Source organism: Trematomus bernacchii, unplaced genomic scaffold (assembly GCF_902827165.1).
Source record: "Trematomus bernacchii unplaced genomic scaffold, fTreBer1.1, whole genome shotgun sequence".
Classification (NCBI taxonomy): domain Eukaryota; kingdom Metazoa; phylum Chordata; class Actinopteri; order Perciformes; family Nototheniidae; genus Trematomus; species Trematomus bernacchii.
Genome location: NW_022987641.1, coordinates 8523028 through 8586976, shown reverse-complemented (window position 1 = coordinate 8586976; position 63949 = coordinate 8523028). Strand labels below are relative to the sequence as shown.

Genomic DNA, 63949 nt, shown 5'->3' with positions numbered 1-63949 from the left:
TTTGTATTCAAATCTGTTTCAGTACGTGCTCCTTGAGTGAGTTGCAGTATCTTCATGACACAGCATACAGGGAGGGATTGGCCAGTTTTGTTGGGATTTTTGCACATTATATCTGAGTTAATTATAGAAACAAGACAGAGTGGACAATAAGGAATAGAGGACACATCATACAGATCCTACATCATACAGTTAACTATAGTTAACTACTATACAGACAGACACCAAGTCTATCTTTCGGAACATCATGGTGGCCCTGAAGGTTTTACTCGACTGCCTCACAATGCTTTAAGTTTTTTAAGATTTTGTGTAAAGCCGTGAAGCGAAACAAGAATGTGGATCCAACCAGGATGAGGCTGCCCTAAAGTGAAATCAGTGTGTGTGTAAAACGCATTGGTGCAGAGATTTGGCAGTGGTTGGACTTCAAGATTCCCATGAGATACACAATGGCGTGGTACTGAGTGTGTGTGAAGCAACAGGCTTCAATAACACACAGTTTGAGAGAGTGAGACAGGCTTCAGTCACACAATAACATGCTGCTCTCATTACTCTGTGTGCATTAATTATCATAAATTAAGAGAGATAATCCTCTTTTATTCAGGCGGGGAGCCTTGTCTCACTTGTTGGACCAACATTTTTTCGGATGCTTGTTACAATATCCCCCCTGCCACCATGCTTCCGGGATATAAGCCTTTGTGTGTGTGTGTGTGTGTGGGGGGGGGGGGGTTGGGGGGGTTATGGGGTTAGTAACAACATGACAGAAAAAAGAAGGCAAACTAAAGTAACATCATCTCAACAAAACACACATTCACACACGTGGAAACTGTGCGGTGAATGATCACAGCGTGCTGTCGCCTCCTGATAAATATCCTGAGCTTTTCCCATCCTGCTGCTGCGGAAAGATGATTGGGTTTTCACAGCACACAGGCAGCTATGGATTATGTGTTTGCGCTCTCTTGCTGTGCTTATAGCGAGGTCAACCACTCATCTGGAGTTCATGTAGGTCATCCACCATTAAGTATTTTGACCCTACATCCTAGCTTTAAGTCCATCAGATTTGACGTGATACGGGTTGCTCTAAAGGTGGCATGGCAACTATAGGCACTGTTTGCTAGACCTGTTTCTGATTTGAGTTGGACAAAGCAAGTGTCACGCTGAGTACAACATTACGGTGGTTTGCTTGAAGCTGGTGCTCGAGCAGTAATAGTACCAGTCCTGCTGTATGTCAGGTCTCCTTGAACTGTGTATTCCCCGGGGCATGCCTTATGCCCTGCATCACACAATCTTGTTAGCCGGATTGTATTGAGTTGTCTCATCGCTTTTTGGACAAGCTGGCGACCTAAAATGTGTTTTTTTATGATCCTTTTCTTTGCCTTATCCCCAAGATTACATTTACAGGAGACTTCAAGCTAGTCTAACTTTTAACAAACAACGTTTTTTCATTTTTCAAGACTTTGACCTGACTGTTGATACATTTTTTAAGTTCACTGTTATGACAACATACTGGAACATATGTACAACTAAATAGTGCTAAAATATATTGACGTCAAGATAAACCTAATGATGTCCAACAAAAGAAGAACCAGATAAGGTAGTCTGAATTCAGTGTAGTGTCTGTATTGTTTTATATTCTTTCTGCTTTTATACTTGACACTGGCCAAATACATTGATCTTATATTGTGTTCACTTATTCTCCAGCTAGTATGCGTTATATTGCCAGCTTAAGCAAAAAAAGAAAATTGAAAAACCCAGACTATATAGTAGGCCACTCACTCCAACTCCAAGGTAATTCAGCTCATACGGGTGAAATAGCAAGTTTTCATGTAGTCTGGATGTAGGTCAGGTTAATCCTCTGGGGACCATGAACAATTACCTGTTTTAAGTATGTAGATGAGGTTTGTTGGATCCTCCCGTATACTTAACGTCACGTTCCAACGCGTGGTTTGTTTGTCTGCACGAGTGGCGAGTGTGTGCCTTGCCCCTTGTTGCCATGACAGTGGATACCGTTTCCAAGTTGACAGTGATATTGACTTCCATCGGAGGCAACTGGAGGTCAGTATCGTGTGTGTGTGTGTGTGTGTGTGTGTGTGTGTGTGTGTGTGTGTGTGTGTGTGTGTGTGTGTGTGTGTGTGTGTGTGTGTGTGTGTGTGTGTGTGAGTGAGAGAGAAAGTGTTGCCAACGCAGGTATCGACCCGCATTGGCAACTCTTTCTCACACACACACCTCCTAAGAGAGTAACATAGCTAATTATCATTTTGTATCATTATAATCATACTGGTTTTGGCCTTTTTTTGTATTTTTGTATTCATTTTGTTATTCCTACATTGTGTCGCTGTACTGCTTTACATACCTCTGGAAATTGCCCCCCGGGGACAAATATGTAAGGGGTAATATATCCTGCTAATTACACGGCTACTTACTAACAAATAAGTCAATAATTTAACAAAACAAATTGATTTAAACATAGTTTTATTGATTGAAATATGACTGTATTGTTCTACTGCAAGGCAACAGCTGAATTGCAGCGTGCATGTGATTGTGAGTGTGGAACTGAAAGAGAGTAGGAGTGTTGGTCTCTAAGTGTGTGTTTTAAAGATGTATGCATATGCGTGTGTGTGTGTGTGTGTGTGTGTGTGTGTGTGTGTGTGTGTGTGTGTGTGTGTGTGTGTGTGTGTGTGTGTGTGTGTGTGTGTGTGTGTGTTTTATGAGTCATTGGAAAAAAAGGTTAAACATAAGTTGATCAAAAGTTGTATTATTATAACCAGTTCTAGTATTATGGTGTACTGCAGTTTGTCCAAATGGTGTTTCCATACTGCAGCAGTAGCTGTTGCTCTGCTGCTGTGAGCAGGAAATCAATGTCAAACACTGTACTGCCTGTCTATTTAATTACTTATTAACTAATAAAAGGAAAACTACTTTACTGTAATAGTGTAAAACTATAGATGATATGTTTAACCTCCCACACTAATACCTCTAAAGACCATGCCCAAGAGAGATGGGATGCACCTCAGCCAAAGAACTGCCATTTCAGGCTCAAAGGTCACTGTGAATTATTTATTCAATTATTAACATGACATATTGAGCATGATATCCTGACTCAGGAGAACTTTAGTGTGCACCCATCCATACACAAGTGGAGAGAAGTGCCTTTAAATGTAAGATTTAAAACGCGCAAATCAAGATTGTCGGTGTGTTAAATTGGCGTGTGTATTTGCAATAACAGTTCTATTAGGATGAATGTGTTCATTTCAACTAGAATATGGCAGACTTGGTGTACAAACAATGGTTGCAATTCCTGTTGAAGCTACAGTGGGTTACGCAGTATTTACATATTTCTCTACCTATTTTTCTATAAAGTGAAGATTTGTTTACCTACTTTTGATACATGCTCTGATAGAATAACTGTATGCTGTTGAAAAAACCCAATAAACAAAGTAAAAAAAAAAAAAAAGGCTACAGTGGGTAATTAAAGAAATGTACCAGAAGGTGTTTCATCCACTAACTAACAACTAGGCTTATATTTGTGGATACTATCATTGTCTAAAACTGGTATAATGTGCATTATGGTAGATAAAAGTACAACATCATCGGGCCTTGGGTATTCCTTTGGGGACTATTTTCCATCTTAAAACATCTGCCTTACTGTATATGCCCATCAACAGAAAATATGGTGCACTTGCTCTTGCAATCCAACCAATTACTGTCACTTCAAAACCCCTTTATAGAAAACAATTGTTTTCATTCCCAAGAGCAGTTACAGAACATTTCATGACATATTATTAGAAAGAGCTGTTGTGCTTTTGCTGCTTAACATCTCATGTCTACCGTTCGTGCATGTATTGTTTTTGTTTATACTCTTTGGCATACGGATACATTTGAAAAACTTGTTCTTGTACATGAACTTTGGACTCAAATCTCCCTACTGAAGCAGATGAAAACAAAAGCACTCATTGACAGTGGAGGACACAAACTTCAGGTCAGTCAATGGTGTGTGTGATATGAATAGTGAATGAAGTTCTGTCTCTGAAGCAGCGAGAGGGAGACACACACACACACAAACACACACACACACACAGGCTGAAAAACACTTACTTTCCCAAGAAGAGGGCGAGCTCCTCACCCTACTTGTTTCTTTATTCCTCTCAGTCTGCACAAGCACACAGACTGAGATGGATTGCTGCTGGGAGCCATGGCAACCAGTGGGGCTATTCACCGTCACTGTGGCTGAGGGACGGAGAAGAAGAGAGAGGGAGTTAATCAACAACACACACTTTCATTACTTATACACATACATACACACACACAAAAGTTACACACACACAAACGTTATCGTACGTCCTTGAATCTCAGTGCCAAACTCCTAAAATGAGGTTATATCCTTACTTTCTTTAGAGGCCATAAACGAAGTATTGAATACAAATTGTTTCTGTAATAATGCATCCTCATTCAATGGAATCAATTCTGAAGAAATCATATCTATATATGGTGATTTACAATTATTTTGTCTGAATTCAAAAATAAATGTGAAATTGAAAATTTGGTGTGTAATATTTTTAGGGAATAGGTTTTTTGTTTTGTTTGGAAATCACACTTTTACCTGAAAACTCGTTTTGTTTTACTGAAGTTTTAAATTAAATAAGAAAATACCAATTTAATATTTGGCCCAGCCTAAATTCGAACCTATTTGTTTCACATGTGTGGTTCCCCTCTATAATTATGGCATAACAATCAGCATATTTGTGTTATGAAGGTTAGTCATTCATAAAAACAGCCACTATCTCAGATCTAAGGACAGGGATCTACTTTTTCAAATACTGCCCAATGACAGCAAGAGTAAACCCATCCTCTTTCTAATCACTTTAAATTTGTCAGGACTTTAGTCAGTGGACTGTTTCCACTTCAAGCTGTGCAACTTAATTAAAAAAGCCTAATCTTTATTTAGGATTTGATGGTTTTCTGTTGATAGTTTCATCAAAGTGCGACCATTTATCGAGCACTTTTGTACAATTAGTTTACATTAGATTACAATTCTTAAATACAGATACATTTCAACGACTAAAATATGTCGGGAAGGCAGAGATGTTAAGTAACTAAGTATATGTACTCAAGTACTGTACTTAAGTACAATTTTAAGGTACTTGTACTTTACTTGAGTATTTCCATGTTATGCTAATTTGTACTTCTATTCTAATTTCTACTACAATTCAGAGGTAAATATTGGAATTTTACTCCACTTCATTGATGTAATACACACATAAATGTATCAAGAATTATACCCAAAACATATAATACATATGATTCTGAAATGCACAAATCTGCATAATGAATACTTTTACTTTTGGTACTTTAAGTATATTTTGATGCTAAGGCTTTTGCACTTTTACTTGAGTAACATTTTGAATGGAGGACTTTTACTTGTAACTGAGTATTCCTACACTCTGGCAATTCTACGTTTACTTAGTTAAAAGAGTACTTCTTCCACCTCTTAAACTTACAGTAAGATACATTTTAAAGACTTAAATATGCAGAACAGAGGAACAATGCTTTGCTTTACGCTGACAGTGTTGTGATGTTGACATGTTAAAACCATAGACTGTATATATAAAGGGTTAAAACACAGAGAAAGCTAAACAGAGATGCTACATTAGCTAATAAATCACTCTTACCAGTCGGCAACCTGAAGGAAACACGTTGTTTGTTTCAGACGTTTAATATTCACTGAAAAACGATAAAAACGTTCAGACATGTCACTAAAGTTTGTATTTCTGAACAAACTGCGCCATCACCTGGTGCGTGTTGTCAAGCACGCCTAGACGTCATCACAACGCGACAAGGAAGTGTAGTCGCTCGTGTCCTTCAGTGATAAACGTTACAAAAGTCTCTGCTTTAGGGACAGTTTTACTCTGTTTATTCGGCTTTAATGGAGAGACAGGAGCGGTGAATAGTGATAGTTTGAATCAAAATATGTGTTATTTGTAGTTATTATCAAAGCGACGATAGTGGCTCTACTGAGGCTGAACATTACAACATAAACACACAGTAAGTAAGTAACGATAGTTTGTGTAAACATGAAGGATATGGGGTTAGACTGTAAAAACGTGTGATCAAGTAGTAGTGGTATTACAGTAAGGTACTATAGTGAGACATTTTAAATCATAGTTGGATTTTTTTTTCACACAGTTGGAGCTACATCCATTTCTGTTGCCTAGCCTTTCGTTTTTTACATCTCTCCCAGGATCAAGCTGCGATGAGTGCTCCTAACTCTTCAGAGAGGAAGGCCTGCTGGGACTCCAGGGACCTGCTGTGGAAGTGTCTGGATGACAATGGGGACAAAGCTGAATCCTGCCTGAAGTTCCAGGGCGAGTTCGAGTCCAACTGTCCTGCTCAATGGGTAAAATATCCCCTCTTTATCCGTGTGATTACTGAGATCTCTGGTGTCAGAAAGGATGAACCGTGGCAGTGTTTAAACAATCTCAATATCAGTAATCTATAAAAAAATAAGAATATGCCTCATCCCTCCCCAATCAGGTGAAAGCTACAGCTTCAGTTAAAATGGGGTCATTACTCATCTTTTTATATTTTCCCTGACAGGTGAAATATTTCAGCAAGAGGAGAGAATATCTGAAATACAAAGCGAAGATGGAGACTGAAGGATTCAAGCCGGCTGAAGGCCCTAAGCAACCTTCCTAACCAAAACCTGCAGTCTGACTGGCTTTCAGATCAGAGCCAGAGGTGCACACTGGGAGAGGAGTTTTCTAACTTTATTATGGACTTCACCACTGTGATTATTTATTTGTACAGAGATGAAAGCTGCATCCAGGAACATGCATTTCACCAGCTGTTTCAAAATTATTTGAGCTTCTCTTCACCTGATCAGCTGCTCTGAGATGTTTTAAAGGAAACGACGAGAGAGGAAAGATGGTGAATCCACCTGGAAATTACATGTAATGTCACTGTGGTAAAACTTTACTATTGCTGTTTGAAATTTTGAAAAATTGCCTTTGATCAATAAATGCTGATCTTTACTGATGCTTTCCTTTTAATCCTGATTTATCAACATCTTTAAGTGTGACTGACTAGGGCTGTTGGATGTAAATAAATAAAATGAATTCAATGCCTTCAGTAGTTTTATTGTTGTATCATCTTAACTCTAGTTTTTTTCTTGAGACATGAGACAATTAAGAATAGTACAGCTCATTTGGAAACAGGCACATACATTTTATATTACAAATCTGTATTTATTTACAAAGGAGTGTTGCTCTTACACCATAAAGTTGTATGAAACCTTCAGTAGGGCAGGACAAATTACAAAAGCATCTATGGCTTTTCACTACCCACACTGACCTAAACTTATAATGCAGTGATATAAAAAGTCAAAAATTGCATTAAAATGTGTGTAAAAAATATAGAGGCTATTTTTGCACAGTTCATTGCATCTATGTCTTTGTGCAAGCCTTTTCCCCTCCAGATGACAGAATTGTGATTTGAAATTGAATTGAACATTTGTTCAATCCCACCCTGTGCTACCTCTCTCCTCAAAGGCTTTGGGTGCTGCATTCAGACACAATAAGTAACTTGGCTACCTCCCAACTCTGAATTTCTTTTAGCTTCACATGCCAGGAGAAAAATCACACCTCCAGGGTAACCAAAAACAAAAACCAAACATGATCATCCTGTAGCTTAACATGCTAATATCACACATTTTAAAATATATGTTTCTGTGTTAACTCCAGTAGCTTTTGATTATTGATCGTATATTTCATACATCATACATCATATTTGCATAGCTAGTAGATTTTTCTAAGATTTTATGAATGTTATGATTTCAGATGTATTCAATATGACAAAAAAAACGCATCTGACCAACAAGCAAAAGTCAACAAAAAGTAATTAAGCAAGACAAAGTTAATTCAGGATCAAAGGCACACGGGTCAAGAAACAAAAAATAATGCCAGGAGTGTGTAAAACCACTTAAATGGCAAGATAAGGAAAGGCTACAATGAAAAGTAACTTGATAATAAAATCTGCATAAAATAAACTCTTGTAGGTTCATTCAGCTATCTATACCTTAAATACAGCTTACATTCTTAATATATTAATGTTATCTAATAAAATCGTATGTCTGAGAAATAGCACGGTAAAAAGCAATTACACTTCTGTGTTCCATGATTTAAGGAGGAAGGCGTTGGTATGACAGGCAGTAATACGGAAGGTCGCTATGGTGTGTTCACAGTATGATCAGCTTCAGTAACTTTGGACAAGACATCAGCTCCCAATTTGTTGCCAAAAGAACAAAAACACCTTTACAAATAAGATACTAGGCACATCTGAAAGGCTGGACCAGCATGCATGTATACAGTACATTATCAGCCTTAGTAGAAGCCTCTTCTCATGCATTTATCTGGCTTCACATCGGACAGTAAAGACAACTGGATATATCAGAATAATACTTCAAATTCTCTCAGGAATCTTTCCATGGTTAAAGAATCATACATAAAGTACAGCAGGAAGCATGCAGTAAAAAGAGGCTTACTTAGTATGGCCATATAGCTTATTTATATCTAAACATCAACTAATAAGGCATGATGTGGCCCTGAAAACAGTTTATACATCGCTATTTTGAATCAAAACAACTTAATGATCACCATAAATACTGTATGTTTGTATTTCTGAGTAATATTTTCAGTGATTTTGTGGAAAACAGAATCTCCATCAAACTTGGTTGACAATGGTAAAAAAAATCCTGTGACTGGAAGTCAGAGCACAGAGGCCACTGTGACAAAGGCATTCTGTCCTTGTTATTACAATATAAAACGTATTATTGCATCAACAGGTATTGTTTTTGCTCTCTCTTCTTCATCATCTTCTTCTTCTTTCTTCTTCTTCAGGTACAGTTATCCGTCTAATAAAGGGCTAAACTCTGAGCAAGACGGTCCTTTTTTTTTCAGAAACACTGCCCCATCTCTTTCTCTCTCTGTCTCTCAGTTATTCAGTGGTGGTTATAAGCCCCCAGTGACGTTCCTGGCAATTGCCCAGTCTGGAAACTCATTCAGGTTGAACAGGGGAACCCCCCACGTGCTGATGGCCAACATCACCACCACCACGCCAATCAGATTCACCCCAAAGCCTGCTTTCACCTGGAGGACACAAAGAGGAAAATACAAGTTAGGTTAGGTCCACTGTAAGCCTTTGTCTTCCTGAAAACCAGCAAGAGTTAGGACATCTCATCCTCATGATTAAATTAAAGAACTTTGACACATTGTACTCTTAGCCTTTTGATGATACAGGTGCAGAAAGAGCATGTGACTGAGTGTGTGTGTTTATCTATGTGTGTGTGTGTGTGTGTGTGCGTACGTGCGTGCGTGCGTGCGTGCGTGCGTGCGTGCGTGCGTGCGTGCGTGCGTGCGTGCGTGTGTGTGCGTGCTTACCATGTCGCTGATCTTCACGTGGCCGTAACTAAAGACGATGGCGTTGGGGGGGTTCCCGACTGGAAGCATGACCCCGAATGACACGCACATGGTGGAGGGGATCAGAGTGTGCAGGGGGTTGATGCGCAGAGTCTCTGACTGCAGGGAGGGAGGAGAGAGGGAGGGAGAAAGGGAGGATAGGCTTAGATACATCGTACAGACAAGATGCAGAGTGTGGGTTTATAAAGCTTCCTGCTACCACATGCACACGACATTAGCTTTACCTCTGAGCAATATGGGGGGGGTCATTCATAAGTAGGAAGCAAATGTCTAATTAGTTGCTTATGAGGATATGTGTGATGAAAGAATAATTTCTCCAACACAGCAAAAAAAAACCTATAGAGATCATTTGTGGCTTTTAAAGCTAGAGTGGACATTTTTTGAATTACTATCATGCTTTCAAATATCTGTCTCTTCAATAAGATGCAGCAGCCGGTTATCTAAGCTTAGAATGAAGTCTGGAAACACGGGCAAACTCCTGGCTCTGTCTGAAGGTAAGAAAATCCACCTTCCAGCACCTCTTAAACCCACTCATTAAAAGACACCCAGTGAGCATGTTTCCTTAAAAGGTTCAATTGTGTCAGAAAGCTGTATTATTGTTTTTCTCCAGTGTGCTTAATCTTCATTGTATAAGTTAATCAAAAAGAGTGGTATTGAAGCAGAAATTAGCACCATGTTGCACGGTTTAAAATAAATGTTCTTCAAAAAATGAGCCAAAGGAGCAAAGCCTGCATGCTCCTTGGCAATAAAGTACTTGCCAAGTTTAGATTTTTTGAATTTCTGTCAATACTTCTGTTCCTCTCTGGTGTCTCTAAACATCACGTTTACAGGCCCCTGTAGAGCCACCCAAACCCAGGTATTGGGACCAAGTATTGAGAATAGTTGTGTGAAAAGGAGTTTCATACCAGCGCTGACAGGATGGGCAGGAAGACGGTAAGAGTCGCAGGGTTGGAGGCAAACTCTGTGACCGCTGACACCAGCAGGCAGGCCAGCAGGGTGACGGCCCACGGAGGAAGACCACTCATGGGCTCCAGCTGTCTGCCGATCCACACTGACAGGCCTGACACCTGCACACACACAGACAGATCAAATCAGATCAAGACTTCTCACCTAGAAGCTTCCTAACCCTCATGAGAGAACTTGCAGTACACCAACACATGTATAGTTACCTTACAACCAGCAGCCAGCGCATAGCCGCCTCCCACCAGGATCACGATCTCCCACGGCATCAGTTTCTGGAAGTCCTTCCAGGTGATCATGGGAGCCATTGGGTCGGACTCTGCATCTTTTTAAATCAGAGAAAATGTCAATTTATCTCTGTATATATCTGTGTTTATAATGGTTTATGCTGACTTAATGAACATATTTTTGACAAAAGCAAAGCTATTCCAAAGTTCTGACCTGTGTTCCTACAACTGGAGGAAGAGCAGGAGGAGGAGAAAGGTCGCCTGGCAGGGATGAGGAAGAGCAGGAAGCCCAGAAGTACAGAGACTGTGGCGTCTGTCCTGTAGCCTTTCCTGAGAGGGAGAACACCACAGATATAAAAGATGCAAAAGAAGAGAGACGAAAATGTGCATGTCTGTCTGTGTGAGAGTGTAAGTTTAATGTGTGTGTGGTGTTACGCACTCACTTCTCAAATAGGGATGTCCAGCCGGGCACAAAACCTGGCTCTCTGGTGAACCACAGCAGGGTCATCAGGATGAAGAAAACACCGGTCACCACCTCTGGGTAGCTACGACACACATATAAACCACGACAGCATATGAGCAACAATGACATGAGTGATTGCAGAGTAATGTCTCGGTATGGCTCATAGAATAATCCGTAACGTCTTTGAATGTTAAAAAAATGTCCAATTGGCTCAAATAAATGCATGATTTTCAAACTAATTAGGTTGTAACAAGTTGTTCCTGTACGGAGTTGGTTAGTTTCAACTGAAAATCACCTAAAAGTGGCACATTTCCTCGGTTAAATAACAAAAAAATCCCCACAATAATCAACTAAATTCCCTTAAATACAACATACCAATCTCAGGGACATCCAGTTAAGTCGGTAAAGCTCCAACAAATAAACCAGACACACATATAAACACATGCACACACCTGATGGGTCCCAGTTTGGCGTACTCCTCATGGATCCTTTTCTCTGACAGCATCTCTCTCCTGGTTTTGCGTTTCTTACTCCATGAGCACGTTTCCCTGAAGCTGAACACACAAAAAACAACATCAGGCACATTCAGTGCGTGTGTTAAACATGCAACCACAGTGTAACACAAACCTCAACAGGATTATCACGGGAGTCTGTAATGATGAGATGCATTAGTATGTATGTTCACACAGTACACATCTTTAAAAATACACACTCCCACACACTCACTTGCAGCCCAGGAAGAGGAAGTGCAGCCACAGCCAGGTGAGGACCAGCATGATGATGGCGATGGGGAAGCTGAAGATAAACCATGTGCCGAAATTGATCACCTTAGCATCTGGATACCGACTGAAGAGACAAAGAGAGAAGCAGAGTTACATCGACTTCAATGGAACGGAAATATTGGGGAGGAGAATTTTCTAATTGTTCACACCGCTTGGATGGATTGCTGTATCACTTTAGGATTACATTTACAATTGCACACACAGGCAGAACCAAAACCTGACCTTTGTCCAACAAGCTGAGACATGAAGGAGGCCATTCTGCTGGGCTTATTGCTGCGGCTGGAGAAAATCGCTCATTATAGAGGCTAAGCAGTGGGAGCCCTCCAGACACTGAGTTAACAGGGACTGTCTCAGTCTGACCAGCACAGACGCCAAGAAATCAATCAAGCCGTAATCATGTTTCAAAGTGTGGATGGTGTCTACTGGAGCTAATACCATACCAAAACAACTGTGTGATACCAGCACCCAACCCATGCTAAACCTGCTTTAAATTAATCTTGCGGTCAGAGGAAGGTGGATTGACGAGGTGTGCACGTACATGTACTTACGTTTACTTACATGTACTCTGTCATCTTATGTGTACCTACGTGTATCTATGTGTATGCACGTACCTGTGTGCACCTACAGTACATTTACCTAAATGTACCTATGTTGACCTACATGTACCTTTGTGTATCTATGAATACCTACTTTTTGGGTTTCCGTGTAGCTACGTGTTTTTACAGGTACCTTTGTGTATCTACATGTATCTATGTATACCTATGTGTACCTTCGTGTACCCGCATGTGTCTACGTGTATCTACGGTTACATTCATGTTTCTACATGTACCTACCGACGTGTATGTCCTTCTACCCACGTCCACATACATGAACCTACGTGTAACAACGTGTACCTACGCATACAGACGCATATCTACATAAACCTACTTGTTGAACTGCTCAGCAAAGATGAGGTTGGTGGAGGTGCCAGTGATGGTGATGAGCCCGCCGATGGTGGCAGCGTAGGTGATGCTGAGCGACAGGCATTTGCAGATCATGTGATCCTTCTTGGTGGGATACTGGGAGTCTCTCCTGGCTTCGATGCGCTTCACATTTGGGAACTCAATCGCAACCTGAGAGAGAGGGAGGAGTATATCGTAAATTAAGTGTGTGTGTGTGTGTGTGTGTGTGTGTGTGGTGTGTGTGTGTGTGTGTGTGTGTGTGTGTGTGTGTGTGTGTGTGTGTGTGTGTGTGTGTGTGTGTGTGTGTGTGTGTGTGTCTGTGTGTGTGTCTGTGTGTGTGTCTGTGTGTGTGTGTGTGTGTGTTGTGTGTGTGTGTGTGTGTGTGTGTTCCCAACCTGAGGCAGGAGTCCGTTGGTGTGCCTGATGTACGTCGGGTTAGAGGTTGCCTCCAGACCCACACCATTCCCCTCACAACACTGCACCTGAGAACAAGATAAGAAGACTCAGAGAGAAATCCTTCACTTGCATTATATGACTGCTGGTTATTTGTTGAGCGTCTGCTTGGTGGAAAAGCCTCTGTTGGTCTCACCTCACTGAGTGTTGTTAGCTCCTGTTTAGAGCAGACACTGCTGCAGAGAGAAGAGGAGAGAAAATGAACAATAACAAAATAACTCAGCTAACATTTTGGTTTCCATTGGATGAGTATTTCCGAATCTTGTTTAATGTTAAATACACACATGCACGTACCTGTTGTTGTGGTAAAGAAGCTCTAGCTGGTTTTTGTCCAGGTTGTCCTCCTCTTTTTCTGAAGCAGCTGCACAAACGATGATCAACATTAGCGTGTAACAAAATAATTGTTGGTGGAACTTGTTACATTTCTCTATTAACTACAAATATTGTTGTGCTACAGTTGGATACACCATCATCACATGGTTCTTATTTTGCTTCACTTCACCCAGATCATCCATCTACAGTCCTGTGTGGGTGTTGGTAGAAGCGTTGCTATCAACATCTGTTTAAGGTCAACATTGAAGCCTTCACTGTTCCCCCCCCCCCCCCCCCCCCCCCCTGTGGTGACTGAGCCAGACGTACCGCTGTCGTCCTCGGGCGCCTCTACGGTTTCTGAGTCGGCGTGTCCGTCGGCCAGGCCGGTGCAGATCAGCTGCTGCAGGACGGCCTCGGCTATGGGCATCACCATGGCTGTGGTGGACGTGTTGCTGAGCCACATGGACAGGAACACGGTGCAGCACATGAAGCCCAGCACCAACCTGCAGGAGAGACAGGGAGCTGAATTAGTTAATATGACAGGAACTGCTGGGGTTCGTCCCCTCTGTCTTTTCAAATCTGACTTTAAAAAAAAAAAAAAAAAGGCACTGTTGGACCATAAATGATCTTTAAAATGTTGTATTGTTTGTGTATGTGTGCGTGTGCGTGCGCGTGTGCGTGTGCGTGTGCGTGTGCTGCTTACATGCCAGGCTTGGCCCCTGCGATCATCACCATGCGCAGAGCGATGCGTTTGTGCAGGTTCCACTTCTCTATGGAGGCTGCGAGGCAGATGACTCCCATCAGCAGCAGGGTGGTGTCTTTACAGTATTCTGCTGCAACCTAAACAAACACACACAGGCTTTGTTTTATTCCAGTTAAAACAAATATTTGAAAACTTTTACAAATTGATTGAAGGCACAAGATGAAATGTAGGAATGTCATGAGATCTGAGGAGACAAGAAGCAGCGATGGGGCCTTTTGTCCAACCTTTTCTTCCTTGGTTTGGATCAACACTAACAGTTTGCCGTTTGTTCTTTTTAATCTGCTCTACTTCCCACCCGCAGGGTTCACGGCCTCAAAGTGTTGTGTAAGCCCACGTCTCCTAACCTCTCACCTAAAACCGTTTCACTTCCTCCTGCTGCTGCGCATTTTTCACAACACTCCACCTTTCTCTGTCATTTAAAGTAGTAAACAGCAAAGCAACTACACAGGGTGTAGGGCTTTAAACTCTCTGCTTCTACTCTAAAACTGGATATTTCAAAACGTCCTTCATGGAATTGAGGTCCGATGGAGAAATGACAAGAATAACATTACGGAATACAACTGATACAGATAATGTTGTCCCACCAAAGCTCTGCCTTTGTTCAGGAAGATAGTCTTTATACTACTAAACTGGGTAAAATAAATGAGTTCACTGATGACCAATGGCGGAATAAATATTTAGATAATTAATTTAGGTAAAAGTGCAAATATGAGGAGAATGTACTTTAAATTTTAAAAGAATAATTACACAATGCAGAAAAATCATTACATTTTAGAAGCTGGGAATATACTGTTTTTACATGTAGAGTTACAGAAACAATAAACATATTCCTAATATATTAATGGGCTTAATTTTCCAGCTGTACATGAAAGCCTAAATATTCTTGTGCATTTTTTTGTGTGCAAAATGTAAATGTGTTAATTATCTAGGAACTGAACCTGTAAAATAAATGGACAGAAGTAAAAAGTAGAACATTTCCCCTTGACATGTGGTACAGCAGACGTAGAAATGTGCATGAAAAGAAAAAAACCCGGTAGTACAAATACCTCACAACCGTGATTAAGTTCTTGAGTAAATGTCATTTGTTAATTTGCACCTCTGCTGATGAATAATGTAATCTGCCCTACTTTAATTTACATGGTTAATCCCTTCTACTGTAAAAACAACACGTCATTTACAATAAATGTTGACATGTCTTGGGTCTTAAAAGTGACTTAGGAGACTTGAATTTTTTTAACCTTTTCAATGACAGAACCACATGGTGTGGTTCAGATGATGTGCCCCAATAGTGAGACGCAGCAGACTACTGTAGGAGACAATTCCTACATTTTGTTGCCAGCTTTAAAGCAGCTGATGGAAAAAAGAGCCAGTGCTCACCTCCTTGGTAAAGTGGCGCCGTGAGGACGATAATAGTGAACATGTTGCATAATCCTCTGAGCTGGCACATTCACACAACCCCATCACAAGAGGCTTACAGCAGCTTTCTCACTGTTTGTCAATGCGATTTGGTCATATGAGGCGTACAGCCCCCTTTTCATGTAATGCTCATAAGAAAGGGTTATTTTAGACATATTTATTGATGGAAAATGAACTGTAATTACATAATGATAATAATTTACCAGTTTATTGTTTGCACACAATATATAACATATTTATATAATATATATTAATATATACTATATTAAGAATTTCATTATTAAGTCAATAGTTTACATTTTAATCAATCCTATGTAAAATGTCAAAATTATGGAGCAGATATTTCTAACACTTTATTAATTGGTAATATTTTTTTTCTTTGGTTATTATTATCTAAAAAAATGTATGGTTATTATTAAGTTGCAAATGATTATGATGTACAGCTGCAGATAAATGTAAGAGACCACTGAAATAATCAGTTTATCTAGTTTTAATCAAATTAACATTATGTTTTATTCTGCTACTGACACGAAATCTAACAATTTTCTAACAAAAATAATGTCATTGAGAGAATTTAATTCCAGAAAATAAACCTGGTATGACAGAAGTTTATAATCATTTTTAACCAACAAAATACCAACGTTGAATTTAGGAAGAGTTTAGAATATCAATATTTGGTAGAATGCCCCTGATTTCCAATCACAGCGTTCATGTGTGTTCACTGATGGCTGACTTTATGCCACTTCTGGAGGTTTATGACCATCCATCTTTATTTGCATGATCTGCAAGGTTTTCAATGCGGTGTCACACATAAATGAGTCCTTTAAATAAACTTTGTTCATAGCACAGAAGGGCCTTTCATTCTCACGCTGTCACATCCGATTAGCCGATGACCTGCCGTGCTGTTAGGCCCTACATGGTTTAGACCAGGGCTATTCAATTGGCGGTCCGAGGGCCAAATCCGGCCCCGGGGTGATATTTACTGGCCCTTTGAGTATAATGTTAAAAAGTTAAAAAAATTATTTAAGATATATATTTTTTGTAAATTTTTGGGCCAGAGTGCCTTTATTCCAGAGAGGGTGTTACATTGAGAGATAGAGGGGAAGACATTGCCTGAAAACTTCGGCGGGCTCGGGTTTCGAACCCACCTACTAGCTACTGTTGTGACAACTCCTGTCATTTATTGCATCTCTGCGTGAATGATTAGATCATTTCACCTAAATGAAATCAAATTAAATTATGTTGATGGTTAAATCAGCTTCACATGTAGGCCTACTGAGTTCTGAACTTGCCATTTAGATCTATAAAGGCCTTGGGGCTATGTTGTTTGATTTAATTAAACACAATATATGCACTCCACTATGCTGTTGTAGTATTTACTGTATCTGAAGCTCTTAATATGATTGCTCATATTTCAAGCCATCTTTTTCCCGGCCCCTTGCTTTGGATGATTTTCATCAACCGGCCCCCATTCCAAACTAATTGAATAGCCCTGGTTTAGACCTAATAAGTGCTTATCTCGAACTGTAACGAAGCCTGCATACATTAATTATTCTGAAAACCACGCATGTAGCTTTTACATGCAAGTCTCACATTGACTGTGACTGTATTTTAGAGGATGTGTACCATTCTTTATCAAGCAAACTGTGCTCTGCAACATGTACACAGACTTAACTACACTAAGGTCAATAGGTCAATAGAGCTCATTACTGAGCTCAATCATGTTATCAGCACCAACCTTGTCTTAAAAGGGGGGGGGGGGGCAGAGAGTGCACTGAAATGTTAATCTGGTAGTCAAAGGTTGATGGAAAAAACCTCTTTAATCTCTTTAACCTTTCTGTTTACAGAAGCAGCAGCCATTTCTTGAGCAAAAAAACTCTGATAACTAAGCTAAGGCCTACATTAGGCTAGGTAGTTAGCATTGAGGCTAACGTGAGCAGAGAGGTCAAACACATACTAGATGTTGAAATAGTAATAACATATAAATGTTATATGTCTTAATTTGAATCACCCTGCTACTGTTGTGCAATTGCACTGGATACGCAGAGTATTTAAGCCTGGGAGAAATGTTTGACAGACAAGACAGCTTATAGAAACTCACCTCGCTGGACTTGAGCACCCCAAAGAGTGGATAGAGGAAAGCGGGTACCAGAGCAGCAGCACCCAGAGGAACAGCCTCAGACACCCAGTAGACTGCGGTCACCATCAGCACGTACGCACAGCATGCCTCCTGCAGGTAGAAACAAGAATCATTGATGAGACAACACACAAATGTATGTGTTTATGTTCTTCTGTTGTGCCATCCAAAAGCACAACGATTCAATATTTGAGGAAACTTTGGGAATCCTGAAGCTAGTAGCAGTTAGCTTAGTTTAGCATAACTGCTAACCATATTCTGTACAGCTCATTCATTAGAATTTGTATCTAATTTGTTCATTTTTTTTTATGTAGTCGTATTCAAAGTAGTATGTCGTATTTGTTGTGCTCTAACTCGGCTGCAAACACAAACAAACATACACACGGATGTTGCATTAGGTTATATAATGACAACATACCAGCCTTTCATACTGCTATGTGGAAAGAGTAGCAGGCTTAGCGGCAGGCTCCCCAACCTTAAAAACTTAAGAGGAATCTCGTGACATTTGTTAAGACCTTAAGAAGATACTTCCAATTACTTTTGACAACACTTGGACAATTTTAAACCCAAAAATCTATCTAAAATATTGTCAGGTCACATACGTAATACTAGGAAAGGGGAGAAAATACAGTGCTAACGTAAGCATGCTAACATATAACAGCATGTTTGAACTGTACCAGATTCACAATAATGTAATATTCTGAATAATAGTGGAAAGTTAATGTGCATGCAAATGTAGTCAAGATTGGGTAGAGGACAAATAAGTGACATTAGGTAACGAAGGATAAATGTACAGATAAGAAAAGACGAACATGGCTAAATAAATAAAGTCAGAAGGCCTTTTCAGCAGAACCTGATTATTGCTTATTCCTGTTATCAGAAGATAGCTGCAGAACAGTCAGATGTTCAAACATAGTTTTGCAAGTAAAAGGCAAAAGCTGGGTCAGCAGAGGCATGATGGGGGCTGATATAGCCTCTATGATAACAAGACTTCCTACTGACACTGTCAATGAGCTGAAGTCATGCTGGAAGGAGGCCTGCTTTAAGGTCTGACCTAAAGTTGTTTAACTTGGAAAAAAATGTAAGCTTTCAGCACGTTATTTTAATACATTGTACCTGATTTCAAGAAAAAACAAGTGAAACCTAAAAACCCTACCAATAGATTTATTTTTGAAATAGGATGACAGTGGGGCAACATCTATTCATGAACATTCAAGGTTTTTATTTTATAAAGAGAAAATGTGTGTATGTTTCAGTAGGTTACACATATCTCTGGCCTAAAAACTCTAATCAGATGACAAGGACGGTTCCCTCCCACAGTTTAACAGCTGACAGGCCAAAACATGTAACCCATTGATTAGTTTCTAATCAACACCATTAGGAAATGGAGATGATTGGTATTTAGAAAGAAAACAAAGTACTCCTTTTATAGGTAGATCAGATCACAGCTGAAACCTATATCCATTGAAGCAATCTGATTGAAGCAATCAGTGGATATAGAGTTCCAATGTTGTGTGGCCATCAATAATAACAGGGGGGTCAACAACCTGATGATATGTCAAAGGTTAATTAATCACCAAAAACATTACAATCTATCCTGATAGGACAAGGAATGTAGCAAGTTAAGAGACAATCAATCCAGTAGTTGTGAAACAAATATCAACCTCATGGGCTCCAGACCACAAGGCTCTTCTCATACATGTTTGTTGCACCACTTTAGTCGGTATAATTTAACCAAAAACACAATATTTTCTTTCACTAAACCAAGCCTGTGAAGGTGGAAGTTTATTTTGAAAAGACTACATGAAAGCAGTGGATATTTATAAAAGGTCAGCCAAAAAAAAGACTGACCGCAATTGCCAAATCGTGAGCCACATTAAAGGGATAGCAACCTAGGCAAAATGTGTTTGCATCCATTTATAGGTTCTGCCGGACTGACTTACGTTTTAAAAGCTTGACTTCTCCACAACTTTAACTTTATATTGGGATGTAAAATGGCACAAGCATTATGCAAATCTGCTACTGGCTTTAGATTTCTTTCTTTCTGTCTCTCTCTGACCTGGCCCAACCGCATCCAACATGTTGTTCTGCTGCAGCTGGACACAGTGCTAGTCCAACACACACACACACACACACACACACACACACACACACACACACACACACACACACACACACACACACACACACACACACACACACACACGCACACAATGTCTGTCACATTCTTGACTCAGTGTGGGTTCTCTGGAGTCGTAGGGAAGCAACGTGGGGTTGAAATCCAGCGTGGTGGTAGGTGATTATATAACTTAATTGCTTGGATTGTTTCTTTCTTTTTCTTTGTAGTGAAGGATTGTTCGTGGCCTCATGTTGTGAGAGTTACTCGTGCCAAACATCGACAAGTCCTGACATAACAGCAAGGCTCCTGGGCGACAGAGCTGACGGACAAACTGGCCAGCACATAACAGTTCTTTTGAATATTTAAGATGTTATGAATAACACAAATACATGTGTCGCAGAAGAGCTCATTGGTAACATAGACACACAGCTGTCACCACTTTTGTATTGTTTTAAAGTTGTGAGCATAAGTGATAAAATAATATTTAAACCTTTCTCAAATTACATCTGTATTTTCCAATCCAAGAAGATGGAAATACACATACTTGCTTCCTGTTTTGGTAAAAAAAGGAAAATTCCCTTGCTCATCACGTGCTATTTTGTGTAAGTAACATATAACATATACCAATATAACTGGTATTTAAATTCTGTATTTATTATACAGTATATATATTATTTAATTTTGCAGATGGCATTTCCTGCTTCTACCTTTGTATGAATTATAAAAAAAAGAGGCTCAACTTGATAAACAGTTTTAAAAAATTGAGCAACAGACAACATTTTCTTTTCGACAAGATAAATAGTGTGTTTTCTTTGGAAAGATTAGAGTTCAAATGAAGCGTTAATACACTAAATACAACTGGGGCCAATGTTGACCACATTGTGAAAGAGCATTTTGAAGCTGGAATCTGGGTTCACTGCTTCACACAATCTTTGTGTGTTACTTAACACAGAAAATCTATTCCAAGTCAAGCTTCTCAGGCATTTTTTAACCACCACCTCACTAAACATCAGCCTGTCTAATTGGAAAATCCTCACCTAATCTGAAAGTTTGACACAACAGACAAACAAAATTCTGCAAGACATTTAATCAGAAGTTGTATGATACCAGTGTAGTTAAGAAGCAAAATGCAACAAGAAGAAGTCCGATAATATAAACACAACTTAGCAAGGAAACATTAGGAACCCATTAAACTAAATAGGGAATGATTGTACTATTGGATTTGTGCAGATTAAGATAATCCTTTTGTTTCAAATGCAATTTAATTTGTCTTTCCTAGACAAACATGAGCCTCTTCAGCGGCAGTCACAGAAAGCAGTTGAACTGAGTATCAGTTCTCTGCCACTCTGCTTTAAGCAGCACACTGATCTACATCTCATCAACATGTCGCGACATCTCCCATTCACACACACTGCTCAGCTGATGATCAAGCATCCATCAAAACAGTGTGCCTTTTGATTGTTTGATTGGCCCATACACACCCTCCACACACTGAAATCCCATCAGCACAGTGAAGCCGTTAGCAGGAGGGACATCAACAGATTCAGTGGATGTTTTCTTTACCTCTCTATCGGATGTTTTAGGTATTTATGAGGTTTTTTGACATATTTAATAATGACTAATTAATTAACTTTTTTGTTAATGTTATTTTAGTTTTAATAAATAATAATAGTAATACATACATTAATCACATATAATAATCTTTTTAAGACTTTTGAGTACCACTAACCAATGTTGGCATTTGTATCTCCTAGCAGATGTTTCCTTATGTATCCATGCAACTCATCATAGGTGGATTAAAAAGAAAAGGCATTTTACTGATATACTTTTTTGAGGTACTTGTACATGAGTGGATCAATGTTATGCAACTTCTTATTTCTACTCCACTACATTTCATAGGAAAATAGTGAACCATTTTCTCCTCTAGATTTTTTTAAAACGTTCAGGTACTACTTACTTTTTATATGTAAAAAAAACATACCATAATACTTAAATACAGATCTAACAATAGCAGTAAACTAGTAATTAAAAAAGGCGAAATCAACATTAAAATGATCACATGTATTAGTGATAAACTTTGATTAGTATTTGAAAGTAGCCATTCTACAAAAAAAATAAAACGTTGATACTTTTTGATACTTTGTGTAGCCTACATTTAGCTGATAATACTTTTTATTTTTACTTATGTATGAATTGGTATTTCTACTTGTACTTAAGTAAAGGATACGAGTACTTTTTACATCTCTGATACTCATTTAGGTCAATATTACTGAATGTGCATCAGTTATGTTGCGTTTTTAATGTTCAGCCATTGCTTCACATTCCCCTACCAAAGTGACCAGTAGTTTAATTAGTTAAACACGTCGTAGTTTATCAGTAATCTCCCCCTTAATTGTAGTGTGCTCTTTTGAAACATTTTCTGGTTGTAATAATTTTTACATTGAATTTGACTTGTACTCACGCTGGTGGGGTGGATGAGCGGTAGTGGCAGCAGGGACAACGGGATGAACACAACGACGATCAGCTTCCTCGCTGCCCACAGCTTCCTGAACACATCCATCCTGGCTGCGGCCTCCAGCCTCATGGAGGACCAGGGACTCTCTGGGTCGGACCGGCCAGCACTCAGCACCACCGGGTGTGAAAGTCACTAATCTGCTTACGGGAAAGCAGCATCGACCGTGGGGAGCCGGAGGGGGAAGCACTCTTTGGGGCGCGTAAAGTTGTCTTTTGGCTGTGCGCCTTTACGCACAGACCATGGACGGTGCCCGGATCTGAGTGTTGCTGTGGGGGTGAGTGGACCCAAATCTCCACCGTGTCTGACAGGCCCCTCTCCTCCTCCTCCGTGTGCTTGATGAGTGCAAGGCGTCAGGTGAGGCTGCCGGCTCGTTTAAGGGACTGCATAGGTATGCTAATTAATCAGCTTTGGCCCACCCTCTCTGTATGAGTATATCAACCAATCAGTTGCGAGAAAAGTTTGCACAATGGTGCGTGCGTGTGTGTGTATTCTTAAGTTTTTACAGAAAAACGGGGAAACTGTGAATTGGAACATATAGAATATTCTTAGTAGTATACTAGAGCTACATATAACAAATGCAGGATTTATTATGAGATATACATTATTACAAAGAGGCACAAGAAAGCACAGCAGATGATTTCGATCACACGTGCTACAAAGTGTTTCATTGTGACTGTGTGACCAATCATATCAATCCTTTTTGGTTAAATGAATACATAGATAATTTTAAATCACATAATCCTATCCCAATGAAACAAACAGAGCAGAACAGTCACACAGTGCCCTCTGCAGGATTCACTCGGTGGTGCATGAGTATGGAGGAGAGCTTCTCATAATATCATTGTAACCTTCATTTCATAGTTGAATTCATACTGTTCATATAGCTGTTTTAAGAGAACAGCAGCTTGATTACATTTATTCACTGTAAATACATTTTCTCTATGTAGTCAACACCAGCACATTCAGAGCAAGAAGCAGCAATGAGACACAACTTCCTTTAGAGGAAGAAGTTACTAAATACATTGAGCATGGTGTGCTACATTATCAAAACCATGCACTACTGTAGGTGTCACATGACAAAATGCTGTGTGCAACATTTAAACTTACCAAAAGCTTTGCCTCCATTGTGTAATGAGGATTAATTGTTAACTTCCCGCCAGCAAACATAGAAAACCTTTGCTGCCTGGTGAAAGAAACAGGGACATTTTCATGGATTAACCACTAAATCCACTGTAATGTGTCAAAATAAGAGATTTATTACAATTATCATGACAACTTAAGGGAGAAACGCACACAAATCATTTGAGCACATTTAACTGGATATAACTTAGTGTGTGTGTGTTAGTGGGTGTGTGTGCACAGTATGTGTGTCCTCTTTATTGGACCTTTGAATTTATATAACTCAATCACTTTTAGCTAATGCTCACTAAACCTCTTTTAGTCTTTAACAAATAAACTGTATACAACTTTGTTGTGGCTCCACATTTCACACAGTGTTCCCAGTGTGTGTGAGTGTGTTATAGCCAGTCTATGGTTATAGCCTTAGTTTTTAAGCTTTCATTGATTTTGTAACTTTATCCCATGCACATGTTTACCTTTATTTTTACATTTGACCATGTCATGTAACTTTTGTAATGTAAGGGTCTTGCAACATTGTATTTATTGGTTGTGTTAAGCACTTTAATCTGCATGCTTGTATCAGAACTAGTTTTAAACGTATTATAAAGTGTGTGTGTGTGGACTGGTTTACATGACATTGTGAGGTCCTAGCATATGGCTGCTCACTAAATTCTCGTAAGCTTACGTCTTTGGGGCTTTTTAATACTTCTCAGCCTACACACGGCGGCGTGCGTTGCCGCTTGGCGGTGGGCGTGTCTTGAGCTTGGAGAGTTTACGCGAGCAACGCGACCAACAACCAATCACATGAATCTCCCGTGTCTCTCCCCAAGGGCTGGACATTTGAAGAAGTGACCAGAAAGTCGGGTTTGTCAGCTGGAAAAAGCGATGTCTATTATTTTAGGTACTAAACGAACGGGGGCTTGCAAAAACTTTTAGCTGCTGCAGGACACAAGAGTTTGCGGAAACAAGACAGGAGTTGATAATTGGAAGGGGGGTCTGTGTAAAGTTTGTGATGGGAAGGGGGGGGTTTCTGTTTGCAGCGGGGTAAAAAGGCTTTAAAAAGGCTCCCGTGTATGAATCTCACCATAGACATTAATGTCTAAAAAGCGATTTTTAATTCATGTCTATGGTGCTATTTTATGCAATATTGCATGGTGGCTAAATATACTGTCTATGCCTGCTGTCCATTCAAACGAAGTACACTGGATATAAACTCCCCAAACAGGCGAAAACCTACCAGTTTCACCCACTGTCTCTGCCACCTCCCTCCATGCCTGACTCCTCCGGTTTGTATCCCGGTAGGTGAACAGGGGCTGCGTTTCACTTCTCTTATTTTTCATTTCCTCGCTCCTCGGTCTCGGTCTCACCGGAAGTTGATTTGTCTGCGCCATCTTGAGTAGCGTCCCAATGGCCTTATTTTTGCCGGAGGAGCGAGGAGCGAGGAGCGAGGAGCGAGGAGCGAGGAGCGAGGAGCGATAATGGAGGAGCTATAATCGAGGAACCACCAGACCATCCTTCGATGAAATCCTCAGACACTCGCCCCGCCCCCTTACTGTGTATCGCTCACTGATTGGACGATGCAGCGCATGCACTGATCTGATGCTTGAGAGCAGAGTTTCCCAGCGGAGTGAAGAAAACACATGAAACTCACGGGACTCACTCCTCAGTTCATACTGTGTTTTGTTTCAATTCATGCATCATTCAGTTACAAATATGTGATATATCTGAACAACAAAGTGGTCAAAAATAATTTTATTCATTTATTGGAAACATTTTCATGATCGCTTTTTCCGTTTTACATGTTCATTTATTGTCATTTCCATTCAGTCAGTCATTAAGTGCTATTTAACATGTTAATTTGCTACATATCCAGACAAACAGACAAAGTGTGCAATCCAATGAATGTTAATCTAACTGGGTTTTGATAGATAACATATCTCTTTTTCTTCTCTCAATTATTTTATTTCTATTGTGCACTCTAATCAATATTAATCCAACTATTGTTCGTTTATACATTTTAAGAATGGCGTTTATCTTTTTTGAGAATGAGTTCTTATTTGATTTGATTTATTTGGGTCTACAACAGATGATACAAATGTTTGTGTCAGTAAATGTGTACTAACAGAGGCGGGGGTGTTTGTGAAAATAACGGGGACAGAGCTGGCTGCTGTCAGACGATCAGCTGTGCAGCGTCATCACAAACGGACGTCGCTTCATGTGACGCTCCGGAGGAAAGGACGTCCCATTGCTCTTAAAACTCATTTCCCTGCTTCTCGTGGTTTCCTTGCGTCTCTCCATGCTTCCCTGGTGGGAGGGACTAAACGCAGGGAAACGACGCAAGTGAGGGACGCAAGGATTCCATTTAATCGACCTGAGAAGGACCCAGGGACTGAAAGCACCGGGTGATTCCCTACCGCTACGATTATTTTCTCCTCCATTTTTTGACATATGAGGAAATGAACTGCGGTCTGGCTCTCCCAGCATACACGCGGTTTGATTGGCTAGCGCTTGTACTGGCAGATTTGCATACGCGGGATTTGATTGGCTGACGCCTCTGCCTCAGCTTCAAAAGTGAGTAGTATAGAGTGGCGAAGTCACGCCCACTTACTTCCGGGTAATGGGACCTTATTTCGGAAAAATTATGCATTGAAGTCAATGGGGAGAGAAAACGTATCTTTCGATCCCGTTTGAATTGTGCCATGAATTACACATATGATGTTTGTCAATCTTAAAAAAATCATTTCCATGTCAAAAAAGTCACAGTTTGTCGTAAAACTGTTGAAATATAAGACTATGAAAAATACGTAACTAGAAAGACTACAAATCCCAGAGTCGCGTAAGTGATGTCACAATTGTTTTCCTCCACTAAGATCTAAGATCAGCGCCATATAGATATAATCTATCTATATGGCCCTGGCTAAGATAAGATAACTTTAACAATATGCCTGTGTGCTTAGTACCAGGTTGTTATTATACCAGCAATGGGTCTTGCTCGTTCTTTCGCTTCCCGTCTGATGAAAGGACCAGGAGTACTCTGGATCAAGCTAGCTAGTAGCTAGCACGTTAGTTAGCATTACAGCCTTGTCATTTTTATTAGCCTTAACATGAAGTAACATTAAGTAACCCACAATGTTAAACAGTAAGAGTAGTAGTCATATTTCGTGAACCCTTTGAAGAGTACTGTCACCGGTGTGATCATTCTATAATACACAATTTAAGCCCGGGGGAGAAATGCTAACGCTAACACTAGCGATCTTCTCTACTTCATGCTATCTGCACAAATGGTTGACATTAAACATTAAAACGACCAGGCAGTTCAGAGAGAATCAAAGGAAGGCAGGCAGGCAGCTTTGCATGACATTCTTCAGGACGTGTTTCATTGTGGTGATAGTGAGGATAGTCAATCGTTTTGTTGACAAGACAGTAGTGACGGCCATCTTGGTGACGTGTGTGGTTGACCAGAGATGTAGTTCATTGAGCGTTTCACACAAACAAATGTGTTACTTCACAATTTTACGACACTTTTTTTTTTTTTGACTTGCAAAATTATCTTTTAAATTGACAAACATCATATGTGTAATTCGTGGCACAATTCAAACGGGATCGAAAGATAATCTTTCTCTCTCCATTGACTTCAATACATAATTTTTCCGAAATAAGGTCCCATGGAGGTCCACCGGAAGGGGAGGGACTTCGAAGCAAAATAACGAGCAAGACCCATTGCTGGTATAATAACAACCTGGTACTAAGCACACAGGCATCTTGTTAAAGTTATCTTATCTTAGCCAGCGCCATATAGATAGATTATATCTATATGGCGCTGATCAAAACAATTGTGACATCACTTACGCGACTCTGGGATTTGTAGTCTTTCTAGTTACGTATTTTTCATAGTCTTATATTTCAACAGTTTTACGACAAACTGTGACTTTTTTGACATGGAAATGATTTTTTAAGATTGACAAACATCATATGTGTAATTCATGGCACAATTCAAACGGGATCGAAAGATAAGTTTTCTCTCTCCATTGACTTCAATACATTATTTTTCCGAAATAAGGTCCCATGGACCGGAAGTAGATGGGCGTGACTTCGCCACTCTATAGAGTGGCGAAGTCCCTCCCCTTCCGGTGGACCTCCATGGGACCTTATTTCGGAAAAATTATGTATTGAAGTCAATGGAGAGAGAAAGATTATCTTTCGATCCCGTTTGAATTGTGCCACGAATTACACATATGATGTTTGTCAATTTAAAAGATAATTTTGCAAGTCAAAAAAAAAAAAAAGTGTCGTAAAACTGTGAAGTAACACATTTGTTTGTGTGAAACGCTCAATGAACTACATCTCTGGTCAACAACACACGTCACCAAGATGGCCGTCACTACTGTCTTGTCAACAAAACGATTGACTATCCTCACTATCACCACAATGAAACACGTCCTGAAGAATGTCATGCAAAGCTGCCTGCCTGCCTTCCTTTGATTCTCTCTGAACTGCCTGGTCGTTTTAATGTTTAATGTCAACCATTTGTGCAGATAGCATGAAGTAGAGAAGATCGCCGATGCTAACGTTAGCGTTAGCATTTCTCCCCCGGGCTTAAATGGTGTATTATAGAATGATCACACCGTGACAGTACTATTCAAAGGGTTCACGAAATATGACTACTACTCTTACTGTTTAACATTTTGGGTTACTTAATGTTACTTCATGTTAAGGCTAATAAAAATGACAAGGCTGTAATGCTAACTAACGTGCTAGCTACTAGCTAGGTAGCTAACTTGATCAAGCCACTCCTGGTCCTTTCATCAGACGGGAAGCGAAAGAACGAGCAAGACCCATTGCTGGTATAATAACAACCTGGTACTAAGCACACAGGCATCTTGTTAAAGTTATCTTATCTTAGCCAGCGCCATATAGATAGATTATATCTATATTGCGCTGATCTTAGGTATCTGAATGGTGGAGGAAAACAATTGTGACATCACTTACGCGACTCTGGGATTTGTAGTCTTTCTAGTTACGTATTTTTCATAGTCTTATATTTCAACAGTTTTACGACAAACTGTGACTTTTTTGACATGGAAATTATTTTTTAAGATTGACAAACATCATATGTGTAATTCATGGCACAATTCAAACGGGATCGAAAGATAAGTTTTCTCTCCCCATTGACTTCAATGCATAATTTTTCCGAAATAAGGTCCCATTACCCGGAAGTAAGTGGGCGTGACTTCGCCACTCTATGAAGCTGCAGCGTCGGAGGCTGCAGTCTCAGGACCACACTCATGGGACCGCACTCTCAGGACCCTAGTTGTTTTGCAACATCGCCACCTAGTGAGCAGGAGACATGAATATGAACGACAACGCAGAGAGTGTGAGTAGTGTGAAGTGCTTTTAAAGTTTTATTTGTTTAACATTAATAACAATTCCGGTGTCTTGAAATGAAGTATGATTAGCTAACATTAACTATGATAGTCTTAAGGCAATACAAACAAACATCTGTTAGCTTATGATAGCTTCTAACAGTATTAAAGGCACTAAAAACAATTATTTGTTAGCTATAGCTTTCGGCAAAAGCATTGTTAGCAAAAGCATTAGCTTCGTTAGCATATTTGATTATTTGTTTAATGAAACTGTAGCGTGATTTTGGCAAGCCCAACTAGGTGTCCTACATTAATTGTTGATTTAATCACTAATTACAGTAAGAGTGTGAGTAATGTGAATCATGTTGTTTGTTTAAAGTTAACAACTATTCTGGTGTATTCAATTGGACAGCAATACAAGCAACACGTGCTAAATGTCAATGAAACCGTATGTTATGGTTATGTTATTTAGCAGAGGCTTTTATCCAAAGTGACTCACAAAAAACATAAAAGAACCATAATTAACATTAGATTATCAATACAAATAGTTACATAGTCAGTTACATTACGTATTACATTTTTAACAGGGTAATTAGTCATCTGTAACCTACTACATTTAAAAAAAGTAAACTTCCCAACCCTGATCATTAATTATAGTCAGCTAATTAATTAAACTTCAAAGGATGACAAAAGCATGTCAATATGATCTGTCTGTCCGCTACATTAAATCAGCAGTAGCCTAATATAAGTTCTGTCTTCAGTGTAAATGCTTCTTTAATAGTCATTGTATTACTATTTGAATTCATTGTAAATAATCGTAACTGTGCTGACTGCCTGTTTACTGTTTATCAGACAGTCTCATCATTTTGACATGTTTTGTAATATTGCATGAGGTGTTTTAGTCAGTTATTATGTCGGCCTATTCTGTAGGTTAGAATCTGTCGTGTCAGAATCTAACAATTAGGCCTAATTTATGTCTGTCTGTGAAAGTATTTCAAAATGTTCAGTTCGACCAATTAGGCTCTCTCTTTTTCAAGATGCATATTTCAATCCAAGAGGGGAGATCCTTGCCCGACTTACAACGATGCACTACATGTTGCGAAGTCTTTCACTGCCCGTTCTGTGCCTCAAATGTGTTCCACCCAGCCAAACTGAGCAAGGTCCAAACCCATTTAGAGAGCCACTTCAACCGTGCAGTTCTCCATGAAGGTAAAGTTTGCAAACATTCTCTTGTGAAATGCAAATGAAGTTGCAATGTGTCTGCATTAAAAGCAGCCTGAATGTTATGATCAGTTCCATTTGAGCAATAAATCAAAACAAGTCCTTCTATGATTTGTTTGTGGTGACCAGTTACTTGATTCAGATGTTTGGTATTCATAATTTACACTTTAAAATAATATGATCACAAAATAATAATATAATAATACTACAATTCTATGTTCTTATGTTTAAGGGTATACCATTCACAGATGTGCATTAAATTGCAGACCAGGATTTCATTTCCACTGCTTCTACTGCCAATCAATGCTGACGCTTCCCGGGGTACTGCAGCTGGAGCTGTTTTCTGGTGGTTGAGGGAACAGCAGACCCCGCCTCACCCCAGTGAAGAATCCACAGTGTGGAAATTGTGCCCAATAAATACAAATGTATTCTGCACTGAAATGCCTCTCGTCAAATTGCATGTTTATCTTTTGCAGCCTGGTGCATAAACACACTAACAGTTGTTTTTGAGTAATCTAGCACCTCTTCAAAGACACATTTGATTTGATTTATTTCGAACGTGTAATACAATAAAAAATATATATATAATAATAATAAAATGAAACAAGAGAATTATGATACTGTAGAAACATAAGCAGTATCAAATTGATTCAAAGGAGTTTACACTTATTTAACCCCACCCCTTCTCCCAAAAACTAAATTAACAGTTTTGTTTTGTTTTAACAAAATATACATCTAAATGTATGTCTACATACAATATACATTTACAATTATAAATAGATTATATCATTATTACTACAATATATATATATATATATATTTATGTTGTATGTCAAATTTGATAAGACAAATATAAAAGACTATCTTTTTACATCTGACATACAAAATACATTTGTTATTAAAAAACAAAAACATATTAACAACAACTTGTTGTTAATAATAATAATTTAATTTCAGTAAGAAAAACATATTTTCATGCATTTTTAGATGGTTAATAACAAGCATTACAATGTCTAAAGAGACTCGCAGTGTATGAGACTCAATACTCGCTGGTTGTACTTTTGCGGTCATCCAATCCGCTAGGTGGCGATGTTGCAAAACAACTAGGGTCCTGTGAGTGCGGTCCTGAGAGTGCGGTCCTGCGAGTGCAGCCTCCGACGCTGCAGCTTCATACTATTGTCAAAAGTAGAACATTGCTCTACTTTTGCAGCGAGCACCGCGAGAAAAGCTACGCTTTGCTCCCAGAATGCAGTTCGGCGAATCGTGACGTCACCCCATTCAAAGTGAATGGGCAGAAGCGTTGAAGCGTCAACGCACGCCGCCGTGTGTAGGGGCCGTCACGTGTTGCATGCTAACCGACTAGCCCCAGCCCGCCCTGTAATACCTCTTTCTCCTCTGGAGGCGATAGGAGCTGTATTCTTTTCTAAACCACACAATGTTATTTACTCAACAATAAGACACAATTATCCTTGTGTTTATTTATTTGTTTGATTGTATAATGTCGGACTTTTGGAGTCCGTCAGGACCTTTATATATACAGTCTATGGTCAGGACCGACAGTTGGAGCAGCTCATTCGAACACAGGAAGCTGTATTTTCAAAATAAGAGTTCATTTTAATATTATGTTTGATAATATATTTGTTATCAACTAGACCACTGGGCAGTGGCGGCCGGCCCATAGGGGCGCTAGGGGCGCCGCCCCCCCTCTTCCCACATTAAAAAAAATATATATATATATATATATATATTTAAAAAATATATTTTTTATTTTTATTTTTATAAACGAGGTAAATATTATATAATTGGTATCAGTAAAATGTATAATCTACAATAAAATCTCGTTTAAAATTGTGTTACGATGTCTAAAGTTGATAAGTCACATGTTTCCTGCCTGGCCTTGCCCGTGTATCATTACTCCCTCTCGTCTGGGCGCTATGCACAGCGCCCAGACGAGAGTGCAGCAAGTGCAGCAGAAGCCAACTGTTGCTATCTTTAAACTATGCCGCCGAAACATAATTTCAGCCAATCAGCGTCGTCAAATCTGATGGTCACAGGGTTCTATTTCGTATATGGCTTCGCCCTCTAAGGCTATCGCTATTGGGTACCCAATGCGCACCCGCGCAGCACTGAAACACTTGTAGTCCACGCCCGCCTGCAAGGTGGGCCCCACCCTCGGGCTCCCTTCCGGTATAAATAGGAAGGAGGCCCGACAATCTGCTCCCTCTTTTTCTTCAGCACCCCGTTACTGAAGCACAAGAGACACTTTCATTAACAGAGCAATCATGAGCAGCAATTGTGTGAGAGATTGTCCCTCATGTGGCTCTGGATACATTATGAGTTACGACCAGCACACGATGTGCGAATCCTGCCTGGGGCCAGAGCACGCATACGCGGCTCTCAGCCAGCAGGTCGCATGCACACACTGTGCCCGTCTCCCCTCGGACGACAGGAAGCGAAGAGCGGACGCTCTCGCTGCTGCGGCCGACGAGGACGATTGGCCCGTCCAGGCTTTCGAGCCCGTGGACGGCGGCCTCATGTCCCTGGAGCCGAGTGCCGGGCAGGTGTCGGACGACTACCCCGCCTCCCTCCACGGTTCACCGTACGGTTCTCCCCTCCCTCCTCTCCCCCGGACGGGGGAGACAGAGTCGGAGCAGGGTGCCGGCTTGGCGGACGAGCACGCGCTCCCCTTCTCCGTCACCACGGCGCTGCCGGTGATAGGTGGCATCCTGGGGGAACTACCGGAGATCATATGCAAGGCGGCCGCCTGCAGAGGTCTCCCCGTTCCCCCAGCTCAGGAGAGGTGTGCTCCGGACGATATGGCCGGAGTCTTTTCGCGGGTGCAGACGGTCAGGAGTGACCCGGTCTGGCCACGCTTCCCCGCCATCAGGAGGTACCAGGAGGGGGCGGCGGCGAATCCGAGGACCCTGAAGGCTCCGGTGGCCACATTTGTTCCCCTCACCAAGGTGGAGGGGTTCACAGATGCTGGTTTCCCAGCCACCCCTTCTTTGGAGCCGAGCCTGATGGCGTTTTTTGGGGTGAGACAGGCCAACGTGATCGCCGGACGGCGCCCTACGTTGGCCTCCCCCAGGGACCAGTATGTCGCCCGCCAGGCCGACCGGGTGCACCAGTGTGCCTTTCAGGCGTCGGCGGCGGCGAACAACATCGCGCTGCTCTCAAACTCGGTGGTGACGCTGGTGGAGCGGTCCACCACCTTGGCCGCTGATGAAGCGGAGGAGATCGGCAAGGCGGCCAGCACGGCGCTCACACTGTGCGCGTCCGTCGCTGTCTCCCAGGCGAGGATCGCCGCGTGGGTGACGCAGATTCAGCGCCACCTCTGGCTGCAGCAGGCGTCACTTACGGAGACGGCCAGGAAGGTGCTTCTGGACGCTCCAATCAGCCCGGACGGGCTGTTCGGACCCCAGTTCCACGCCATGGTGGAGTCCATGAAGTCTGCTGCAGAACAGGCGGACGACATCTGCCAGCACGTCAGCTGGCTCCAGCCTGCTGGGCGGCCACAGCGGCATCAACGCCAGCAGCAGCCGCAGCGTCCGACCCGGCCACAGCGGCAGGCGGAGAGACGCCCACAGCCGCGGTGTCAGGGTCCTTCAGCGGCTGCAGGGGCTCTGTCCCACGTCTCCGCTCCCCCGCCACCCCAGAGACAAAGGGGTCTTCCAGCGGTGGGTCAACGGGGAGTGAGGCACTCCCGCTCTTGGTCTGCTCCACCAGAGCCTCCGAGGAAGCAGAGACGTTTTTGACGTGTTGGGGTTGTGTGGAAAATAAAAGGAGAGTTAATTTTCCAACTTTTTGTCTGAGTCATCAGTATCAAGTGTTTCTCACCCCCCACTCTGTGTAAGAGCCTGCAGTTTTTAATCTATCGGTTAATAAACTGCAGAGTTTGCTAATTAAGCCAGCTGCCACCAATCTGTTGATTAGTAGACAGCAGGGCTCGCTGCAGAAGCCTGCTGGTTTGAACCTATTGGTTAATGAACCGCAGAGCTCGCGGCATTCCTCTGTCCGAGATACGTCTCCTCCACACATAATAAGCCCATGAGCGCAGTTATGACGCCTCATGTGGACGTCACGGCACACACCTCCACTCATCCCCTGAGCGTGTACACGCCTCATGATGAGAGCCAGAGTGAAACGCAGCGTGTGGAGGCTCCCTCACAGCCCTTTTGCTCCAGGCCCACCTTGGGTTGCCTCACGGGCTGCGGCGGCGAGGGCTCTGACGTGGCTCGTCGCCATGACGACCACAACACATCTCGAGCATGTGCGCCCGATCCCCATGGGTCTCCCCCACAGGAGGAGACTCCAGAGGTGGGTCATTCGCTGCAGAAGCCTGCTGTTTTAACCTATTGGTTTATAAACTGCATAGCTCGCGGCATTCCTCTGTCCCAGATATGCCTCCTACAGAGCACGGTCATGACGACCATTACAGCATATCACAGAGAAGCCTCTCCAACGGGGGAGTGAGACCCATCCTTGATCTGTCAGTATTCCCATGCTGACGATCAAACAGGTGCTGGAATGTGTTCACCAGGACGACTGGTTCACTTCCACCTGAAGGAGGATGCATACTTCCATACCCATCATCCCGAAACACAGGAAATTCCTGCGTTTCTCTTTTCAGGGAATATCAGACCAGACAATCGTCTGCTGTTTGGATGTTCCCTGGCTCCTCGCATTTTGTGTAGAGAAGGCTGGAGCCACTACACAGAGGAGGGATGAAAGTGAGGTTTTTCTCTGGACGACCTGCTATTTGCTGGCCCGATCCAGCATGAGGAAGTCGCTTTACAGACGTTACATCTCGTATCGCATCTGTCAAAGCCTGGGTTTCATAATGAATTTGGAGAAGAGCTGCCCTCTCCCCTCTCAGACATTCATTTATCTGGGAGTGGAATTAAACTCAGCCAGCAGAGCGCGGCTCTTGCGGCAGCGAGTGGAGGAACTGCAGCGAGATCTCCTCCGGCGTGTCTAAAACCCGCACAGCCCTCTCCGTGATGCAGCTGCTCGGCATTGGCGTCAGCTGGTCACGCGGTGATCCCCATGGGTCTCCCCCACAGGAGGAGACTCCAGAGGTGGGTCATTCGCTGCAGAAGCCTGCTGTTTTAACCTATTGGTTTATAAACTGCATAGCTCGCTCGAGCTGTCCTCTTCCCCCCCAGACATTCATTTATCTGCGAGTGGAATAAAACTCAGCCAGCAGAGTGCGGCTCTCGCTGCAGCGAGTGGAGGAACTGACAGCTCCCTATCCAGCGTGTCACATCCCACAGCGTGGTGACAGCCCTCTCCGTGATACAGCTGCTCAGCATGACGTCAGCTGATCACGTGGGGATTCCCCGGGGTCTCCCCCACAGGAGGGGTCTCCAGAGGTGGTTCATTCGCCCACGCACCGACCCCCAGAGGTAAATGTGCTGGAGCTGTTCTCCGGGTTGGGAAGTATTCCAGCACTTCGCCCCGTTGCTGTACAATCAAACATGTGTTGATTCGCCCAGCCAACAGGCCACGGCAGCCTACCTCAATCGCCAGGGAGGACAGCCGTTTATGCTAACCCGGCTTCATGCCTAAGGCTAAGGTCATCACAAACTGTTTTAGGTCAAGAGTGATCACCCTGGCTGGCTTCTTTCCCCCTCCTCACAGGTCGGAGGAAGAAGCCACGTCTCATCTCAGCTGTCCTGCTATGTGGTGCGCACGGCTGCCTTGCGCCGTTCTCAGCGCCTGTTTGTGCCTTATAGAGAGCGCTCGATAGGGCAGTCTCTATCTGCACAACGGCTGTCACACTGGCTGTGTGAAGCTGTGTCACATATTTCTCCGCTGGGGTGGATCCCCCGGAGAACATCAATGCGCACTCCACCAGAGGAATGTTTCCTCCTCCACGGCTTTGCACGGAGGAATGTCAGTGGAAGACATTTGCACTGCTGCATCTTGGTCTTCCCCCCTGTTCATTTATTCAATTTTATTTGAGGGATGTCTCCCATTCCTCTCTGACACACCCTGTGCTGAGTGTCCTGTCAGAGTGAGTGACGTCAGGGATCCAGCTGTGCGCCTCTCTCCTGCCTCTCGGCACACGGAGAGTGGCCTGTATTTCCCTTTTATGAGAGGGACGTCCCCCTTTTTCCCCTGACACATTTCGTACAGAATGTCTAGTCAGAGTGAGTGATGTTGGGGACCCAGCTGTGCGCTCTCCTGCCTGTCTGCACGCAGAGAGCTGCTATTCCCCCTCCTTTCTGTCACTGGACAAAGTGTGACCTTCGTCTCTACTTTCTCACAGCGGCAGGTATGTATTATTCCCAGCCTTCGTCCCCTCATGGTAAATATTCATGTTATGCTATATTCCAGGGACTGTGATGCGCCATTCGCATGGCGCAATAGGCATGGGTTGTTATCTGAGCAGGTGTGTCTGTGCTTCTTGTACCGGGGGGACCCAGTGGGGCGCAGACTACATCTTGCTTCGCCCTTAACCCAATATCGATAGCCTTAGAGGGCGAAGCCATATACGAAATAGAACTGAAGTTACCTACTGTAATGACGCGTTTCCACTACAGCGCGCAGCCCGGTTTAAGAGGGCTGTGACGTCAGCGGCCCGTCTTTGGTTGCGTTTCCACTTGGCCTAGTACCGGCCGGCGGGTCCTAATTCACAGTTTTTCTGGCCTCATAAAATCGTGGGGCCAGGGCCAGAGACAACGAGGCTGAGTCGGGCTGAGTATGCTAAACTAGAGAGAGCGTCGCTGGCAAGGGGGCTACAACTACAACAAGATGGACATATTTGACCGTGATTTAATTGTAATACACGTTTCAAAATGATGCCGAAGTAACAACATACTGATACTGGTTAGTAAAAACCATGAATTAATGCTTTGTCAAGTCTGCAGACAGACGGCAGTGGAAAAACCTTTTAAAATGCTTGTTTTCTAAATGGAGATTGGCTAAGCTAACGCAGTATATGCTCCGACCGTCCACACTCACAACAACGGCCTATACAGACATAAATAAAGCAGCGACTGTATTCACCATGACACAGGCAGTCTGTGGTTTGTACTTGTTTAACTTTTGTCTAGTTTCTGAACATATATGAGGAGCTGTGAGCTCTGAGTACTAACAGCTAACGGCTGTGTTGTTTTTCTGGGGTCCTCTGAAGATCACGTCACGGCTCCGCCTACACTGCGTTACTATAGATACTGCCCCAGTTCCTAAACTGTAATGGAAATGCGCCATAAAGTGAGCCAGTCCTAACGAGGCCCAGCCATACCGAGCGGGGCCGAGCGAGGCCGTGTAGTGGAAACGCGCCATTACTCCAGCTTCTATGAGTATTGGCGTAGCCCTCTAAGTTCTGGGCCCCACTGGCTCCACAAATAGCTGAAGAAAAGTGGTTTTGTGTGGGAGCAGATTGTCGGGCTTCCTTCCTATTTATACCGGAAGGGAGCCCGAGGGTGGGGCCCACCTTGCAGGCGGGCGTGGACTACAAGTGTTTCAGTGCTGCGCGGGTGCACAGGGGGATTACCCAATAGCGATAGCCTTAGAGGGCTACGCCAATACTCATAGAAGCTGGAGTTACAGTAGGTAACTTCAGCTCCTATGTGAGCGCTCGGTGCAGTCTGTGAGTTGTTTGGACTCGTATCCAAGGAGACAAAACAGGAAGCTGTCATACACTCTGGAAGCTACCATTAGCAGCTAATGAAAACTCCGTTTTTGACATAAAAATGGAATTATGGATCATCATTTTTTCAAAGTGACAGACACATTGGATTAACCTTCAGCTGCGTTTTTCTCGTTTTTGATCAGAATTGCTATTCTGCAAAAGGTGAGCATATCTCCGTGTTTTGCGAGTTCTGATCGCTCAGTGATGATACTTATATTTCTAGAATCTGTGGAATCTCAGCTTGTTAGCACAGTGTATGCTGTAACTATGTCCAGGACAAGGTGTTCCGAAGTTTTGGAAGATTCATAGCTAACCACACTGAAGTTATGGAAGTATTGATCAGTCTTCTCATATTTTTAAGCCTCAAATTGTCCCCCCCCCCCCCCCCCCCCCCCCCTCTAACATCACCAGAAGTCATAATTTAGGGGGTCTTTTCTAAAAAAAATGCCCCCTAGTATTGTTTGATCACCATTTCCACAGCCCCACCTAAAATATTTTCCACCAGCCGCCACTGCCACTGGGTCATGTTAAGACCATTTTTTCTGTCGGTTTGGTGTTACAAATATCAAAACAATATATGTGTGGATAACAAAATACACCCATCATAAACTAAACTGGAAAAAGCAGTATATTTTATTGTGTTAACACTGCAAACTTGACCGTTTTTTAACCCGCACCGCCTAGTGGTTAAAGCACGTTATTTAATTTTTTTGTTGAATATGTTATATTTGATGAACACATTTAAATATTAAGAGTACATACAAAATAGGGGGAAAGTAGAAGGTCAATGATAGAAATATAGAATATAAAATATCAAGAAGATACTGTAAGTGATCTCTACAATAAAACAGTTTAGTGCCGGATGTACAAAGATATTAATAGGAGGATGTGCAAAACAGAAAAACGAATTAACCTTTATTTAAACATTAAAGAATACTTTAGGTTAAGGTCTTCTTTTAAATAAGAAAAAAGCTTTGGTGGTATCTACAGATAAATATTAAGCCTGACAAAGTACTCAATGTTTAATATATTGCATAGTTTGTTTTGGGACTTGACAATCAACTTTCCTGCAATGTTAACTATGTTGAAGCACTTTTTTTAACTGATATTATACATATTAATTATACTCTTATAAGATGTATGTAGATAGAATAAGAAATGTGCAGAATATGACAGTTTAATGGTGGAGGTATACACATATTGATAGATGTCTTGTAATGCACTGTTGAGGAACCTGCGACAAGTTTTTCATCTCCGACCTTTTTCATCTCTGACCCTGTCAGGTATTGAACATTCAATAAATGAAGAACACAGAATTATTAAATATACAATATATACTAAATGATTTACAAATAAACACCACTGCATATTTACAACTGTTACACATGCTGCTGTAACGAAAAATGTTCCAACTTGGGATCAATAAAGTATATCTTATCTTAAGATGATCGATGGCTACTGCCATATTTGCAAAATGTGCCTCTGAACCTTGAGTGCATGTTTCAGGCTTATCAATTAACAACAGGAGGGGTCACAGACATAAGACCAGCTGTTAAATAAAGCTCTTCTGACCTTAGCTGTCATGTGGGTATATTAATGCTGCCCATTATGGACACAAGCAATTTTCACCCATTTATTAATTATATGTTTTAAATTCGATAACACTAGTGTAAACAGTTTAATACTGGCAACTTCTAATTATGGGAAATACGAAAACGTCTTTTAAAACTACAATTCCCAGTAGAGACGTGCCATAGAACATGTTGCGAAACACAATAGCCAGCATGTGTAGTTCTGGGGGGTGGGGGTGGGGCATGGGGTGGGGGGGGGGGGTGGACTCGTTCGAATCCAGTTTTGGATAGTCTGCCGTTTCATTCCATTTCAAAGAGCTGTTTGACCTTCGGCGTAACCTTGGCACACTGCCACTCCAACATCCAATCACAGAGCTTGAGGACTAATCACAGGGTTTGTCAAGCAAAGCAAAGAGAATACTTACTTCCGGGTGTAAAATTCTCTTAAGCAACTACTATGAGCTGCTCCGACCCTCGTTCCTGACGGACTCCAACTTGTGTTTATTAATCAAACAAATAAATAAACACAAGGATAATTGTGTTTTATTGTTGAGTAAATAACAGTGTGTGTTTAAGAAAATAATACAAAATTAGAAGGAAAAAACGATGAAACAGTTTCAGTATTTTGAGCCCCTACTCTCCCCCTAACTGACGGCAACAAAAGTCCGACATTATACAATTAAAATAAACAAGTAAACACAATAAGTGTGGCTTGATATTGCGTTAGAAAAAGGTTGATAAACGCTGTGAGAATGGGTCTGCGGAGAGCATTTCTCCGCGATCCCAACTCGTCTATTACCAACGTTCAGGGAGCTCCATGCAAGTCAATGGGACTCCCCGATAGTTGAAAATCGACGCTAAAGGGCCCCCCGCTGCGTTTGATAGTGACGCCAAGGGATCCTGACATAACGTCACTATAGTACGAGTTGGGAGTGAGAAAGTGTTGATAGGAGAGTCACTGTAGCGTTCTCAGACCAGATACATCATCACTAGGAGAGAGATAGATAGCTATTTTACAACACACAATATGAAGACATTATTCAAATGCAGTACATATGGCAAACTACTCAAACTAAAATAAACAAAGGCAACATATTAATATAGATAGTATAGAGCCAATAGTAGAGGTGAAATACTGCCCCCTGTTCTTTGGAGCAGGTGATTACAATTACACACTGACATTTGGCATACTAACACAAAAACATTGACTGTCTCCAAAAGTCTCCAAATATGACATAAAAACATTGGTTATATTGTTGTACAATATGCAACAATCAGAACAACACATGTATGAGCATGTATAGAATAAACTGTAAACTTGTATCTTCAGACGAGCTTCCTGAGGTGGAGCTGTCCGCTCTGCTGTGGTGCTGAATCCTTTCCATGAGCTCCAGCTATTTTAATCTGCCTGGTTTATCCCAAATATCCAAAGTAAAGGATGCATATGGGAATAATCACAATACTAAAGCTGTAACTTTTAAAGTATTGATAAGAACTAGAAGGAGATATAGTCCTGCTAGTTTACCTCAAATTCGATTTTTGAGAGCTTTGTGTATGTGTTTGCTTCATACTTTGTTTTGTCTACCTATTTATATTTTTTACTTTGTATTTGTTTGTTATTCAAAATGATATTTGATCTAAACTAAAAGTGTTGCTGGAGTGTCAACCCTCTTAGATCGGAAACAATGCAATTCCCACAAGAATATAACATTAAGTATTATGGCTTCACAGCACACGTTTCTACAAACCGAGATTACATCTGGAAACTCAATTATTAGACTAGTTTTTGTTGGGGAACACAAAAGTATTTGAGGAGTGAAAGTGTGTGTGTGGGTGTGTGTGAAGAGGTGCAGTTGAAGTTGTAGTAGCACCTGATAACCACATGTTGGTGCTCACAGTCTCCACATTACAGCAGCTTTTAACATCCAAAATCCAAACCAGATATTGACTGTCTGGGCTGAAATGATTTATTTAGGCTGTGGAAAAACTCGTGTTTTTTTCTGCTTCAGGTTTTTAATATCTCCGTTTCATCCTTGCTTTATTTTTTTAAATGTTTTATATCCATCTATCTATCTTTCTATCAATCTCTGTCGAAATACTTTTATTTCACTTGGTTAATAACGGTTAATAACACACACACACACACACACACACACACACACACACACACACACACACACACACACACACACACACACACACACACACAATCTAAATCGATATGAGTCAGCCTGCTTTAACCTTCAGCCCTCAGGCAAGCTTTCATCAGATTTGAATTATTCCTACATTTCAATTTGTTTTTTTGTTAAGTTTTGTGATGTTAATCTTCCCACCTTAGTGTCAGCATGTGAAATAGGCACTGTGGAAGTTTAAATATGAATGCCCTCTCATTGACTGACTAATCACTGTTTGTAAGTGACTCTCCCTGCAGCCAGGTCCCGCAGCATAAATCAATTATAAGATCAGACGAGCTCCAGGGGTCCCAGAGTCTCCCAGCCTCTCAAGTCTCACTGCATGTTTGTTTGTTGGGCTGCTTATTTCCAATCTGCCCCCCCCCCTATTTTCTATTCGTCACTTCTGTCCATTTTTTCTTCACCATCTTGCACTCCTCTCCTCATCTCTGATAGCCAAGATTAATAACTTCAAGTTATCTCATCTTTCACACTTCCCTCAGTACACTACACAACCAGTTACTGTGGGGAAGATTGCTCTTGGGGATTATTCCCCTTCCACCTTCATGTTTGACCCCTTGCCTCTTTTCTTGTCACAACAGGAACAGAAAGCCCAAACACTCCAGTGGTGCTTGCAAAAAACACTTTAGCAAATGTATTTCTTTCAGTAAAGAATGAGGAAGATAAATCCAATCAAAATGCTTCAAAAAAACGTCAGTGAGAACCTTAAAAGCTACGTTTGTAACCTTGTTTGTACATTACTTTGAGAGCTAAAGATAACAAAAATCATGTTGAAATGGCTATATGGCTAATTGAAGATGAGTTTCACTGGGAAACATCTGTCCAGGATCAGCTAACTGATGATTTCACTGTAACTGTAGATATTCAATGTTTTTTACCGACACTAATCGCTGTTAAAACCATCTCTACCATGTAAGAAACATGAAATACACAGATCAATATCCGCAACACTAAAACCTGTCAGGAGATGATTATCGGGGACACAACAATGTGACAATTCCCCTTTAATTCACATGCAAACTTGTCAGCAGGCTATTCTCTATCAGCACATTGAATGGACATGGAGTCAAATAATATGAGTCCAATATTCACAAATACAATTAAAGTTTAGGGCTGCACAGACTTGATATAGCACATTCTCAAATCTCCAGCTCTGTCAAATTAAAATGAGCTAAGTAACAATGTGGACAAATGAAATAAAGTAGTTTGTATTTCTAAATGCTGAAGTCCTTAAGAGAAATACATTGAAAGTGTCAGGGAATAAACACTGCCACTAAACAAAGCCCCTCTGCCCTGAGAGTGACCTGCACTTCCACACTTAGCACTGATTATTGGATGTCTACTGCTGTGCTACACACACATGCACACACACACACACATACTGTAAAGATACACATGGTAATCAGTACAACACAAACAAATGCATGGCTTCAAAATGCACGGTTATTACCGTATGTATTACGGGACAGAGTGGAGTAAGTGAACACTGTGTTAAAGTCAATGTGTGTTTGTATTATATAACAGTATTTATTGTGCTCTAAGATGTGGCATTAGGGATTAGGTTGAGTGTCAGAGCTACAATTTGCCTCTGTGAGTGTGTGTTTAATACTCAGTACATAGAGCTTAGAGCTTAGAGCTATGTTAAAAAAACATGTATGATTTATTTTTGATGTCATCATACATTATTTATGAGCTGCTGCACTAAAACCATTTTTTTAAATTAAAATCTTCCCTTTAAAATTTAATTTACATTTAAATATAGTAAAATATACTAATGTTCTAAGAGAAAGTGTGTCAGCCATGTGATATGCATCCATAATAAAATATAGGAGTTGGAAACACCTTTATCCACATAGGGTTTTCATCTTAATTTGAACCAATAACATTTAAAATTGGTTAATTCATCTTTAAAACTTTAACGTGTCAATGTGTTTGCTTATTTAACTGACACCAAGTGGCCAAATATTTCATAGTGCTTAAAAAATGCGTACTTTAGGGTTAGGGTCCTCTGATGCACTGTTAGTTTTGTGTCCTGTTTTTATCAGACTCAACATCTTCCACTTTGTCATCACATGTTATCTTGCAGATCTTTTGTTAGAAAAACAGTAACCCGTCTCAACCGTATATCTGCTTCTTCAATCCTCATAATCTCAATGTGTACACATTAACCACACAGTCCTACCAGTAAAGTGTAAACAGACATCTGTCACTCTCTCTCGCTCTTTCAATCTTTCAACCGTTTGAGTTCCAGCTCCATAAAGAACAGCAGACTTATGATCCAACACAAAGTGGGAGCAGAGGCTGATAGTCTGCTCAGTAACCACCTCATTTGTTTGCACTAGTTATGCATATAGTATGTTTCATAAGTAATGTGGTTATGATTAATTGATGTCCAAAATGCCGCATGTAGCATATTAAGGACATTATACATTATTCATTGTTAATGTTAATGCAGGCTTTATAGTAAATACTGGTAATCGCTCTTTGATTAAACTGTAAGTGTGGATGTAAGTGTGGTCTGTAAAATTATAGGAATACCAGTATCAGGTTATATTTGACATAAATACCTTATCATAACCAAAGCTCTTTACCGGCTGGACTTTAGTCTATAAGTGTCTACTGTTTAGTTGGCGAGCAACAGCTAATATTTTTAGCTTTTTCAGAAATACATCTGCCTGCTGCTACGATTACAAATTAGATTAAACTGCAGAGTTGGCATGTTTCCAAATATTTTTAACCAGAAATCATGTTTTTCAGGTCTCAGGCTCGAAAATGACATTCCCAGAACAAATGACCATATCTTCCCTTCTAAAAGGGTTAAATTAATCATCTTTTTTCTCAAAGTAATGATAAACCTGTGAGTTGGATGTAGAAAAGTCAGAATCAATATAGATGTTTTTTATTTTAAAGAAAATTCAGATTGAACATAGTAAAAAACTGTAAATTATAGTGTCCGTCCAAAAGTTCTTTTTTACTTATAGTGAAAACTACCCTTGGATGATGGGTTAGTAGACTAAAAGCTTTAGGAATCCAAAGTAAAACATATAATAAGTACCCTGTATCAAGATTGATGCAAAACAAGTGACATTTGACCTTTTTAGAGAGGTTTAGCAAAAAAGAACCACTTATGGGGTCATTTGGGTGGATTTGACATATCTCTGGCCCCCCTTGGTCGATTTTGCTGATTGACACCTCTTTTTAACCGCTAGAGCCAATGGAATCGAGGGGAGTTTCCACATACACACACAGGTTACCAAATAAGGAGTGAGAGTGACGTGTAGCAAAACCGGAAGCTGCGCTAACATCTGGTGGCTACCATTAGCAGCTAATTTTTCTTCTCCGATTTTTGCATAAAAATTGAATTATGGATTATCAATAATTTTTTCAAAGTGACAGACACATTGGTATAACCTATGGATTAACCTTCAGCCGCGTTTTTTCTCGTTTTAATGCCATTGAACACGACTTTTGATCAGAATAACAGCTAAAGTGAGCATATCTCCGTGTTTTGCTATACCTAAATCTACTTGTGTGTTGTCTGTATTTGCTTCCCCTGTCACGAGTTCTGATCGCTCAGTGATGATCCTTATATTTCTATAATCTGTGGACTCTCAGGATGTTATCTAAGCTTGTTTGTGCAGATCCAATAAGTATATCGATCGGTATGGCTAGAGTTCTGTGCTAACAGCCTTCAGATTCTTTCGCTCGTGGCTAATTCAGAGGCTCAGCGTTAGCTTTGTGTTTTTTTTTGCAAAAATAAATAAAAATGATCAGTTAGCTGAGTTTCTTCCCGTTACATGGATATAAAACATTCATAGTTTATTACATCTTAAGAAGCCCTCAGACACTTTTGCTTGCAGATTTGGCGGTTTTCGGCCCCTTCGGCGGGTCCGTGGGGCTTAAGAGGTTAACAACATCTTCTTTATAGTGGATTTGGTAAAAAACGAATACTTTCTCGGTAAAGATTCCCAGCATCAATTTAACTCCTAAAACCCCCTTCACCACTTTTGTCTATACCGATAGGATGGTGTATTTCTACCGTAAAACCATGCCTATAGCAGCTTTAATTTGACGGCTTGAAATAAAATCTTTTACTTTGAAGCTTTTCCTGTGTCCACTTTGGCAAAGCTTTGGTTGTAAATAATGTATTTTGTGGCAGCAGAGCTCATCACGTCCCCATTTACTGGCCCAACATTTGATAAAAGTCCGTTTTCTCAGTCTAATGGATCTCACTTCATCTGTATTTGTTGGCAAATGTCTTGCTTTCTTTCCTTCTCTTTTTCTGAATGTTTTTCTCCCACTTTAATGTAATTTCACCCCGCCTGCTCCTCTCCTCTCCACCTCCATTTATTTTCTTCTCATTCTCCATCTCTATCTCCTATTTTTGGTCCCAGATGCATCATTTATTCATAGCTTTGCATGGACTTTCTGACTAGAGAGCTATCAACAAGAGCCATCAGGGTTACACCTGAGCATTACACCTGAGCATTACACCTGAGCATCCACCTGAGCATCCACCTGTGACACACACACACACACACACACACACACACACACACACACACACACACACACACACACACACACACACACACACACACACACACACACACACACACACACACACACACACACACACACACACACACACACACACACACACACACACACACACACACACACACACAGTAGGCAGGTACTGAAGTCACGTTTTCCACCACATGGTTGCAAGTGATAGCAAAAGATTCAAACACCGTCATGTTGAACGTATAAAGCTTGCTCTGTTTAGAAATGCGGAACTCTTCTGCTAAGTTGTATTATTATAATAATATACTGCAGGAAACCATTGTGTGACCTGAGAGTATGGAGCTGAGTGTGACCTCAGACAACAATGTTAATGCTGCAGAGAAAATGCCAATCTTTTGAGTTTAGCTTGGGCTTTAGTGTGGTAAAGATTCTCTGAGATTAAAGGGGCCCTATTATGATCGTTTTCGGGTTTCATAATTGCATTTTGTTCATTTACTGTGACATGTTTACATGCTTTAATGTTCAAAAAGCTCTTTATTTTTCCTCATACTGCCTGTGCTGCAGCAACTATTTTCACCCTCTCTCTGATTGGTTAGCTGGCCAGATGTCCCGCCTCTTAGCCTATGCTATCACGTAAAATGTATTTGGAGTGCTATAGCCAATAGAAGCGCAGAGTGACGATGTGAAGTCACTATGTTTCAGGAGAAAATAAAAGGAGTGTGTGGAAGAGTACTTGTGTGTGCCTTTGCAGACCATTCACAAAAACCTATACAAAAAATCGCCAAAAAGCAGAATGTAGCCTCTTTCAGCTAAGCAGCTGGATGCTGGGCCCACAAAGAGCAAAGCAACATCTGTGGGTGAGCTAGCACGTGACGTTTTAAACTGAATGTAACAGTTATAGTACACACAAGGACAATGTGATTATTTGTCTACTAACATTGGTCTGTCCCATGCTGGGGTGTTACATTACACCACAGCAATAACAATAATATTTTGCTCTAATAAATGATATGCCATGCAAAACCTCAGCATCACATCGTCAAAGTGACTCCTGAATAACACAGAGGTTTGTTTGTTATCAGTATGAAACGGAGCCTTACAGAGCTGCAAACCTCAAGACTAGCATACTTTAGCAACTGCTGCTAAGTTCCCTCCATTCAAATCACACAGACCTCTTCAGTTCAGTTTATACTTCTGTAAACAGAAGTCCGGCAGCAAATACCTCCTACATAAGAAACTCATTCATAGTTTAAAGGTCACTCACAGGGTTAGGGTTAGGGTTATATCTACCCACAATTAGCCACAGTGTGGTCTGAAATGTGGCGGGTTTAGGGTTAGGGTTGGGGGTTTGTGTGGATGCATGCACCAAAGTGGTTTGCAGCTATTGGGAATTTGGGCTTAGTTAAACCATTCCACAGTATACATTCAGCTTTAGTTTTCAATCTGTTTTCCAACCAGTTGAGTTGATAAGTACATTGTGATCTATTGATGTGAGCCATCAGCAAATATTGCCTAAATTGTTTAATTCAACTGTGCATACAGTACAACCATTACAGGGGAAGTACAGAGTGAGGGGCAGAGAGGGAAAGGACTTAGGGCTGCATGAGTTACAGCTCAGCACAGCTCAGCGAATGAGTGAGTGTTACGCAAGAGCTCAGTCAGCCCAGCGGGAGTTAAGAGGGGGGAGAGAGAGAGAGAGTGAGAGAGAGAGAGAGAGAGTGAGCAGTGAGGGAGAGAGAGAGAGAGAGAGAGCAGTGAGGGACAGAGAGGAGAGCCGGAGAGGAAACAACAGCATGTGAGAGCAGATTACAGCTGGATCTACACACACACACACACACTATCATACACTCTCCTTTACTGGCTTCTCTGTCCTATCTCTTACAGCACGGCAACATCATGAGGGGGAGCGCAGAGGGGGTTTTCCTCTCTCCGCTGAGTGAGTGAGGAGAGAAGAAGAAAAGACATCAGAGAAGAGGAGAGGAGAGAAACTTTCCTCGAAAGGATCTTCTTGCTGAGACTAGACCATGAGGCTGTGAATCTTCCCTCTTACGGAGCTCTTCTTCCTCATTAGCTGACCCCATGTCTCCCAAACGTGGACCCCCCACTCGGAGCACCCAACTCTGGATGCTGCTGTGCACGCTGCTCTGTGCTGTGGTGCTGGCAGGGGGCTCCACCCTGAGCCCAGAGGACTTACGGAGCACCACAACGCTGCCGGAGGACTGGACCGGGACCCCCATCCAGCTGCAGCCAGACCTCCAGACTGAGAACCTGATGATCAACGAAGCACAGACTGAAGCACAGACTGAAGCACTGACAGAAGCACTGACAGAAGCACTGACAGAAGCACTGACAGAAGCACAGACTGAAGCACAGACTGAAAAACAGACTGAAGCACTGACTGAAGCACAGACTGAAAAACAGACTGAAGCACAGACTGAAGCACAGACTGAAGCACAGACTGAAGCACAGACTGAAAAACAGACTGAAGCACAGACTGAAGCACAGACTGAAGCACAGACTGAAAAACAGACTGAAGCACAGACTGAAAAACAGACTGAAGCACTGACAGAAGCACAGACTGAAGCACAGACTGAAAAACAGACTGAAGCACAGACTGAAGCACAGACTGAAGCACAGACTGAAAAACAGACTGAAGCACAGACTGAAGCACAGACTGAAAAACAGACAGAAGCACTGACAGAAGCACAGACTGAAGCACAGACTGAAAAACAGACTGAAGCACAGACTGAAGCACAGACTGAAGCACAGACTGAAGCACAGACTGAAGCACAGACTGAAAAACAGACTGAAGCACAGACTGAAGCACAGACTGAAGCACTGACAGAAGCACTGACAGAAGCACAGACTGAAGCACAGACTGAAAAACAGACTGAAGCACAGACTGAAGCACAGACTGAAGCACAGACTGAAGCACTGACAGAAGCACAGACTGAAGCACAGACTGAAAAACAGACTGAAGCACAGACTGAAGCACAGACTGAAGCACTGACAGAAGCACTGACAGAAGCACAGACTGAAGCACTGACAGAAGCACAGACTGAAGCACTGACAGAAGCACTGACAGAAGCACAGACTGAAGCACAGACTGAAGCACTGACTGAAGCACAGACTGAAGCACTGACAGAAGCACAGACTGAAGCACAGACTGAAGCTCTACAGACTGAAGCACAGACTGAAGCACAGACTGAAGCACTGACTGAAGCACAGACTGAAGCACAGACTGAAGCACAGACTGAAGCACAGACTGAAGCACAGACTGAAGCACAGACTGAAGCACAGACTGAAGCTCTGCAGACTCAGAGCATCACCAGAAACTACACAGGTTAGTTTGTTCAACCATCAACCGTATATTCTTTCATTTTTACTGCTACTGCTTTCTCGGACATGTGATGTTTTGTGATGATTTATCTTTGTGTGCAATAACTTTTTAGCCACATGCCTGAAGAGCCAAAGTTACATTGGCATTTAAATACATATTTAATGCAATTATACATATAGCTATAACTCCTTTCAGGGCAATGACATGTATTGGTGTTAGCTTCTCAGATGGGAATATTGGGATGTGTCTGATAGTTAACTGAACATCTTTTGATTGATGCAAAAAGCTACTGATATTTCACTATTACTGGAATACCAGTCATTATTCATCCCTTCAAAACGTCATTATCACTTATCACATGACGATATTAAGATAACCCTCTAAATTAATAGTATCATTGTGATTGTGGTGTGTTCATCATTCATTATTATTAGGCTTTGTATTGGTAATAAAAAAATGGGTACTTATGGAAATTGCAAGAGTAACAAAATCGTTTAAAGTTCTTTAAAACTGTACCTGTTTCTCCTAATCTGAACCTGACCCGGATCTAAGTATCGGTGACGCTTAACCTCAAACTGAACCTAACCTGAATTTAGCCCTAAATCTTCTACAGAAAGTGTGCTAAGAGAACACAAAAATACATTTAAGATGTCTTTGTACAGTCTCACATTCCATCCCAAAACTCTATTGTGCATCATAACACAAAAACACATGCATGTATGTGCATGTTTACTTGTATGTGAGTTGAGTTGGCCTTCCAATGTGTGGTGCATGTTTGTGCACACATTTCTGTGTTAAGAGTACACCACTTATGGAAGGTGGGGAGAATTATTAATAGTGTGTTAATATGTGAAAGGTCAATCCAAGTAACAAAAAAGATAGTTGTGTGTTTCTACATGTGTTCTGACTCACATTGCTTATGTGGGAACACAGAAGTGTGAGTGCATATAAAGTCAGCGTGTTTGGTGTGTGTATGTGTGTGTGGTGTGTGTGTGTGTGTGTGTGTGGCGGCAGGTGATGCAGTTACAGTTTGTTGTATCGAGGCTGAAGAGAAAGCTGCAGCGCGGCTCGCATGCCTTCCCCTCCACTGGAGCATGAACTCGCTTTCTCCTCCGCTCATTCTCCCTTTTTCCTTTTCTCTTCTCTTCTTATATGTCACTCTCTCTTGCCCCTGTTTGCTTTAAACAACCACTGTCTTATCTGTCTCCTGTTCCACTTATCGCTCTCCCCCCCCGTCACTTTGTTTGTAGTGTTTTCATTTCATTCCTCTGTTTCTATTTCTTTTTCCACAGTCCTCTGTTCCTTGCTCGCCTCTTCTTAGTCACAGAGCCCTTATCCCCGCGTGTATGCATATATAGCCTACAGCGGATGACAAAATGCAAACATCATGTGCCTAACACACACACACACACACACGCAGACACACACAATCGACGCACTGGGCCCAAAAGGCAGCAATCTTCTTAAAGGTTTAGAGATTCAACTACACAGTTGCTCGTTTCATAACGGCAGCTCTATGTCTGACAGAGCAGGAATAAGCACTTTAATAACACACACACACACACACACACACACACACACACACACACACACACACACACACACACACACACACACACACACACACACACACACACACACACACACACACACACACACACACACACACACACACACACACACACACACGCCTAGAATCCGAAATCCTGGAGGTGTGATTTATATCAACGTTCCCAAACCAGTGCTTATTCAAGCAGCATTAACAGATCAATGCAGCGCTTCTGTATGTTGTTTACTTTTCTCTACTATATTTTAAGCCAATTTAAGGTCTGGGTTGCACAGCAAGAATGCGTTTTTGACATTTTAGAGATTTTAATTTTAGCCCTTTGATAATAAAATTAGCCTCATCCGTCATTTTTAGGACAAAAATAAATCCAGTTAAATATAGAAGACTTTTGTACACGTTGAGCCTTTGGACTCATGAGGCACTGAATATCAACAGATCTGTAAATTACTTTTCAGGAAGAGTTGAAGCAGTTTATAGTTTATTTTCCAAATGTACTACACTACACTTACTTCATGGTCTTTATGCAGAGCTTACAAAACACATGCTCTTAGTGTCTGAGGGACCCCCCCCTCTACTGTATTATTATATTCCTTCCAAAAGGAGACAGAAACAAGCGCAACGATGTGCAACTGGGTATCAAACACAACCAAGTTATTGTGGTTCCAAGTGGCTAAACGCTCTTAAAGAATTCAGTTTCTTGCAGCGTCTAACTGACAATAAGCTGCTTATTCTTCCCTCTAAGTCTCTTCGGATAAGATCGTCAGTCAAAAGCCTTAAACGCAAATCTGAAATGTTACACTGACTTTAATCTGATTTCCTGACAGGCAAAGCCAATTACCTTTGTCTATTCCAGGCTATTTCTGGTGCAATACATCCTGTTAATGACACGCTAACACACAGGAATACAGATGCACACACTAACCGTGAGGAGGAGTCAAGTGGATTTTAAAGCCAATTACTTCCATCTATTCTACCTTTTTTCTTCAGAACTGTATGCTGAGATCTTCACTCCTGCATCTGACATTAGCTCTGTAAACTTTAACATGCACAATTTCTGCAAACATAAATAACCCACAATGGGAATTTCTTTTCTGGACACACATGTACCCCTAGGCGTATTTATGTCAACGACTCACACTATTGTCACACCTCAGCCGTACAGGCTTTGTGCAAAAGCTTCTCACGCCTTACCTTAACCCTAACCTAACCTAACCCTAACCCGCTCACCAAACAATGTCACTGAGGAAGAGTCTGAATTAGCTTTCTCACTGCTCTGATGGTTTTAGCTGGATGTGAACAACTAATAGGCAGGGTAAATGAAGGCGAAGACAAAGCAATACTTAATCAATGAAAGCAATAGTAGGGTATTTTGGTATTTGCTATGATGTTTTTTCGTTAGTAATGTAGGTGGAGTCAGCAGCCAGTTGAATAGCTTAGCATAAAGCTTGAAAACAGTACTAAATAGTTAGACTGGCTTGGAATAAAGTTAACAAAATCTGCTACAGGTACAGGTTTCTTTGCCAGGAAATGTGTGGGAAATTCAAATGACTGTTTTTTTTCTTTCTTTTATATTCTGGCATAACAACTGGCCCCCCAAACAGCAAATGTTTGTTTTTACACTTCAATTTGTGTGTGCACTAGACAAGAAAAAGTCCCAACAGACAAAAACCCCACCAACATCTGCCTTTTGTCAGAAACAGTTATATAATCCTTTTAATTAACGGATGGTTGTAAAACACACTTCACTAACATTCAAATAACCAACAATTTGAATTGTTGCTCTTTACACCACGAAAAGAAGGGGTACTATACTTCAGAACTTTACAGTACCTCAGTGATATTTCTGATCTGAATCTACTTTTAAATATCCCAAAAGCTACAAAAAGCTCTGTCAGATAGTTATTTCCGATTGTCTTCTGTGTTAGATGTAATTTATCCTTTTCCAACCACTTGCTGTGTGTACTTTAGATTTCGTATGCTGCATTCCCAGAATGCCAGACTGAGTTTGAGTTGACTTATTTGAAGCAAAGTGACAGTAACTGTGGCTGAACACGCAAGAAAAGAAAGTGGGCATTTAAGACCTCTTGTCTCTTTGTCATGTAACTTTGATGAAGGTTTTCGTATAAAAATTGAACGATGCTTTTATGGCGTCCATTGAGCTGCGGGCTTAGTCTGTTTCCCACATATGGCTGAAGGTCTTTGCATGTTTGTCGTCCCTATGCCATGTCAGTAATGTCTGAAGTTCAAAATCTGAAATTCAAGTCTGAAATTAAATATATTTTAAACCAATGTTTATCCAGGGAAATCTGACCAAGCATATGGTAGAAGTTGTGTCTCTTTTCAGGGAGAGTCTAGCAAAAGGATGACATGAACTTGCATTACCTGAAGTGTAGGATCCAGTGTCTTCACAGACTGTAAGAAGTGGACAAAGTAACTATGATGCCACTGGTTTACGGACTGCCGTTTTGAAGACTCTAGATTAGCATGTGGGCCGTCGCCATCTTGGTTTTTGCAACCAGAAGTGACAGGGAAGTGTGGTCCTAGGTACAACCGAAGCCTGAAGAAGACTTTAGGCAACCTAGATGTTACACTTACCTTTGATGAAGAGAAAACAAACTGTGAAAGAGAAGACGTAAACAAGGACACACATTTGACTCCTTCCCCTCCAGCCTTCTTTATGTATGGCTGTTTAGGGCAGATCTGGGACACCTGAGCTAAGGGAGAAAAAAGGAGGGAGAAAGAACACAGGGGGTGAGCACCGAACACACCCAATGAGTGGCAGTGTTGGGAAGAGAGTAGTGTAAATGACTGTAGCTCAAGAGAATGGATTTAAGAAGAATTTGAAGCCTTTACAAATTGCTCAAAGCTAAAGAAAAGAGAAGAAAATGGATAGCTGCACTGTAATCCACCCAGGGAGTGAAATGTGGATTTGTTGTCAATTTTAGTTACTAATACAAGTTTAGTTTTTCTTAAAATCGACTTTTACTGCAATTGATTCAACAGTACACATTTCAGCTCAACATAACACGTACCCAGACTGAATGTTTTGCACATTTACTACATGCTAACATTATTAGCATAGCCCTATGGCTTTTTATCTTGCATGAATTAGCCTATAATTGCTAGCGGATTTTTTTATTTGTAACTTAAGAAATGATTATCTGAACATTATTAATTACGGCAGCCATGTTGCAGGATGTTTTCCCCCCCTTTTTCCGCGCAGTCCTACAGAGGCGGGGCTTGTTTTGGGGGGGAAATGACTTCAGCATTGGCTTCACTTTTCACACCAGGAAAATGTTTGTGTCGGTGTGTGTGGCTGCCTGGTGTCCACGTACAGGACATGTGAGAGTGTGTGTTTGTTCTGTTCCTTCTGTGCATGTGTGTGTGTCTGAATCTTTAATGCAGAGAGCCTAATCTTTATTTAATCACAAACTATTCCGAGTGCTTCCCTGTCAAAGACAAGCGAGGAGGGTTTTAGAGAAGAATACAGCAGAGTGGATGTTTGGTTGGCTTTTTCGGGTTGCCAGGTTCAGGGGTTCTAGAAGTGTATTAGCTCCCTGCTGGCAACTGGACAGTTTGATTGGCAACCCACAGTTTCCACAATGACAGAGAGGCTTTTCTGAATGAGAGTGAACTACAGCAAACAGAGCGAAGAGTACACACACACAGAACTGAACTCTTTGAGTCAAGCACACATTACCTGTCAGTAAAGATTTCAGACACATGAATTCTGTGCTAAGGAGCTTAGGTCAGTCTCACACACACAACTTGACTTTAAATTTAACACAAATTTCAATCTTTTCGGCATTAATTCCAGTTTTTATTGATGCTAGGCCCCTCTGATGGTTTTCTGTTTGTCCACTTCACAATGCCGTCTTTGTTCTTCTTCTCTGTTTACTATATTGGTCGCCTGGCAGGGGAGGTGGGAGTTACTTCAGGGTCTTGGGGGGAGAGATTCCTGCTGCGGCGTGGCAACAGCCAGCAAAAAAACCTCTCTAATCTTAAAACACACAACCTTACGTAACATGTTCAATATTTTATCCCCCTTTTTAGAGGTAAAGGCTTTCTCTCATGTGAGCCAGTGTTTGTGTGAGGAAGCTTAAGAGGTGCATTCCAGATTTAACAGTTGGTGTTAGTTTTCATAACACTTGTAAAGAGGGTGTTAACAAGAGTTTGTTAGCTAGCTAACAAGCTGAAATACTTATTTTATAAAACATGAAATTATTTAAAGCAAACTTAAGATACCCCATGTGGGGCTTCTCTTCTCTCCAGTAATGCTTCTCTCAAGCAACATACGAAATGTAGAGTATTTTATAGTTTTTGCCATGTCATTTTAAATATAATAGCGTCTATTTATGTATTGTGGTGTTTGCTGGATTTTTCAAATCTGAATTTATTATCACCCAACTCCTTAACCTTAGCTCTATTGAGCATTTTTGTGTCTTTTTGTGTGTTGTTTTGGTACCACAGCATGGATATGCACTAATTCTTATGTTTTTATTATTCTTAAAAAGCCAGATTGAATTGAAGAACTTTCCCAAATGTATACTGTTGTCCTGACTGTTTTGGTTAACTCTTTCTCAAAACATATCAACAAGCAGCAACGGCTACAATAAAAGGTGCCTTAGGGAAACAGGATGGCTTTTAGTCTCTTTAAAAAAACTCTTTAAAAGTAGTCAGCTTGTCCTTGTTTCCCTGCACTGTACCCATGACGCACGTGTCAGCAGTGTGTGCCTCGATGCAGAGGATATATGTGTGTGTGTGCGTGGGGGGGTGGAGTTACTGTCATCTTCACACAGGATCATGGGATCCTCTTCCTCTCTTTCTGTACGCCGCTGCAGAAATCCTCCCATCTGTCGTTCCTAATCAGAAGAGAGCAGCTTGCATGTTCACAGGGTCTTATTGTGGGATGAAATCTCACACACACACACACACACACACACACACACACACACACACACACACACACACACACACACACACACACACACACACACACACACACACACACACACACACACACACACACACACACACACACACACACACACACACACACACACACACACTACACTAATACTGACGCAGCAACGCAAACTGGAACATCACGTGCCCTTCTAAACATTACTTCTAAAACATCATCATGCTTTAATTACATACATTCAGCATACATACATACAGTTCTCTAGACAAGCATTTGTTTTGTTTCTTAACATACAGACATAAGTGATTCATTGAAGTGAGCATTAAAAAGGTAGAAATGCTGAGTCATCAGCTTTGATTAATAACCCACTGCAGATACCACATGGTCGTTCTGTGGTACAGTAAGGCACTTATTTTCCATGTGGGTCTTTCAGCGAAACGTTGTGTGACCAGCGTCGCTGTACGTTTACATGAGAGCCTCTGAGATTTCCGCAATCTCCCCCACAATCTAACAATAGCTGCTGTATCACAAGACCTCTGATATGAGTATTGTAGCATAAGGAAGTTAAAAATAGCACTTTCTGTCTCTTTCTCTCTCTGTCTATCTCTCGAGTGGAAATGCTAATGTTCAGACTCTCAGCATAGCAGACTGTCTGTCTAGGGTAGAAATGAAAAGAAAGGAGAACAAAGAAGTGAAGGTAGCAAAGTAGAAAGAAGTTGACAGGGATGAAGGAAAAGGGACATTTAGAGGATTCATAGAGTTTAAAAAGTCTGTTTTATATTGCCAAAAATAGCCTAAAAGCTCTCCAAAGTGAGAGGTCATAATCCACCAATTTGACTATTTCTAGATCGATTAACTCTCTACTAAGGATTTGTTCACAGCTGATACGTTTGAAGATGTATGCTAATTATGAAACTGTATCATAAACATTTTATAATGTTTGTAATGTTCTTCCTTATTTAGGTCCCAAGCTCTCAATCACAAAGTATAGTGAAGCGCAGACGCAAAGCAACATATAAGATTTTATCTATAATTCCAAAACAAAGTGGAATCATCTGTAAATGGGTACCGTGATTGCTATTTGCTATGATTTTTATCATAATCGTGTATGGGCAAACCCTGTTATTACTTTTTCATTCCACTTTTGCCAGGTTCAGGCAGTATTCTGACTGTGCAAAATACATTTTTGGGCAGTATTTGGCATCTACAGGAGACAAATTTGTGATTTTTACTCCTACCAGACCAGACAGTCACCTTTCCATTGCCCTCACTAAATCTTGCATTAAATACATTTACTGTGAAAGACATAGGACCGTAAAACACTGTTAATCAGGTTCAGAAATTAAAAAAACATCTAGATTTCTCAACAAAATGTAATAAATTATTTTCATATAAAATGTCCTTATTCGAGGGTGGGACCTATAATAAGCCTTTTGGCCTTCCTTGCATATTCTGTTATTATTTAGAACGTTTTTGTGACCCATGAGTTGACCTTGTGTCCTCAGGTCTGTCCTGCATCCCGATCCTGCCTCCCCGTCGCGGCTCCTTCTACGTGGAGAGCGGCACCGGCACGTCCATCGGCAGCGTGTTGGCCTTCTGGTGCAGGGAGCGGTACCAGCTGGTGGGCAGCGACAAAATCTCCTGCTATGTGAAGAACGGCAGGCCGCAGTGGAGCAACTACCTGCCTGTCTGTGAAGGTAAGACGCTTTATTCAGACACTGTCCTTTTCTTATTAGATACATATTTTAAAGGTATCCTATTATGCTATTTTTAGGCTCAGATATATATAAAAATATATAAAAAGTCTATGTGTTTTGCTCAAAATACCAAACAGATCACCCCATTCTAGCCATGCCTCATATCCCTCTATTTCAGCCCTGTTAGAGAAGTGCTGATTCTGGGTCCTTAGCTTTAAAAGAAAAATCATATCTATCCAGATACTCAGCTAAATGCTACCGTGATTAAACGCCATATCATGTTCAAAACCACATCAAGGATTATTTCTGAAACAGTATGGAGCTCAAATGCTTTTACTCTTGCGGGTTTACCACTAGGCGAGTTCCTTTTTTGATTTCCTGCTTTTTTACACTTACTCTCTCCAGTACAGGTTAGCTCTGAGTGTTAGCGGTGCTTGCTAATGTAAACAAAGACCAAATTACTTCCAAAACACGTCGCTCATTGTTTCTGATAGCGACGTTTCTGATAGGGCCGTGGGTGTAAAGCCAGCCCATATTTCCGATATTACGTCATGTCGGCAGCAAATCTGGATCAGCTCCGTTGTACCCCCCGTTTTTAGAGATGTGGGTACGGAGGAAAAGAGAGAGGGTTTTGTTTTCTGACACTTTGTGAGTTCCCTTACACACCGGGGACACACATAGGAGACCTTTAAATGTAATTTGCCCCCCTGCAGCGATCCCCAGACCTGAGGACCGGGGTCTCAGAGTGGCTGTGTTGGCCTCAGTGGTGAGCGGCGTCGTCATCCTCGCCATGTCTCTGTCCTTCCTCATCTGCTGCCTTCAAGAGCGATCCGGTCGGGACCGAGCCAAGAAGGAGGGACGGAGCAGGTAGGACTGCACCTAAAGTAACTCTCGATACCACCCCCCACCCCACCTGTGACATCCCCTCTGTGAGGACTGAGCTGATACAGGTGTCTCCCCCTCAGGCGCAGGGAGACGCGCTCCAGCCGGCGCAGCCAGTGTTGGCTGGAGAGAGAAGAGGGAGAGTGGGAAGCTTTCCCTCCTCCCAAGATCTTCCACCTCTCCCAGAGGATGAATCCCCACCTGGCTCCTGACGGCCCCCTCTATCTGACTGGAAGTCTGGGTGGATATGAGAACAGGGGGTACCAGAGGTAGGACTCACAGCACACTAAAGAAGTTGGTTCAGTCTGCTATCGTCAACACATTTCAGGAAATCTATATGAAATGCTCAAATTCAGTCAGTCGAATGGGAATGGTTTACCAAAAGCAAGACAAAGGGAGCAAAAGGTTTTCTTTTTCATGGTGGCAAATGGTTGACCCATCACCTTAGGTCATCAAAGTACTCATGGAACAAGGTGTCTAACACATATCTACTTCCCAAAACTATATGTCTAAACCATACATTTTGGAACTTTTACTGAAGCCGATTGTGTTCGCAATCCCATTGTTGCTTTCCAAACCGATTGATTTTGTGTCACTGCATCCGAGGGAACATTCAACTAGCTAACAGTGGGTGAAATGACGTGCCAAAGAGCTCCATTATTGTTAACAAATAATAATTAATCACACATTGATTTACTGGCTGACATGTTACTTCATTAGTATAAGCACACACTGGCCTGTTCATGTAAACACTCATCAATGTGTGTTATTCCACCGCTGAAAATAGTCCCCAACAGATGCACTTATTTTAAACCTGTTTTTACATATTTGGATGACTGGCTATCTCTACTTCCACTTCCTGCCTAATTTCCCGCTCTTTTCCTCCTGCAGGAGTCAGGAGAGTTTGCTGAAGGCGTCTCTTCCCGGACTCTACCGCTCCGAGTCTCAGCTCTACCCCCATGTCGTCCTGCAGAGAGTCCCAACTCCCACAGCACCCTCCGCCCCGCTCTACCTCCACCTCCCATCCTCCTCATCCACCTCCACACCCGCCCACGCCGCCCCCTACGTGCAGCCACACCTCATGGCGCAGTACCCTATCCCAACCTACCCGCCCCACCCCAACCCTCACCAGACACCGGCGCCCATCTATCCCAACCCCAACCCGACACCACAGCGGCCATGGCAGTAGCTCCTGGGGAAGATGTTGAAGGGACACATGGAGACTTCCTACTCCTCCTAGTTTTCTCCCACAGAAAGGATGCAATGTTCCCAGAGAGACATAAAGAACATGTGTATAGCTGCAGTACCCTCTTTTACTGCATGCTGCTTCTCCTGCATTACGGACTAAACAGGAACTGAACACTACATTTGTCTCTTTAATTCTTACCGCTGCTGCAATCTCTGCAAGAGGAGTTATGTCGAGAAACTCCAAGAGAAATGACAAGAAAGTTCCAAGTAGCCGGTCAACAAGGGAACACGGGAAGTTGGACTTGACTAATTCTGGAAGGATTTGAAGGACTATGGCCGCCTCTGTTTAGGTAGCGCAAATCTTTCAGCAGTATTCATTTTTTAATATAAAAGGATCCCTATTAGCCTTACTGAGGTCCACAAATCTAATCAAGACATGTAAATACAGTCTATATTTTTGCTTTAAGAATTAACATGAATTTCTGAAATCGGACTTGTGAGGTAACAAACGGTTTGGGGTCACTTTACAGATCTTATTAATAAGTACTGATACTTTCCCACACTGCATGGAGAAAACAGATTGGCGGGACTTAACACTGTGATTTAAATGCTGCTGTTGCTGCAGACTCTGAATGCAAGTGTGTGCTAATAATACAGGGATCGCTTTGAAAGGTCACCTATTATGCAAAATCCAAATGTTCATATCTTTTATACATAAATATGTGTCCCCTCTGTGTTAAGAGATTCGGAAAGTTTCAGTTATATAAAAACCTGGCTGAAAATGAGCTGATCAGATTTTGGCCACTTTGTGATGTCATAACGTTTTTTTTGGGTTGTCCAACCATTAGCCAATAACAAACCAAGGTAACACCCGTCCACCTTATCACCTGAATCTCCTCCTAGAGCACCATTGTGATTTTTTTAAACCAATCATCTTGCAGAGGGGCGTGGCCAGCAGCAGCTCATTTGCATTTAAAGCTACAGAAACAGAATCTGCACTTTTGAAACAGTGCTGAAACCGAGGGGTTTACGGCATGCTACAATGATCTGTTTGGTATTTCGAGCCACATCACAGACGTAGTGTATATATCTGAGACCTATAATATATTGTTGAAAAAGAGTATAATAGGGGACCTTTAAATGTATCCTTTTGTTCTCACCAGAATTGTGAACTAAATGTTAAACAAATGTTGTTTGTACTGCCACGACTTATTCTGTCCCAACTATCTATGGCAAAAGTTTGATTTATGTTTGGCAATTAACTGGTAATGTGTTCAGAATTTTGAAGAATAATTACAACTAATTAACACAACATTCTTAGTTTAAAGGCTGGTTTGAAAAGGAAAACATTTGAAACATCTTGTGTGATGTAACGAGGGTTCTCTGTAAGGAGGTCCGACCCAGAAATGCACTGATGTTTGAGCAGCGAGATAAGAAACGAGTGTGGACCTATGTACTCTGATACACTTGAATTATTTAAAAATGTCAGCTGTAGTTGTGACCATTTACATGTATCTGATATTCCCTTGCTCTACTGTATCTACATGCATTCATAAACTGTGTCCAGGCTCATTCCAGCTGTAGGCACACTAACAAACTGCACTTTACATTTTTTGACGGGGGGATTAAACGGCTTTCATAAATAATTGACTGTTAACTATTTGTAGTATTATAATAGGACTGCCATGCAAGCTGAATAAAGAGACTTTGGTTTAGTTGAACAGTTGATGGCTGAGCATGTTTTCAATGTGTGCTAAAGAGGGGAAGAGAAGAGAGAAAAGAGGGATGTAATTCATCACAGCGTCATGACACTGGACTTCAGTGACAGAAACAGGAATGAGCCGTGTATATTTTGTACACCTAAAAAGATTTGGTGGTTTGGAAAGCTGATGCAGCAACAGGAAGTTGGGTAATAGGGGATGATGGCTTTAGTTTACTCGACAGATAAGCTCTTCCACACTGATCACAGGAGAGAGACAGACACACAGAGTCTACATATTTACATTGAAAATTGGCTTCAGGTTTTCAGTACTAAAAAGAAGAGACATATTTTTTCAATAAAAAAAACCCATCATATTATTTATGATAAAATCAGGGCTAGATAAATACATTAAAAAAAAGAAAATGCCATTACATGCAGTAGGGAAACAAAATATTGTTTTAAAAGTGCCTGATTAATTTCCCATTCTATGTTATATTAAAAGCCAAAAAAATAAAATACAAAACCTTAAAATAAATGGATGCCATTTTAAGAGATAAAAACTGAACAGCCTTTGATTAAGAGTAAACATCCCTTTAAGGAGTGGTCAAATGTTTAAAACTATGTACATATCCGTGAAAAAACCAACACTGAGATCCTGCTGCATGTTTGTCCCTCCTTATTTCCGTATTGTTTCAATGAGTAACAATAAAAGACAACTGTTCGGTTCCTTACAATGTGCTTATTTTGGAAACAAATGATGAATTCAGTTGAATAGCAAATAAGGAGTACTGCATGAGATTCCTGCCTCTGGCAAATATACTAAATTATAAAACAATATCTAAACTAGACACAACAGAGTTCAGACAATTCATGAAAAAAAAAAACTTTACTTTCAAATACCTTCATTCCTTATTACAGCAGATACATCAACCACACTTTGCACATACAAAAATCATGTTGTCCTGTGATAGCAGGGCGTGTTCAATAAATGGCCCTGGTGGCAACAGCAAATATTTTCCAACAGATTTGCTTATAAAGTCCAATAAAGGTTGATTTACAATTGACATTTGTCAGGGTAATCATTTGTTCAAGGAAACACAATCATAATTTGCTTTCAATATTAGAGGAACCAGTGATATACCAACAATTTACAGGTGCAGTATGAAGGCAAGTGTAAAAGTAAAATCCAAACTCATTCATTCCAGGGGTTATTCTGGGATCAAATAAAATGTTATTTCCTTTAGCATGCCCTCTCCTGATGAATGGCATTAAGCGGGTTATTTTGAAAATAGGTCATAAGAAAATAAATAGCCACAGCGCTTGCTCAGACCCTTAGCTGCATTGTGGCTGCATTCAGGCCTTTTTGTTGCGAATGGGGGACTGAACATGTGTCTCTCTGCTGGGCCTCTGCAAAAAGAACACCAACATCTGATCCAGAATAGCTGGAGAGCTGATTGAAAGTGGGCTAAACTTTCATTTCCTTTTAGAGGATGTTGTGGTGATTGGACATTTGGAGATAAATCAACAACAGTTTGTTCATACTCAGTGCAGTGTTGGGTTGTTTCAAAAGGTTTACGGGTTAGAAGAAAGGGTATAAAAGACGGTAATAACCTCTGGTCTAAAACATGTTAGCATGTCCTTTTAGAGACGATGGCCTTTTCATATTTTCCCAGGAGTTCAGTGGATGAATGTGATATGTGAACACAGTAAGGCATGGCCCTTAAGTGCACATTTAATATGAAAACAGATACTTAAAAAAGGAAACGTGCATTAGAGGAGTTTCTCTAGCAGCACTGCACACAGCGGAGTGGGATCCTCCTCCAGACAATCCTCACTCATTGGGCTCGAACCCTTCTGAGGACACTGATATGTCCCTGAATACACTAAGGCTGGTGCCCCACGGGAATGCATACGGCAAAACGCATAGGATTAACGCAAACGCAATCGCCAAAAAGCTTCCGTCCACACGCAATATACACTGGATAGTGTCTGTTCACACGAGACAGCTCCGTTTAGCTCCAACCACTGGAAAAAGCTGCAGTACATATGCCGAGCCTGTACGTGGCGCTGTAACTTCCTCCAGAAAAAGCAGCGAAGAAGCATGGTTGCCATGGTTGCGCTTGTTTATTCTCCACGGTGGGGGCCGAGGGAACCGGGCAGAGTTTTTCGCCGGTCAAGGTGTGTAAAAGTTTAAATCTTCCGGACAAAATTATAAAAGTGCCGGTCAAAGGTCTTCTTTGTTATTTATTAAGCTTTAAAACAAATGAATAACGACGATATATAATAATAAAATACACGGAGCCTGTCCTCTCTTTTTCCTCTCTTCTGACAGCGTCAGCGTCAGTCTCATGCAGCAGCTGATCCAGTAATGATGACTCGACAGTAAAAATAAACATATTTATAACTAGTTTAGGTAGTTTGAGAGGTAATTAAAATAGCTAAGGGTGATGATCTGACTTGAAGTG

The 63949-nt window shown here is 41.3% G+C and overlaps 3 protein-coding genes across 8 annotated transcripts; 2 read left to right on the top strand and 1 right to left on the bottom strand.

Annotated features, from left to right (window-relative positions):
- Positions 1-5779: 5779 nt before the first annotated feature.
- Positions 5780-7111, top strand: LOC117484996 (cytochrome c oxidase assembly factor 6 homolog). 2 transcript variants are annotated; one of them, XM_034133540.1, is made up of 3 exons: positions 5780-6036; positions 6233-6388; positions 6589-7111. In XM_034133540.1, exons 2-3 carry the CDS (start codon positions 6245-6247, stop codon positions 6685-6687), a joined length of 243 nt encoding a protein of 80 aa, XP_033989431.1. In that variant the 5' UTR covers positions 5780-6036; positions 6233-6244; the 3' UTR covers positions 6688-7111. The 2 variants fall into 2 exon arrangements, with proteins under 2 accessions (XP_033989431.1, XP_033989432.1); XM_034133541.1 differs by having other exon boundaries at positions 5800-6040.
- A 105-nt stretch (positions 7112-7216) lies between these two features.
- Positions 7217-22739, bottom strand: slc13a4 (solute carrier family 13 member 4). Of its 2 annotated transcripts, none has more exons than XM_034133538.1 (16): positions 22499-22739; positions 17883-18011; positions 14306-14442; positions 13930-14105; positions 13585-13651; positions 13427-13466; positions 13233-13319; positions 12824-13008; positions 11841-11960; positions 11567-11668; positions 11095-11196; positions 10866-10981; positions 10634-10749; positions 10370-10531; positions 9426-9563; positions 7217-9134 (listed from the first exon to the last, which is right to left on the bottom strand). In XM_034133538.1, the coding sequence occupies exons 1-16, from the start codon at positions 22619-22621 to the stop codon at positions 8997-8999; spliced, it is 1938 nt and encodes a 645-aa protein (XP_033989429.1). In that variant the 5' UTR covers positions 22622-22739; the 3' UTR covers positions 7217-8996. The 2 variants fall into 2 exon arrangements, with proteins under 2 accessions (XP_033989429.1, XP_033989430.1); XM_034133539.1 differs by having other exon boundaries at positions 10634-10743.
- Positions 21561-61508, top strand: zgc:162331 (uncharacterized protein LOC793007 homolog). Of its 4 annotated transcripts, none has more exons than XM_034133535.1 (6): positions 21561-21620; positions 48069-49527; positions 57521-57712; positions 58426-58579; positions 58678-58863; positions 59486-61508. In XM_034133535.1, exons 2-6 carry the CDS (start codon positions 48264-48266, stop codon positions 59781-59783), a joined length of 2094 nt encoding a protein of 697 aa, XP_033989426.1. In that variant the 5' UTR covers positions 21561-21620; positions 48069-48263; the 3' UTR covers positions 59784-61508. The 4 variants fall into 4 exon arrangements, with proteins under 4 accessions (XP_033989426.1, XP_033989427.1, XP_033989428.1 ...); XM_034133536.1 differs by lacking the exon at positions 21561-21620 and adding an exon at positions 22792-22826; XM_034133537.1 differs by lacking the exon at positions 21561-21620 and adding an exon at positions 22851-22906 and having other exon boundaries at positions 58684-58863.
- The last annotated feature ends 2441 nt before the right edge of the window (positions 61509-63949 follow it).

What these genes read in the sequence shown, in the direction of transcription:
- LOC117484996 (XM_034133540.1), top strand. Translation starts at nt 6,245, where the DNA reads ATGAGTGCTCCTAACTCTTCAGAGAGGAAGGCCTGCTGGGACTCCAGG. An exon ending in CCAACTGTCCTGCTCAATGG is followed by an intron (nt 6,389 to 6,588) that starts GTAAAATATCCC and finishes TTTCCCTGACAG; the next exon opens with GTGAAATATTTCAGCAAGAG.
- slc13a4 (XM_034133538.1), bottom strand. Translation starts at nt 22,621, where the DNA reads ATGAGGCTGGAGGCCGCAGCCAGGATGGATGTGTTCAGGAAGCTGTGG. An exon ending in AGCTAACAACACTCAGTGAG is followed by an intron (nt 13,320 to 13,426) that starts GTGAGACCAACA and finishes TCTTGTTCTCAG; the next exon opens with GTGCAGTGTTGTGAGGGGAA. An exon ending in ACGTGAAGATCAGCGACATG is followed by an intron (nt 9,135 to 9,425) that starts GTAAGCACGCAC and finishes TGTGTCCTCCAG; the next exon opens with GTGAAAGCAGGCTTTGGGGT.
- zgc:162331 (XM_034133535.1), top strand. Translation starts at nt 48,264, where the DNA reads ATGTCTCCCAAACGTGGACCCCCCACTCGGAGCACCCAACTCTGGATG. An exon ending in CATCACCAGAAACTACACAG is followed by an intron (nt 49,528 to 57,520) that starts GTTAGTTTGTTC and finishes TTGTGTCCTCAG; the next exon opens with GTCTGTCCTGCATCCCGATC. An exon ending in GAGAACAGGGGGTACCAGAG is followed by an intron (nt 58,864 to 59,485) that starts GTAGGACTCACA and finishes TTCCTCCTGCAG; the next exon opens with GAGTCAGGAGAGTTTGCTGA.